General features: G+C 35.1%; 1 protein-coding gene across 1 annotated transcript; it reads right to left on the bottom strand.

The window, feature by feature from the left end:
* Positions 1–31,981: 31,981 nt before the first annotated feature.
* Positions 31,982–70,207, bottom strand: LOC109065359 (zinc finger B-box domain-containing protein 1-like). The gene is made up of 17 exons (XM_042775664.1): positions 70,083–70,207; positions 68,958–69,465; positions 63,182–63,263; positions 62,919–62,970; positions 61,119–61,231; positions 57,909–58,004; positions 51,996–52,178; positions 50,668–50,821; positions 49,194–49,305; positions 45,049–45,152; positions 42,507–42,625; positions 42,300–42,364; positions 41,155–42,062; positions 39,965–40,191; positions 37,683–37,842; positions 35,286–35,444; positions 31,982–32,459 (listed from the first exon to the last, which is right to left on the bottom strand). The coding sequence occupies exons 2-17, from the start codon at positions 69,050–69,052 to the stop codon at positions 32,224–32,226; spliced, it is 2,865 nt and encodes a 954-aa protein (XP_042631598.1). The 5' UTR covers positions 69,053–69,465; positions 70,083–70,207; the 3' UTR covers positions 31,982–32,223.
* Positions 70,208–72,089: the final 1,882 nt, after the last annotated feature.

Below are 72,089 nucleotides of genomic sequence, written 5' to 3'. Positions count from 1 at the left end.
CACTTGATCTGCTTCCGGTTGATTTTGAGCTTACACACATGAAACTCTGGGTTCTGTGTAGTGTTTATTATTTCAGATCTCACCGCTTATGCACAGGAGAAATATTGCACTCGCGTACAACATTAATAGCTGCACTCCATTTCAGGTGCTGAATATTTCATGGCCCACAATATAAGAAACTGCCCTGGTTAAAAATCACCACGCATCTGTAAAATGAGAGGTGGGAGCGTGATCTCAACTCGTATACTGTAATCTGATTCATAATTCATGGATGTAGTTCTCTCCATGCTCCGGAGATAGGAGACACCTGTAAACATATAAACATATTTTATGGTTAGAATGAAATTGATATGAAATTATTTATGTCACTATGTATCCTCTAATGCATGTTTTATGCTAACAGCAAGCCTGATTAAATCAGAACACTGACCTGGATATTTGTTTTTTTACAAATATATTATATGTGATTGCTCCTTTGAAATATTCATTTATACTTTAATAAGCTGAAAGAGTGTATTTGTATCGGTATAGAGATGTACTTCACATCAGTAAATTGTCAGTCAGCTTTCATGTCAGTAAGATTTGTCTTTTTACTAACTAAATAAATAAATACATTAATTATTTTTTAAATCACTAAATTATGTTAGATTTATGCTTTAAAAAGACAAAAAAAATTCATAAGAAAAAAAAAACATTTTAATTTAAGATGGATTCTCAGAAAACAAAAATCATGCAATTTTGCTTTTCAAGTAAATTGATCTTGTTTTAAGGATGTTAAGATGCCGGAAAACAAGAAATACTGAATATTCATTCATTCATTCATTCACTCGTTCATTTATTTATTTATTTATTTAGCTGTCCACAAAAAAATATCAAGAATATTTCACCACAAAATTCTCCTCAAAAAAAAAAAAAAAAAATAAAAAAATGAAATTGTACTTTGCATGAAAATATCCAGTGCTTTAAGTGGGCCGGTACGCACCGGTACTCAGTACCGCCACTTCCAAATATAGCTCTTGAGCGTACCGCCACCTCTCCGTGCGCCCAGAACGTGCTTTTAGCGTACCGGTACGCTCATTTGGACATCTGTTTTAATAGAGGTTAATCCTTTGCCTGCGCTGCCGCTTTTCAGAGCGCCCTTCATAATGCACGCTTCCTAATTCGTCCCACCTAGAGCAGAGACTACATTACCCATACACCCTTGAGTTTTACAAGTGAAAAGCGCATGCGTCGCTTTTGCCGCTTTCAGTGTCAACAACTCAACGTGGCCGGAGAGGGTGTGTGAAACGCGCACACTCGGCTCGGTAAAAATACAAATACAGTGAACTACACTTAATATGCTCTCCTGGCTTCAGACTCTGAGTACTAAAAGAACACGGTCAGAATCAGATGACTCGCTGGCTGACACCCTGTTCTACTGTTCTATGGTTATGTTATGTTTTATAATTTATTTTATTTACATTTTGTTAAAAAAAAATTCAATACCCTTTTGCACATTTTATTTATGTTCAGTAGCTCTTTCTAAGGGTATTTTTTTCAAAATCCTTTTGCACATTTTATTTATGTTCAGTAGCTCTTTCTAGCTCAAGAAAATCCACAAACTAATAAAAGGATTTATTATTTTTTATAAGGTGTCTGTTGACTGCTGTATATAAAACCCCTTCAACATATTTATTATTAACCCAGGGAATGAGGGGAGTCATCAAAAAAAAAAAATATATATATATATATATATAGATATATATATATATATATATATATAGGCTATAATAGAGTACCGGCACCACAAAAATGCAACTAAAATCACTGAAAATATCTAATCCTATTTTAAGGCCATTTTTTATTATTAATATTATTCTTTTTTTTTTTTTCTTAACATTAAGCAGCCTTATTTACCTTACAACCCCAGGTACAAAAATGTAATTATCATTACTGTTATGTAAAATAATTGCATATTTTAATTGTAAAGTATATTTGTGATAAATCTTTCATTAATCTAAGGTGGACATGTGCTTGTTTGTCATGAAAATATTAGCAATTTGGGGTGAAATACACCCTTGGCATTTCTTTGTGAGATTTACCCAGAGACTGTGTTAGGAAGCCAATTGTGTTGATATTGACAGGACAATCTATCCATATATGTGTTATCTGTAACAGTGCATCCTATTGATGGTAAAGCAGCCAGAACAAATTCTTTTCCCCAGAAATCGAATGAGTGTGTTGTTGTATTGGTGCGATACTCATCTGAGAGGTCAGAAAGTCCTCAAGTTCATCAGACAGAGGAAAACCATTACCTGTTAACTGATGCTCACAAAAAAACAGCAGATAATGAGATTGATTATCGTCACGAGAGAGCTCAGGTGCTGCTCACAACTGCCTGACACAAGAGTGGCAAGCAGCATTATTAAATGAACACCTGACAAGCACAAGCTATGTAAGAAATGAGATGGAGAACAATAAAATCAGCACTTTATGTAATGGCTTTTAAAGGAAATAAAGCAGGTCAGAGGGTGAGAGCCTAGACGAAGACAGCTGGAACACTGAGAAACTTTCTGCAAGATGCTTTTCATGATGAGACAGGACAGGAGTGTGAGGTGAGGTTAAACAAAATCTGCGAAGCCATATCAAACGGATCCCTGCACGTCTCTACACACCTTTTTTTCTGTCTCGCCAAATGACAGAAAAGTGCTTAAAAGACCAGAACTGAAATGTCCAACTATTACCTGCTCCGTTGGACTCAGTGTGACTTTCAACAGCTCGCTGCTCCTGTAGGGGGTCCCGTTTTTGCCTGTCAGGAACTCTGAATAATGGCTATTTTCTCTCTTTCGCATTCAGTTGGTTTTTCTGCTTACATTTCTAGGAACCCTTTTATTATTTTCATTCATTCGTTTAATAAAAGTGTGATTCAAAAAATGGCTTCTTTATGCATTAAAAGTTTGAAAAATTGTGCCTTCCATAACAGAAGTTCTCTCGAAAGTGTTGAAAAGGGCAAAAGAACTGTTATTTTACAAGACGTGAATCAAAACCTAGTCAAAACGTATTTCAGCAATAAATGAGGATTGTGCACACTGACTCTAAGGCCTGAAATACATGTACTGTAAAATGCTTCACACATGCATGATTTCTCATGAGCACTAACTACGATGCCAGACGATAAAATCCTATATCCATTAATATGCTCAAAGACAGTAGAGAAACAGCAATGTGGCTAAATAATCACTGCAATAAAGTATTGTCCTGGAAACTGTCTGAAATTGTGGGAACTGTTAAATGTAATAATTAAGCAATCCTCTGTCCTTTACCTACAAGCAGTCATACTGTACTTGGGACAGAATGAATGAGTCTATCAAACCGAGTGGCTATCATGAAGTGTAATATTGCTGAAAGGAGACAGCTAAGATTTAGTTTAATGCAAAAAGAAAAAAAATAAAATCTTTTGTTTTCTAAAAAAAAAAAAAAAAAAAGATTTATAATGGACCATTGACACTCCAGATTAAGATTGTAGATAGAGTGTTAATAGGCCATTTGAGAGACAGCTGGCGGTAATGCACTTATAAGTCAGTGATCCGCCAAAAAGCCACAAGGAGATGATGATGCAGGCTGCTGTGAAGCGCGTTCACAAGCGTTCTAACAGTTCAGACATTGCGTGAATCAGAGGTAAAAAAAAAAAAAACGCTATAAAAACTGTTCAGTTTTTTGCACAGACCAATCGTTTTGTGTCTTTACACATCAAGGTATCGTCACGAGCCGCAGGGTTTAATTTGGATTTGTCTGTGCATGTTTTTTCTCTCTCATAGATTCTGTGACCATTGCCAAGCATTGTACTGCTGAGAGACTGCAAGTTAAAAATCATAATTTGTGTTCTACTGAAGAAACAAAGTCACCTACATCTTGGATGCTCTGGGGGTAAGCAGATAAACATCAAATTTACATTTTTGGGTGAACTATCGCTTTAAGTCGCTGGGGTACATTTACATTTATGCATTTAGCAGACGCTTTTATCCAAAGCGACTTACAGTGCATTCAAGCTATACATTTATTTTTACCAGTATGTGTATATTTGTAGCAATAGCCAAAAAAAACATTGTATGGGTCAAAATCATCAATTTTTCTTTTATGACAAAAATCATTAGGATATTAACTAAAGATCATGTTCCAAAGAGATATTTTGTAAAGAATCTACCGTAAAAATATCAAAACGTAATTTTTGATTAGTAATATGCATTGATAAGAATTCATTTGGACAAATTTAAAGGCGATTTTCTCAGTATTTAGATTTTTTTTTTTTTTTTTGCAACCCTCAGATTCCAGATTTTGAAATAGTTGTATCTCTGCCAAATATTGTCCGATCCTAATAAACCATACTGGTTTTGTGGTCCAGGGTCCACATATATATAATAATGTGTGTGTGTGTGTGTGTGTGTATATATATATATATATATATATATATATATATATATATATATATATATTAAAATTAACTATATAAATCAATTCAAAACCTGAATGGATACAAATGGCTGTAAAAATGGCTGACTCTATTAGACAACATGCATCAAGGGTTAATAATTTGTTTAAAAAAAATATATTTTTTTTGAGGATCAAAAATCTATAAGATAACAAAATATTAATTGTTTTCTGAGACTATATCTTAAATTTATTAGACTTACCACAGGCAGTAAATATAAAAATCTCACTAAAGCTTGATTTATGTTTAAAACAAGACAAATCAACTTGTCAGTGGGAATAAATCTTGTTTTAAGCAAGATGGACAAAAGCAAAGATTTGAGAAAGCTCTACATGTGCAGCAAATCCATTAAAGGTCCCTAACATGAAGTTCCACTAATGCTCACAGATATGTTTGCCACTGCTAAGCTAATGATGCAATACATTGGTATACTCCATTTTTAATCAGATCAGAGCAATTTGTAATTTTGGAGTTTATCACAATGAATTCTGGGTTTACCTTATCTATGAAGGATACATGTGGGCCAGACACAAACTGTGCCAAAGCTTTGAAGGCAACATACCTACTGTATGATGCATAAAAATGCTGTTCAAGTAGGGAGCTCACTTGAGTTTGGAACAAGGCCGTAGAGACTTGTTAACATTATCACACAAACATGAAAAGCAGACCTTGGAAGGACACAGCGAGAGAGCGAAGGAACCCAGGAGTGTTTTTTGATGTGAAAGCTCTTTGGAATACTTCCAGATAACCAAAGCACTCACATACAAACCAAGAAAGAGATGTGTCTTCGTCTTAAAGAGCTCGTAATCTCTGGCTAACTGTGACATCAGTGTGTACAAGTGGCTGAGAGTCAGAGATGCACAGCTTTAAGATTACTAGTCTAAAGAAGCCGTAGGAAGTGCTGTACGCTTTAGAGAGAGCATCAGAGATAACACAGCATCTGTCAAAGCTTCAACATATCACCAGTGCGCTACAAAAGAGATTTTGGAAATATATATATATATATCTGGAGAAAAAAAAACAGAAAGCTTGAGTCTTAATAAAAAATGAAATATAAATTACATTATAATGAAATAAGCAAATTAGTTACATGCAATTTTGAGTAAAATCTATGGATAATATATGTTGTATTACGTTAGAAAATACAAAATAGAAAAAAACCCTTAAAGTGCACTGTAAATATGTAAGGAGTAGATCTTGCAGAATTATTACCATTAACTGAAGTTATTATAGGCATTGTCATTTTTGTTTAGTTGAAGTGAAATCACACATAAAGCTCATTCAAAAAAAAATTTGTGCAAGAAATATGAAGAGGAGGGGGGAAAAATGTCAAAACCTAATATGCATATTGTCAAATCAGTGGTGAATGTAAATGATTGCTCATCGCTGCATTTGTTTTTGTAATGTCAATTGACTTTTGATAGGCTATTCAGAAAAGCATCTCTCTCTCTGAGGTGTAAGATAGCAGTCTCACAGCATCCAGCATCCAATGCTGCTGCCAAGCAACACTAAAACCATGAAACTCTCCATTCACACATTCTTTCTTTCTCAAACATACAGTGAGTCAAGCTCTTACAGACTGTGCCAGCCAACATGGCATGGCCTTTTCCTGGCACCTCACCCAGACTGAATTAGGTCTCTTAATTAAAATCTCTCACCAGTGGTCCCAAGCGGTCTGAGTTCTCAGTTGGAGGGCTATGATCTAAACCAGTGGTTCTCAACTGGTGAGTTGCTGGTTTTCTAGTGTTAACAATGCACAGTGCAACTAAACATTTAATCATGTGAACTTAGGAGGACAACAAAACAAAAAGGCTTATCAACTTTTAACAAGAGGAGAAAAATATTACCATTTCTTTTGTTGATACCAAAGACTGTGAGTCCAATCAAACTCTATAGCAAATTCATCTTTCACTTGATAAAAATTAGTCAAATAAGACATGCCAACATAGATAGGTATAGGTTTTCTGACATCCTCAAAACCCATTATCAAAACTATACAAAGTAAAGGTATTTAAAGCACACTTGCAACAAGGATACTGTATATATGGTTTGTGCAGACAAAAACAGTGAATTATTGTCAACCAAGAAAATGAAACCAGATTACATGGGGGGTTGAGATGTCTGAACCAATTTATTAAAGTTTGCCAACCAGATGTCAAAACAAATAATAGGAAGTAGATCTTTCGAAATACTTATAAATAGGGATGCACCGATACCGATACTGCGCTCCTGTACTCATAAAAATGCACCGATACCAAAAGCCAATACCCACACAGCGTGTGAACAGAGCTGTATCCAGAAAAAGAAACAATGACAACATAAGAACAGAGAGTAGAACGGAGTTATAAGAGATTAAGGATATCTATAAAGTACATGTAAGTAATTAATATGATGTTAAACATTCAATATTCACGCCTGTATAGCAGATGTGTGCGACCTGATAAGCAGAGCGCGCTGAGTGGACTGAGCACGCGGCTGCACAGATGCGCAATCTTGTCGAGTGAATATCTCACAGACATCACTGAAAGTTTGTAGTTCAGTCGGATATGTCAAAAGCAAGAAAGCAAAACAGTGCACAAGTTACTTAAGTTTACAGTAAGGAGAGCGAGAAATGCTTGAAAGAGAGAGAGAGAGAGAGAGAGAGAGAGAGAGAGAGAGCACTTCTGTTGCATGATCGTGATTGCTGTTTGCTCCATTAGCGCATGCATTTGGATTAAAACTAAATTGTAAATATAAAACAAGCAACAATTATAGGGGCATTCACTATAAACAACATTTATTTTAAATGTTAATCATACACGATTAAAGCAAAAGTGAAACTAGCAGACTGTGTGAAATGTGCTAGGCTATAACTGTCTCTCTCATTCTGCACCAATGCAAACATGTGCGCGCTGCGCATGTTTAGCTTGCTTTAAAATTATGGTTTTTATTCATAAGCGAGGGTCCTCGTACATTGCGCGTGATGCAAATTACATCATCAAAATAGTACGTGCGTACTCATATAATGTATAAAGAGTGGTTCCCTGCATTATTTTAGGAAAATGTTTTGTGATTACAGTATTGAGCTGCTGTAATGGAGCAGCTCTAATGCGCCATTTAAATGAACTCATTAAGAGAATAGGGACAACCCGTTTAGACCATGCGCCCGGGCGCGCCAACCATTTTTCCGTCGTTAAAATAGCAAAAGTGGATTTGGACACGCCATGAGTGCACCTGCGCCGTACGCTTTACACTTTGCATTTAGATCGTTAAAATGGTGCACATAAAGTCACTTATCGCCAAATATTTTGCAAAATCTGCAAAAAGGAAAAATCCACTTAACAAATCAAATTTGTGCAACAACTGTTGAATAATACAATATAAACACACATTTCAATGTTTTAAGGACATTTTTGTCCAACAAACAGTTGCCACTTGATGTTCAATATGAAATGTGTGTCCTGAAGCCAAACCAATCGAGAACCGCTGTCAGAGAGCACTCCACATCTGCTTCTGAAAACAACCCTGACTCTAAACAGTCAAAAAAAGACCTTTGGTTTTGAGGATAAACCATCTGTGGTTATTTATAATTGAATGAAAGGTGAAAAGTGGTGTGGAGGTGAGAAGGATCAAAGGGATTTGTGCACTGCTGGTGCATGATTGCAGGAGTTGCACTACGGAGCGTGCGTACTTTAGTCAATAATACTTTGCGAGTGAAAACGAATCGATGAGCCACAGAGGTAATGCAATGCAAAGCCCTTTTCCTGAGAAGATGGACAGATGACTGAAAGAGTAAAGCATGCTGCTTTCATGAGGTAAGAGCTGTAGTGCAGAGGGAAATGTATGCGCATGGGGGTGTATTCAATAGAGAAGGTGGTGCAGATGGATGATATTCAAGGGTTGACTTTGAGAGCGCTGTATGGACTCAATGCCAAAGTATAAGATGACAGGAAAAGAGCTCAGGCTGTATATTTGCTGTGTGCTGTGTGTAACAGCAAGAGTGTTTTGAAATATCTTTTGAAAATTCATTTCAAATTGATGTTTGCTATCAGTTTTAAAATACTTATGTAATGTGATCCATTGCTAAAGGGAACCGGATATTTGACGAGAAAAAAAAATGTGTTCTAAATTCATTAGATTAATTTCTAATTATTAGGGTGGTTACATCCCTGCTATTGGTTAACATTATCCAATGACCCACGCAGGGTACATTTAAACAACAATGTACTGCAAATGGAAATTATTTATTTTTGTGTTTTTGAAAAGTTTTTCATAAAAAGACATTGTTGTCAAAATGATCCTTTTTCGAAATTTACGAAAACGACTAAAAATGCTATATTATTCATGGCAGGCCAGCTGGCAATGTCCTTTTGAACAGAAACACTACATATCTGCGCATAGACTGAACACATATTACGCATGACCTTTTTCTCAAATTCACGTTTTTGAAGTTTACATGGTATCATTTTCAGAAACTTGCAAACCCGTTAAAAACTCATGTAAACAAGTTGAATATAGTTCATGTAAACGCCTTTAAATTACATCAGCAGATCAAGTTAATTAGGTTGATATTATTGAACTTGAACCAATAAATGTACACAAAACTCAACATAAATAAATAAATAAAACATGCTCATGCTCAACTAGTTTTCTGCAAAAAAGAAAAAAAGAAAAGGGCCTAAAATTCACTGCAATTACTGTGAATTAATCCCAGTGCAGCATATAAAAGAAAGGGGCCAGTTTAGAAGAAGCACGTTTTGAAGATTAGACAAGCACACAGTTGAACTTGCTCTCTTTCCAGAGCAAATGTTCCAGCTGTTACTGCGGGGTTGTGCTTTGATCCGGGACATCCAGTATTAAGGAAGGATAATGTCTTTGGAGAGATACTCTCTGCTTGTTACCGCTGCTTTATTCTTTTGTTTGACCTCTTTGGACAAAAGAGTCCAGGAAAAAGGTACAGATAACAGAAGAATGAAGAAAAGAAACAGACATTCTTCTTAAAAGCTGTAGAACTCCAAATGAACTTCTTCTGAACTTCCATTTGACATTATAAAAAACACAACAACTACTGTTCGCCAACCTCCAGAGGGGTGTGTTAAAAATGAAATAAAAGGGTTGTTGCTTTTTCATCTCACAACCCTCAGTCCAGCAAGTCTTCCTGGTTGTAGCAGTTTTGCGTTGTTGAGTCTCTGGGGTCTGTCGTTTTAAAAACACGGCTGCTAATTAGTGGCTTCACAAAGTCTTTATAACTCAACGTACTGTAGAATAGGGTTGGGCGATATAGCTCAAAAGATTACCCTTCAAAAATTTGTTCAGCTTTTTGGTATTTGTCATGCCCCTGGACTCATTGTGTTGTGTTTTCCCTCCCCACATGTGCCGTGTTCCCTTTAATTAATCAGTCTATCCACCCGTGTTTCCCCAATTATCTTGAGTTGATAAGCCCTAGTCCCTTCAGTTTGTGTTTGTCAGCGATTGTATGTTTCCTGTGCTCCTGTCTGCCCAGTGTATTCCTGTGGATTATTTGAATTAAAAGAAGATTGTTCCGTGCATTCCTGGTTTCCTCGTTCCTCGCTCCTTGAATTTAGGCAAAGTGTGACAGAATCTCTGACCAAAAACAGTTTAAACTGTGTGTCTCCCCTCCGTTTTGTTTGTGTTTTTTCCATCAGTGTTTTTCTTTCCGTTGTGCCCTCATGGATCCCTTCCTTTCCCCGAATTCATCCTCCTCCTCTGGAGCAGGGGGAAAATTTGCTTGAGGGTCATACCAGACTGTTTCTGGCTGTGGCCCATCTCACCACATATCTGGATGACGTGCTCTGCGCGTTCTATGACGCCAGCCTCAACACCACGTGCAGAGCACCGTCGTCCGAAGATGGCCCTCGAGCGGAATTCTGAGTATGGTACGGCAAAAGGGCCAAAACGAGGAGTTGGATCTCCCTGACTGGGAATCTGATCTAGAGATCGAACTGCCCCCCTCCTCTCTCCATTGTCTCCGCCGGTCCTGTACAGCCCTCCTTCGTCCATGGTTCCCTCGTCCAGCCCTGAGGGGTCTTCCGATTCTCCAGTGCCTGCCCCTAGAATGCGCCCTCCAGTGCCCGCTCCTCGAAAATAAGGATTATTTGAATTAAAAGATTGTTCTGTGCATTCCTGGTTTACTTGTTCCTCGCTCCTCGAATTTAGGCAAAGTGTGACAGTATTTGGTACTGTATATTTTATTATATATATTTTTTTTATTTATGCATTTGCATTTTGCCAAGTATATTCAAAATGCTTCATGTAAGTAATTCTTAAATTAAAACTAGGATATAGTTTAAAATAAGGCATGTTGTTCTCAAGTGCAATAGTTTGGGGTCATAAGATTTTTTTTTTAATGTTGCCGAAAGCGGTCTCCTATGCTTACCAAGGCTGCATTTATTTGATCAAGAATACAGTAAAAAATAGTAATATTGTGAAATATTAATACCATTTAAATGTAGTATTTTCTGTATTAATATTTTAAATAGTAGTATAGTATTTTTAAAATGACTATAAGTTATTATTAGTTAAGTAAAATTATTATTTGAGCTGTAAAGTCATCAAATTTTTTATTTTTAAGTGGAAATAGTTTTCTAAGTGATTGGAGTTTTGTGTTACTAACGTAATTCCTGTGACTATGCTTATAAAATTGTTATTAATTGTATTTTAATGTTTATTGTCAGACCCTGTGCATTTTTTTGTCCTTTTTATTTTTTTTTATTTTTTTTATTATTATTACTATTATTTTTTGGTAATCAAGATTATTGATTTAAACATTTGTGCATTTAGCAGACACAGACAATATAAAAAGTAACTTTAGCCATTAAAGGTATATACAAAATTAAACACAATGACACAACTCCCTGTCTGTTTTTCTTTCTAGATTGAGACTCGCTTGCAGTTACAGAAGGGCAGCTTATCTTAACACGTTCCTGAGCTTGGGGAAAAGTGACTGAAATTTTGATTGAGTTTAAACGTTGTGTCTGCATCCAAAAGTTGCAGGTGACAGTGTTCCAGTCTGTCTCTCGCTTCTCTCTAATGTTTCCCTCTATCTGTTTACTCTGGGGGTAAAGCTAAAATAATAGAGAGGCTTTTGTAAATAAGCTAGCCGTGTTTTCCTTTTGATATTCATTTCAGCTCTGATGGAAACTCCCTGCTGATGTGGCCAACAGAGGATTCACATTTTCACTCTGTGTGTTTGGAGGGGATGAGAATGACTAAGAGAAACTGTGTAAACCTCAGTGTTAACCTATCAACAAAATGACTGATGAGTCAAGTTGACAATGTTGTTTTGATTAGGTTTTTGATTTAGAGTGAAAATAAATGAATGAATGACAAAACATTGACTAAATTGTGTAAAATATGTTTTCATAATAGCATGAGTCATAATAGCATGCTGAATTCCATCTAAAACTACACTGTAAAGACATTTTTCAAGAAAATACTACAGTCTTTTCTATTTAGTTAATTCAATGTGTTGCTTGGTGTTTGTTTGTAATTATTTGTGAAAGTTTCTAGCAAGTTTTGAGTGAAAAAAACAGTACATTAAAAAAATTACTAAGAAAAAAAAACAAAGAAAAAAATGGCAACACACTCAATTTAACATTAAATTTTGAAGTAGAAACACTGAAATATTATGCCTTGTAATTGTAAATCGTAGTTCAGTAACTGATATTTTATTTACAAAGAATTTTTGTAGTGTATTGTAAACAGTAAGAATGCTCATTTCAAATGTGAATTTTCATACACTGAAAACAAATGGTGTAGAAATAATTTTTGCTCAGAAATTACTATTAAATTTCACAAATAATTAAATAGAAACAGCAAGTAAATACATTGATTTATGTTTAACAAATTAAATTTGTTTTTAAAAATTTTAAGTAGAAAGACAAATAGTGTGTGTGTGTGTGTGTGTGTTTGTGTTTGTGTTTGTGTTTGTGTTTGTGTCTGTCTGTCTGTGTGTGTGTGTGTGTGTGTGTGTGCGTGCGTGCGTGCGTGCGTGCGTGCGTGTGTAAAACCTGTTTTTTATATTTTAACCTAAAATCTTGATTAAAATAAGTTCATTCACAAGTATTGGGGATGGTCAAATTTACACTGAATATTACTGAAATTTCATATCAGCCTAAAACAATGTAAGTTCTGATTGTTTGGACTTTTTCTAGCATTTCAGCATATGGTTGGTCACTTACAACAGCAGTAAATGTTTACAGCATTAACACTTTGTAACATCTGAAACAGTGTTTACAGGAACAGTTAAATGAAAAATCTGTAATCTACTCACCCTCAGAACAATTTGAAAGTGAGCAAATGATGACAGAATGTTCCATTTTTGGGTGAACTATGGGTTAATGTCTAAACAGTGCTCATCTGTGAAAATGTAGAGTCAGGCTCAGTGTAGACGACATGATTGTATTATTTCAACCCCAGCTGAGGACATGATCTCCACTTGACTCTGAGCTACAGTGTTTGCCCTTTGACTTTTCATCTTTTTCTCAAATACAGATCACACTGTGTTGCTCCTAATGAGAACTTTAGCCACCAAAGAGCATCAAAATTTTATTCCATTTATCTCTGTCTTTGTACTGCAAACTTATATAAAACTTGATGTTTGCAGTTTTATTTTAGAGGACTGAACATGTGAAGACAAACTATAGGAGTTTTAAAGTGAATAGGTTTGAAAGAAATGAGAATTTACTAAAGGAGATACAGAGATGCCTTGTGTTTTACTCTTCAAATCAGTCACACTTTGTTCTTTAAATAATTCCTTACCATCTAATTTATTTTTTTCTTTTTTCCTTCCTGTTAAAATCACTTATCCTTTGTCACTACCGTTGAGCTATTTTCAGAGTTGAGCTGAGCATCAAGTGAACTTTTAATGTCCGCTGCTCATTAAACGAGTTTCTGCATGATTGTCTTAAACATGTCGCTATTATATCTTCTCAAATTGGTTTGACTGACTCAAAATCTCTCCACCTGGAAGAAGAGTGATGAAATAAGTCTTTTGAAGACTTGTGTCTTGATGTACAGTAGTGCATTTATCTTTCATAGAATGATTCATTTATAATCAGTTGTTAATAACTCTCTCTCTGTGTGTGTGTGGGGGGGGGGGTGGCAGTTTAATGATAGCAACGACTGAGATTTCAGCCGCTAGGTGGTAACATGTGGAGCCGATACAGACCGGCCCTTCTGCAGACATCAGATCAATAAATCTCTATGTATTTCTTGATGTCGATCAATAGAGTTGCCCTCTCAGTAAAATACTGATTCTGTGTCTCACATCTACCTCAAGTCACCTAAAGGTTGGGAGAAATCCATACTTCCTTGAAATCAACAACACTGATGTCATTTTTATAATTGTTGAGAGCAGCTGATAGTCTATGCGGTGAATGCTGCACTTTTGCGTCAGCCATCAGCTCCTGTCTGAAAATGTGATACTTTATAATTGGATTCATGCCTCGTTTTAACCTTGTGCATGTGCTGTTTCCTCTTAATCAATTGTTATAACCAACGCACCTTTAGACAGTTTTTTGCACTGCAGCAAAAAAATAAATAAATAAATAAAAAATAAATATCACAGGGCAACAGGGTTAAAAGTTAACCATGGCAAAAAAAAAAAAAAATTGCAATTGAAATATCACAAATGTCCCAGTTGTGGGGGCAAATAATGCCTCTGTTAGCTAACATTTGATGCACTTCATAATATTCTATTCTATTCCTGTCTAGTTAAATGTTTAATGCATCTGTGGACACCGCAGTGACCTGTAGCTGTCAGATATGTCTCAGAGCTGAGAGTTGTTGAACGTGTGGCTAATATGAAATGCTTTTTGATGAAAAAGATCTAAAATCAGCTCTGAAAACACTGGAACAACTCAAAATAACTGCTGAACCTTACCTAGGGACAATGTTGATTTAATTCTACAGATAACAGTGAGATTGTCCAGTTTGGGCCTGTTTTGCTGCATCTGGGCCACGTACGCAATTTTCCAAGTACATATCGGGATTTATAAAAAATAAACTAAGCGTAAATATGTGTGCACCGTACGGACACTCTAGACCACGCGTACGCACTCTTTTACTGGAGTGAGCAAAATAATGAAGCAAACAGAATGATTTTAACAATGATTTCTGTTTTACATTTGACATACACATTTAGATCAAATATGACACTCACAATAATGAAGTTAAGCACTGAAATTTCATGAAATTATTATCCAGAAATGACAACATTTTTATATGAACATACCTGTGGTATGCGATTTAATGTTTTAATCACAGCAAGGATTGCTTGGCGCATGACAATTCCGTGTTCTAAATTGCAAAACTCATTTCTGAGAAAAAATTATTAATGATTACTGATGTGAACTTGATTCGTCTGATGGCTTTGGAACATAGACGGTAACGACAGACATAAGGATGCACTCGCTGATCAAACAGTCCATTGGCTGGTTTGAACAGGTTTGATGACAGTAGTCTAATGATAACCCCTTTCGTGTTCTTCCCAATATTGTGACAAACACCATATTTAAAAGATAGAATTTGAAGAAAACTGTAAGATATGCATGTTTTATTTTCAAAATGTTTTGTTATTGACACGGTGAGTCAGGCAGTTATTTACACTGCAAAAACATGAGGCCTCAAATATAGGCTATAAACATTCTAAAATATATGTTTACTTTATAGGCAAAATTGCATACTTTTGAATAGCATTGTGATGTCTCAAAAGCATTGTAGCCTTAACTGCATGAACATGGTGTTATGTGGATGGAATATGCATGGAAATGATATGCAGATTATGTTGTGTTTATTAAAACTAGGCGTTGTAAGCTCCATGTATGGCTATTTCAGGGAAGAGATGGGGTGGAGATTCATGTACGCACAATCTTCTGCTGACTGGGTATTACAAAGGGAATTTTTCACAGGTTCTGGCGTACGCATGGCTTTATAAATCCGAAAACTTTTGTGCGTAAGCACACATTTAGGATGAAATCTATATAAAGTTTTATACACGAGGCCTTTAATCCAGCTGAAATGTTATGGAAGGACATGAAGCAAGCAGTTCATATAAGGAAACCCACCAACATGACAGAGTGGAAGCGCTTCTGCAATGAGGAATAGCCTAAAACTCCAACAAGATGTTGTGCAGAACTGATCAGCAGTTACAAGAAACATTTAGCTGCAGTTATTGCTGCAAAAAAAGGGGGTCAGACCAGATACTAAAAGCAAAGATTCACATACTTTTGCCACTGATGGATATGTAACACTGAATCGTTTTTCACAATAAATAAATTACAAAATCTTTATTTTTGTCTCATTTGTTTGACTGGATTCTCTTTGTCAACTTTCAGGACTTGTATGAAAAACTGATTCTTTTTTGGGTCATATTTATGCAGAAATATAGAAAATTCTGAAGGGTTCACAAACTTTCAACCAGCACTGTACACATATATAATCTATGTAATCTAAAAGGATAACATTTATTGTCTTTCTTTGTCATGTTCATGTTTTTTGTTACTTTTTTTTTTTTTGCAAAACATTTTTAAAATATACATTTTTTTTCAATAAATTCATGTTTTTTCCACTTTTTTTAAAAGCAAAAAAATGAAAGCCCTTTAAAACAACATAAAAAAAAAAAAAAAAATACTTTTCATATGTTAAAACAACAAAGATTATTGGGGTATGTTTTACAAGATACTATTTCAGTCTTTTTACTTCAAAATGTCATGTTTTTTTGTTTGTTTGTTTTTGTTGTTTTTTTATTCAGTGTGTTACTTGGCATTTCTTTGTAAATATTTGTGAAGTTTACAAGCGGTTTCTGAGTGAAAATTGTTACATTGTTTTTAGTGTACACAAGACCACAAGTGAAAATATTTATTTTTCATAATTACATGATTTGTATTTTTTATTTAATTTTTCTCATATAAAATATGAAAACATACAAATGTATTATAACAAATTATTTAACCAACATAAAAAATTCTGTGAATTTAATTTAATTTAAAAATGGACATTAATTTCATGTTTCCTTCTAACTTCTTTCTAATTTACTTAACTGATTAGTAACCAAGATATAGTATAGAATATAAACTGTGATTTATTTTACATCCTTTTCTTTTATCTAAATCTAAAACTTTCTTTTTCTAGGTTTAAAATGTTTGTTGTTGTTGTTGTTGTCGTTGTTGTTTTCTACCTTCTACCTTAGGACCCCACTATATATGTGAAATCTGACATCCGTCAGTAGGTGGTATCGCCACATTGAGATTATGGATCTTATCTTATCGGGATGATCCTGCATGTGTCTTCATGTCTTTATATCCTTAACAAGATCTGTGACCCAACTTCTTCCACAGCAAACTGGGTGTTAAAAGAGTTGACAGCGAGCCTTAACACACAGGCCTTGTTATTTTAGACAGTGACCCTTATCTCTCCAGCACCCACGTTTCAACATGGCGCTAAACACATATTACTTTGCACCTTTGATAGCGCCTTTCGTGCATGTTATTTTACGTCAACTGAGGGCAGTACCACAAGTAATGAGATATCTCTGTTTCTCCTCTCACATATTGTACAGACCAGAATATCACAGAAACTTGGAAGTGGACTCTTTGACTTGGACTAGTTAGCTAAAAGTTTTGCGTGTGCAAGCACCACTCGCATTTTCTTTAAAAAATGTAGTTTGAAATACATGAAAGTGTCCCATATTGGATGGTCTTCTCCAATTTTTAATGCTCATGTAGCCTTTCTGAACGGTCTGGTTATGAGTCGCTTTGATTGGCAGTTTTGGAGAGCATAGGGCTCTTGACAGAACTCCCTTCCGCCTCTTCCATCCAAAATCCATCAGAAAGCAGTTCACTATAAGAGGCCTGAAGGAGAGAGGAAATCTAATTAAAAACTCCAGGGGCATCAGGAGAAGGTTCTGTGGTAACAAAAAGGCGAAGTTTAATTCAGTCCAGTTAATTGAATCTACAAGCCCTCCACCACTTTTTGCTGCTCAGGCGTTCTGCGGCGTTGACTCTAAAGGACCCTTCTTTCTGCACACGTTTCCTTTCCAGTGCTTCTCAGGGATGAAATCAATTTCGTTCAGGGGTCACTTTTGAGTGCCCTTCTGTAACATACACAGAGCTGTTTAGTAAAGGGTCACCATTGACATTTTTAGTGCATGTAATGCCAATGTTTGGTTAGGGATGACATGAGCAATGAAAATTATTTATGGGGCTACCATGTGGCCTGCTGTGATGGATTCAGACCTGACGATGCAAAAAAAAAAAAAAAAAAAAAATAGCCTCAGTTGAACAACCATACTTTGACTAAATGCCACATCTGGTTCATGTTTAAAAACAAACAGGAAATGCCACTTTCACACCAGCCATATGAACCATACTGCAATGTCACATTAAACACTTCTGAGACTATAACCAACATGAAATCACAATCAACCTTCTTTACTTCCTTAATGCAAATCTTATTTTGGATGCTTACGAGCAAAATTTATTAAGAACTAAAAAATAAATAAATAAATAAAAATATATAACATAATTATAACTAATATAAATAAATAATAAATAATGTATATTTATAAAAATTATATATATATATATATATATATATATATATATAATTTTATGTTGTATAATTGTAAATTATATTTATATTTAAGTTATATATTTAGTACAGTAATAGTTTAAGTTTTATGATTCACTAGTTTGATTAATCAAACTCACATCATTCTTCTACTAAAGTTCAAATTAGAGTTGAATCATCTATCTAAACTCTGACTAACAAGACAAAGAAGGGTCACAAAACTAATCAGATGTCTCTTGGAAACTTGTTGACAAAATAAAAAGGTTGCTGGAACTCATGAATATTTGATATATTGCCCAGCATATTCCTGTATATCAATAGCAGGTCCATATTACAAATCTCTTCACTTTGTTTCTATTAGCACGGAAGAATAAGTCTATGATCTTATTATGTCAATGTGAAGTTCTTTGCCTGCTTCCCTTTAATCTAAATTAACATACTCACTGCCCATTCGTACAGCTCACAAAGAAGCTGAAGACAAATGATGAAGTCAGACGGGAGGAGAAAGAAAGAGAGAAGGTAGCAATCAGAGAAATCGATATCTAGATATATTGTTCAGTGGCAGATAATGAGATTTTCATGACATGGTGGGGGAGTTATTGAATTTGGTGAGACAGCAACATGCCTTTGATGACTGCCGATCCATTCAGGATAACTCTTAGGATCAAACACATTGTTGGCCATTTAACCTTCTCACCTTCCCAGTCGATGTTTCAAGCATGTCGCATCAAATTAGCTCGCAGAATTCACCCATTCATGTGGCTCTGATTGATGCAGAAGTTCAGACTGGTCGAGTCAAGAAGGTGCAGGAGCAGTAGATCTTGATTATGGTGCTGGTGACTGTTTCTGCACATGAAAATCCTAAGAATGAGACAATGCACTAAAAAATAATAATAATAATAATAAAAAAAACAGTAATTCTGTGGTGTTTTGAGTTTTTATAGTAAGAAAATGCTGAAAATTCATATTTTTTTGAGAATAATCAATAATTCTTCCATTAAATTTCCTCTTTTAACACAGACTGACATCAACCACAAAACAATAAAAGGAGTACAAAGTGGGAGCACAAATTAGCTGTTAATGAGAACACAAAGCCTCTGCTGTCGTCCTCTTATCCAATCAGAGACCGAAGGGAGCGCATGCTCATTAAAGACTCTATGCCATGGTATAACTTTATTTACAGATCAGTCAGCAGATCTAATAAAATTTTAATAGGCCTACTAACGTAAATAGTAATCTGTCTAATTCCTGTGCCACTAGTGTTACTAAGCGAACTTACAAAAAAAAGTAAATAAATTAGCCTTTTAATACCTTTTAATGACACAGGAATCTAGACTGCCACTAAAGTGGCAGCAAACGCGATAAAAAAAAAAAAAAATAAAAATAAAACAGAAAATAAATTAAAATACAGTCGAGAAACCTTTGTGTGTGTTCATATGAGTCAGATCTCGTGGCAGTGTTTCGCACTCAAACAAGCACAGCTCATGAAGTGATGTCCGAATCGCGAACAAATGACTCTTAGGAACCGGTTCATTTTTAACGAGTCAAAAGGATTCCAAAACAAAATTCATTCTCACTCGTTAGTAAAAGTTTTGAATCAGACTTTCTCGGCTCACTCACTCAATCGTATATATCCATCTGAATGAAATGATTCACAAAAATGAATCACAGATTTACTGATTCATTTGAGGCCCTGTAGATATGGCCACTGAGGCATTTAATTCTGAGCATAAACATGTTTTATTTATTTACTGTACATTTACTGGTTCAAGTTTAATACTATCATCCTAATTAAGACCTATAAAATAAATGATTAAAAATAAATTATATAAATAAATAAAGAATAATGTATATTTAGAAAAATGTGTATATTTCTAGAAATGTATAATATTTTTTTTTTATTGTTTTGAAGAGTGAAGTCCAATTGGAATTAGTGAATGAAATTTTTGAAATCATAATCAACACAATATTCGACACAAAATGTATTTATTTAAGATGTATGGATATTCTTACAAAATAGAGTGATATTGATATGGCATAAATACAATCTGTTCTTAATCGTCTTTTTTTTCTTTTTTTTTTTCCTGTTTCAAGAATAAACTGTAATAAGTATACTGTAAGTTCCTAAAAGCATGAGCTAAAATGTCAAATTAGCAAATGCCGCAACTCATTATGTCTTTACAACAGGAAGGTCTATCTTGTGTTAGGTCACCACTTCCCTTTTGCTATTCGAGTCACACAGTGGGCTAAAGCACACCGACTTCAACTAAATGCAGCATTTTTAACTCACTTAATCTCAAAGGCTTGGTGACGAGTGAGGGCACACAGGTCAAAGCACACACTCGGCCACTCCATGAGCTTTAATTGACTGTCACTGGAGACATCAGCCCACTATATAGAAAACCACTGTAGTCGTCATAGCGATCGTTCAAGACAAATTAGGAAGCTGTTTGAGAAGTCTCTTTACCTATTTCCCACAGAGAGAAACATCTTGAAGCACTAGGATAAAAGACCTCAGTGACTCTCCACGGCTTCCACATCCCTCTGAGATGAATCAATACATCACTAAAATGGATTGCTGGCTTAATGTGTTTAACTGGCTCTACCCCTCCCTCCCGGATTGGCGCAGTCCAGGTTACTGCACTGGCACCAGCCAACTGAGGGAAATAGGGGAATACAAGGTTTATAAGAAACCCATCTTCCTGGCACAGGATACATCCATCAAAATAATTAAAATCAGGTCAAATTAAATGATGGGAGCCTAATGTCATCCTGTGTATCGATGTGTATCATTTATCTGTGTGCATAAAGAGAGGGTTGTTTCTTGCTTCTAACAGCAAAATTTACAGTAATGGTTGGACAGACAAAGTATATGACTCACTGGAACACTTGATTTTGATTGGTCAAACATAGCAGCTATTTTTTATATAATGACCGCTAAACTCAAAATGACTGCACAAAGATGGCTTTGAAGGACTTTAGTGGACTAATTATTATCAACACTCAAGTGGGAAAAATAAACACTTTCAGCTTTTACTCTCAACAGCAATAAAACTACTGTGACAAGACTTTAGAAAACAGACAACAGAATAGAAGAATTGTGTATTAAAGTAGAGTCATTTTAAAATCTTAATTACTCCAAAATTTTGACCAGTAGGCTACTGTATTTACAACTTTAGATGCTTACTGTACAACTCTTAACAGTTTTTTAATAAAATCCTGTTTTTATTCATAAAGTACTGAATTCATGGCATGTGTACATTTGATTATAATGTATTGAAAAATAATGTAATAATTTAGTGTATGTTTAATGACAATAAATGTATTTAAAATGGAGTGTAAAAAGTTTTACAACATGAACTGTTTAAAAATTTGGGGTTGGTAAGATTTTTATTATTATTATTATTATTTTATGATAATATTATTTATTATCAGTGTTAAAAACCATTGTGCTACTTCATATTTTTTGTGGAAATTGTTTTTGATGAATAAAAAGTGTAACCGAGCCAATAAATTTATTTAAAATGGAGTGTAAAAAGTTTTACAACATGCACTTTTCAAAAATTTGGTGTTGGTAAGATTTTTATTCTTATTTTATTTTATTTTATTTTATTTTTTCACTTTTGTCTTTTGGCTGTGAAAGAAGTTTCTTATGCTAACCAAGACTGCATTCATTTGATCAAAAATATAGTAAAAATGTAATATTGTGAAAACAGTTTTTGACACTTAGTATTTTTGTGGAATATATATATATACATTTAATTCAGTATGGATGCATTAAATTGATCAAAAGTGAGAGTAAACATTTATAATGATTCACCCCCGCCCCCCCCCAATCCCTGCCAGTACCTAGACTCAAACCCACAACCTTTAGGTCACAAGTCTGATTCTCTAACCATCAGGCCACAACTGCCTAAAAAAATTCATAAATACTGATCTTTTGAACTTTTCATTCATCAAAAAAATCATGAAAAAAAAAAATCACAATTTCCACAAAAAATATGAAGCAGCACAATGGCTTTCATCACTGATAATAATAAGAAATGTTTCTTGAGCAGCAAATCAGCATATACTGTAAGATTGATTTCTGAAAGATCATGTGACACTGAAGACTGGAGTAATGATGCTGAAAATTCAGATTTGCATCACAGGAATAAATTACATTTTATAATATATTCAAACGGAAAAAACTTATTTTACATTGTAATAATATTTCATAATATTACTGTTCTTGCTTTACTTTTAATCAAATAAATGCAGTCTTGGTGAGCACAAGGGACTCAGAGTACAGACCCCAGAGTTTTGAACAGTAGTGTTTTTTGTAAAACTCTTGCTCCAAAAGTCAAACTAACGGTCTCTAATGCAACATGTTCAGTTGTGCTCCCTCGTTTGTTTTCTGGTATTCTTGTCTTCAATAATGAGAAGCAGCTGTTATCTGACCTCTGTCTTCAGTGCCCATGACGGTGGTCCGCTTCAGCTCTCCCACCCACTGAGAAAACACCACACACCCCGTTCATTAACTCATCCTTCCCAGCACACCTGATTAGAGGACAATGAGACGTGACAAATAAACAGCCGACGTGACCTTCCGGTACAAGAAAGAACGGTCTAATGAAAGCACAGCGAGTGCCTCAATCAGCCCAGAGATTGTTTGTTCATAAATAAATATTAAAAATTAACTTATTTTAATGGATCTGAATATACATTTCCAGTCAAAACAAAAGTTTCAGCATATATCAATTAAACTGTAACTTCTTCAATGTTTATTTATCTTGCAGGTCCTTTTGAAGGATGAGGACTCATTCCTTCGACACCTTATTTTATTTCTTCTTTTTTTCTTCTTTCCCTATTTTAAAGAGGGTTTGTCCTTCAGACCACAATTCCCATCTCAGACAGACCTAGCCATTACAAGACAAGCCTAAATAATTAAGAACAGAATGAGTTTGGTTCTTCTATGCCCTGATCTTACACCGTGTGATTGGATGACTTTTGGTGGAAAATCTATTGGGAGTGAGACTACTTAATTCACATCAAATATATGTTTAATTAGCTTTATTGGATAACATTGATGATATTAAAGCATTAATTGCTTGTTTTCAAGAAAGAAAAATCATTTTGAACTGCAACTTTTCATCTTGCAATGTAACATATTTCACACTTTAGATCTCACAAAGTGACTTTGATTCTTATTTTAAACCTTATCTCACCATTTTTATTTTCTCAGACAAAAACAGGGTTTAATATCATACATTTTTATTATTGTATTTTTTTTTTATTTTTATTTTTTTTTGTCTAGTTTTATCCAAGCTTTTTAGGGCAATAATACATTTTATTTCAATCATAACATAAAAAAAAAAAAAAAAAAAAAAAAAAACATCTTATACAGTATATATATATATATATATATATATATATATATATATATGTAACATCTTATACAGTATACATATATATATATATATATATATATATATTACTCTATATATAGAATCTTGAGAAAAAATTATTTATTATTTTCCACGAAAATATTAAGCAGCAAAAGCATAGATAATGATAAGAATTTCATTAATAAATACATTGTGGTCTAAATAAATTAATTAATTTATTTTATTTAATTAGATTTTTGTTGTTGTTGTTTACCTGCTGCACATTTAATAAACCGCTCTTGCATGTGATCACTGTGTCTGGTGCTTATCAATTTCTAACTACACAGTTTTTCCATATTTGACCATCGGTTACGTCTGATTCTGGATCTGTGGATGGGATTACAGAAATAAACACTTCACTGCATGCTGTGTGTTCATTGCATTATATTTAGTCACTTTCAAGCATGCTCATATATGTGCAAACATGAGTGGATGAAGACATAAACATGTAGCTGAGTGTAAACATATACATCAACAAACCCCCCGTGACATGTAATGGCATGAGTACTTTCATGAGTAATACCTGCTGCTGTTCTCCACTGGCTGGTTTATGCACAAGATGGAAAAATCTGTGTGGGTCCAACTGGAGACCCGTCACCAGAATGATAGATCAGCTCTGGAGCGTCAAAGCACGGGGAAAATGTATTCATAAACACACATGTATTTGGACAGCAAATAAGTCATTTCCACTTACCAGTTTGCAATAAATACACATTTCAGCTAACAAATGCCTTGTTTTTATTCTAGACACGCTGCTGCTGCTGCTGTCTGTCAGAAATTACATTTTGTTTTTTGAAAACATCATATGCATTAATGTATTACAGCACCTTGCATTATATTTGACGAATAAAATCCAATACTTTTATCTAAAAATCCAAAAAAATGTTTTGTTCTAGAACGTCACATTTTCTCACAAAATATAATGCATTACATGGCATTTTGATAACAATTTCTAAGGTGCAGAAGTCTTGTATTATCCCATAATCAGTAGAAAAACAGGTTTCTGTCTTACTCTGAGTCAGGTTAGAACTATTCTAACTAAGGTTAGAATTATGGCCAATGACAGAAAAAAAAATGCAAACTTGACCCAGATGTTTTCTTCTGAATTTGAGGGTGTTTTGCTACATTCAGATTTTGTGAAAACATTTATTTTGCTTATTTTGTAAAGTTATTTGACATTAAATTGAGTATTTGAACACTTTATTTGACTACTTTGCAGATTGTAAGTTAAATTGAATACTTATTCTTGTCATTAAAACTTTTGACAGTTGACTGCTTTTGTTATTTTGATAAGTGCATTATAGCTGATACATAATTTGAAGGGGGAAAAAAAAGTTTTTATTTATATTTTTGAACTCAGCATCATCAAATTAGATGATTTAAGGCTTTTTTTCCCAAAATGCAGGGCTGTGTTATATATTGATTATTTATGGGCATTTGGTACTTAACCAATTGAGTTGGAATGGGAGACATTTATTAATGTCTTGTTATCTAAATTTTATGTAGTTACTTTTATCTTTCATGTTACACAACACATGGGTTTGACTGTATTTGAGTCCAAAATATCAGAATCCGTGTCTAATTCAAGTACAAGTCCACCTGATTGCATCTGAGTTCATTCATAATTGCAGTCCGAGTCCAAATACTCCAACTCTAGCATTTTGAATAAATATATATTGGAGGTATAAGGCAGGACAAAAAATTCAGAGTAAAAACATTCTATGTGGTGTGTGTGTCCTCTAGGCAAAACCTTGTATCAGTGTTAAAACCCCGGCAGCTATTTCCCACAATGCATTGAGAGTAAAAAGAGAGAGTGTGGTAAAAAAGACAACAGTGTGTTTTAAAAATGTAATAGCGTGTATCCATCACAACGGGCATTTTCATACGCTGCCTCTGCAAGCCCGTCTCTGATAGGAATCAATGAAGCGGGTCACGGGCCGCATCTCTTGTGTCTGCTCTGAGAAAACAGACCCAGTGAAGGGTGAGAACTATAAAAGGCATTATTTTCAGAGAGCAAGGGTCCATGGCTGCAGGAACTAGCTGTCCTGGGAGAACGATGACCGAGTTAATTCTCACTTTCTCCAGTTATGAAGGCATCAGGATGGGAGACAAAGAAACATCTAATCATTTTGAACCTCCAGATCTGTTATTGTTGTGATTGTCGTGTATTTCTGGTATTTTTATATTATTATAAGTGCTTCAGAGAACATCAGCAGGGTTCCCAATCTAAAAATTCCATTCAAAATCCCAATAGAGATAGATTTGTAATGATAATGTATGAACCTTTCAAGACAAACTCACCATGACTTCTGAAGTTGTTAAAAAATGGCAATGTTCTGAAACCATACGACTTCAGACAAAAAAAAACAAAAAATTCAGTAATTGCTGAAATTGACAGAGAAGCGAGATCCACGACAGGGTAGTTTTTGAAGGCTAACAGAGGCTAGATGGGAAGCATTATATTTTCATCTAGAAAATACATTTTCATATCATTCACAATAATAATCAAAATAATAATAATATGGTTGAGCCTGTATATTATTATCTCCTCTTTGTCTGATGCGACCATTTATTATATTTTACTTTACTTTACTTTACTTTATATCTCTTGTTACACATTCCTAGACTTAAAATGTTTTGCTCCTTTGGAAAAGTCTTATTCAAAGATAAGACATAATGCAAAAAGATATTGCAAGTTAAAGGTTTGTGTTTTTTTTTTTTTGTTGTTGTTGTTGATGTTGTTGTTTCAGTTAACATGCACTGAATGGAAACCAGTCAAGTATTCATGGGATGTGTTGTTAATACATTCATAATCCTAATAAGTAAACAGTCTTCTGCCATTCTGTTTAATTAAAAGGATATTAAAATACAAAAATTATATATATATACATTTTAAGTAATTATAATTAAAATATAAAAAACCTGTTTATTTGTATGTCAATGTGACCATTAACCAGTATCAGAGAACCATGAACATTCAAATGTGTAGTAAAATATTCATATTTTAAAATCCCAGTGGGAATTTCCATTAAACATTTTACATCTACTAGGCTAAGGTGACAAAAAATGTTTGGGAAGCCCCGGCTTGAATAATATAATAAATAGGCAAAATATTAACACATTTCAAAATATTGATTTTAAAGACATTTTATATTGAATATAGCCATTGCAAATAACGCCCTACTGAATTCAAGGCCTATCTGTGCAGTACTGACTTTGTTCTGCTCGCCTGATGTCCCTTAAAATGAGGATGTCCGGCGGGAGCACTCAAGCCAGCGCTAATGGTTTCCTGTCTGCACTCAGTGACCGGTGGCGGATTCTCTCTCTCTCTGTAGGGGAAATCCTTCTGCTTTTCATGCCTTCATTTGCATGCTGCCGCTTCATGCAGTCTTCAGTGCTTTCATCTTCCCTTCATCCAGAACCCTCATGAACCCTGTCAAGCTATAAGCAGCTAATTAGAAAAGTTAAAACGGCAATTGGATTCTTGTCATTTAGCGGATACTTTACCAGTGACCAAAGCAACACTTTCCCAGCATCCAGCTTCAGAGCGCAGCGGTGATGGAGGATAAATCCAGCATGTGAAACTCTCAAAACAGTTTCCATGAAAACAAACTGAATATTTTTGCAATTTACAACCAAAACTATAACAACATAGGAAAGCATGGGGGGAATGCAGGGTTTGGACTTTGATTGGCTGGATTTCAGGAGCATAGTGAGAGTGCTGTAATCAGGGCCTAGAAATCAGTCTCAGGTCATCATAGCATTCTTGATGAAGATCTCCTCTTCATCTGTGTGACCCTGTCAATACTCCTGCTACATCAAAGACAGTGACGAGGCTTTGAGCTGCCGGGTGCCTAGAAACAACTAAAAACCTGCACACACACATATATACACAAAGAAATGTCTAGAAAGAAATGCCATTTGTCACCTCAAAATCAAAAATTAAAAATGAGAAATATATTTTGCATTGATATATTATTATATATAAAATTATATGATATGAAATTTTATTTTCATGTCAACTAAGAACAAATTTTCATAATTTTAAGGTGAAAATAATAATATTAATTATTATTATTATTATTATTATTATTATTATGACTCTTATATGATAATGATGCTGATTAAATTAAAATAATAATAATAATAATAATAATAATAACATCAAACCTATAAAAAATATTTTCAGCAATTTAAATAAAAAATATCAGATGAGAAAAAAATTAGTTAATTAGGGCTATTAGTTTCTAATTTTAAATTGTACATTTTTGGTTAGAATTTTTTTGCTCATTAAAAAAAACAGAACTGAAATTTAAGTACTAAAATTATTAAAACAAACTAAAATTAAGCTAAATAGTAATATAAAAAAATAATAATAAAAGTGATAAAAGCATATAATAAAAACTGACAAAATAAAAATATTGTGAGGTTTCTTCTCTGAATCAAATAATTATTGAAACTGAACACATGACTCTGTACAGGCACTCAATGTCTTGCTTCCATTGAAGCACAAAATTATCTTTGGATCATCTCAAATCATGCTGGAGAACATGATTATCAGGATTTGATCATGTCATCTCATGTCATTTTTTATATCTTTAAAGAAAAACAAAACATAAAATTCATTCTAATTTTTCAGTTCAGCTTAGAAGTGTTGCTCTTTATGCAAAACTGTAATTTCTCATTTGATTTTGGAGTGAAATAACCAGGACATTTCTCTACAGTTTTCATGAGATTCACCCACACACACATGCTCTCGCTGCCTGACACGAATGAAACATAAGTGTGACAGATATGAATGTTCTTGTTTGTGAGAAATTTTACAGAAAGTGAGAGAGAACATATAAGGTAAAGATGTGTTTGTGTGAGCTCAGCTCTGGGCTAGTCTGAGAGTGTGTGTTGATACTCACGCACACACACACACACACACACACACACACACACACACACACACACACACACACACACACACACACACACACACACACACACACACACACACACACAGAGAGAGAGAGAGCATGTTCAGTAGGCCTTATAATCCCGTTTTAGCTCCATACAGCACACTAGGCTCCAAAAGCAAAGCAGCAGTCAGCCTCCAGCAGAGATTTGTCTATCTAATCATGCACAAACACATACACAAAGCACACAAATACACTCAAACACAACCGGGGCTCACAGATAACACCGTTTCTTTTTTTTGAACCACGGTGGAACTCTTGAGCCACAGCGGAAACACAAAACACTTTCCAAAAATATGCCAAAGCCTTTAGACATGCTAATATTCCATTACATGCATAATATTGTCAGGAAAGGTATAGCAACACTGCTGGAGGAGAAATGTGTACCATACACCATCATTACAGCAACAAACACACACACACACACACACATATATATATAATAACTTACATTATTGCTCAAAGCAAACTGTCACGGTAGAAGGTTTACAACTATGCTTTAACAAACGCTTGTAGCAATCTTGAATTTTAAGAACATGGCAGACGCAACAGAGGCAGAGGGAGCTTGGTGAATCTGGCGCTTGGCTTCATACATAAACAACATTTTTGAGTATCTTAGTGTAGACTACCTTCTAAGACACCTTATTTTGAAGTCTAGGGCAGCATCACATTCATTCTTTACATATATGCGGCAATCCCAAAATGCACTGCAATAAGCTTGAAGAATGTAAAATCATTAAAAATATAGATACACTACCGATGTTTGAGGTCAGCTACCTATCTATCTATCTATCTATCTATCTATCTATCTATCTATCTATCTATCTATAAATTAGTTATTATTCCAAATTCCGAAAAATCAGCATATTAGAATGATTTCTGAAGGATCATGTGACATTAAAGGCTGGAGTAATCATGCTGAAAATTCAGCTTTGCATCACAGGATTAAATTACTTACATAATATTTTATATTGAAATTAATTATATAATAAAATAGTGAATAATTAAATTTATAATAGTTGAATAAATAAGAATTATATCAAGATATATTTTAATTTATTATATATAAATAAATATTTTAAAATATATAGAAATAGCAAACAGTAATTTTAAATTGTAATATTTTACAATATTACAAATTTACTTAAATTTTGATCAAATAAATTCAGCCTTGGTGAGCATAAAAACAACAACAAAAAATCCCACCAACCAGGGCCGGCTCTAGGCATGGGCAGGGGTGGGCTGAGCCCACCCAAATGATTGTTTTGCCCACCCAATAAGAATTAGATAAAGATTACGTTAATTTTTTTGTGCATAGATTAAAACTAATCTGAAGCCAACTGTATTGTGAGAATTTTTAAGATATAGCTTGAGACTGCCCAAACAATCATAAAATAACTCCAGTAAATTGCAACATAGGCTATTTATTTTATTAGCTGAAACAACGAGCGAAAATGGGCAGAAATAATTTCACACTATCACGGGGTTTAATACACAAATATGTATCATAGCCTACCACTGAAATTACCTGAGCAGATTTAATGTTGTAAAAGAAGAAGAAAAAAAAAGTCATTCAATAACGTGCATTCATTGCATGGACGGGGCACAAGCATATAGGCTATAAGCGTCTAAAATGCATAGGCTAGCCTATACAGTTGAAAGCTTACCCCTTTTAACTTGCTGTTAATGTTGAATGTAAGAATTACTTACTATAGCAACAGTCGGCTCGACTGTATTATCCAGTGATGCAAACTATTCGACTTTGTTTCTTTCTTTTTTTTTTGGTCAAATTCCACTGTTTATAAATGAAAGTTGGACTGTCATTTACATGATTTATGCAATTCATAATTATTGTGACAACAATAGCATTTTTCTGTCTTGCGCTTTCAAGATATTAGTAATTCAACTAAAATTGAATGGGTGCATATTTTTAAATAGCTAAAAATATTATTTGCAGTTCAGATTGATTACTTTGCAAAAAAAAAAAAAAAAATCTTATTATTTATTTAGTTCCTTTACCATTACCACAGTGGAAAAATGCCCACCCTTCTATAGCTGTCAAGAACCGGCCCTGCCACCAACCTCAAATTTTGAATGGTAGTGTACATTTCATTTTACTGCACCAAACGCCAGTATCGATAAGGTAATGAATCAAATACCGAAAAACCTTCACTTCAATTAAAAATGAACAATTTTACCATTAAGCATGTTCATGTTCTTAATTTTGCTACCAACTGTTCAGCTGAACCAATATGAAATTCCAAACTTTCAAAGTAATTTCTGGTTATAAAAATCTCTCTGAAGACATGTTATGAAAAATATGCAAAGATTTCCACTAGGTTTCTTATTTGCTGTATGTCATTACTAAATTACTGAATCATTTAGGGTTAGGGTTAGAAAGTGAAAGAGAACCATAAATCACAGATATCTGGCCAGATTTAGCTGGATTTACGTGTGTGTGTGTGTGTGTGTGTGTGTGTGTGTGTGTGTGTGTGTGTGTGTGTGTGTGTGTGTGTGTGTGTGTGTGTGTCTTTGAGGGAGAGAGAGCTGCACCTCTCCGGTGGGTCTCACCAGTTGTATGTGTGGAAGTGTATAAGTGTGTCTGTTCACCTTCGGGATGTGAATGAATGCTGAAATAAGCAAATGAATCAAGGCTGAACGCGTGTGCTGGGCTAGAGAGGCTGTTTTAATGAGTGTGCAGACTGAACACTAATGAGCTGACTCTAATAAGGGGATCTAATGAGCGAGTTGCCACGGTAGCAGGTACCCAGTGTGTGGTGTGTGCTGTTTTGCGGGACACGTGCCTCTCTGAACCAGAAAGGTGAGAACCAGACAGAGAAAAATCAAGAACCTATTCATGTTGTAGGTAACACTTTATAAGGACTTTCATTAATCATTCATTATAGTTATTATCAAACTTATCATCAATTCTTAATAATGTTATAAAATAATTATTAAACACACACACACACACATACATATATATATATATATATATATATATATCAATGTTTCCACAAAAATATGGTGCAACAAGTGTTTTCAACATTGATAATAATGAGAAATTTTTCTTGAGCATAAAACCAGCATATTAAAATGATTTATGAAGGATCAGGTGACACTGAAGACTGGAGTAATGATGCTGAAAGTTTACACTTTAAAATATATAAAAATAGATAGTAGTTATTTGAAATTGTAACAATGTTTCAAAATATTACAGTTTTTACTGTATTTTATTTCAAAATAATTTTGAAATAAATGTTTAAAAAATATTCCAAGTATTTGATCAAATAAATGTATCTAATAATCAAATGAATGTATAAACATATAATATCAATTTATTTTATTATTATTAATTTGTGTTTATTATATAATGTTTAAAAATGTAACAGTACTACAATATTAAAATAGAATTTCGTTGCAGTCCGTATGATTTAGACATGAGTAGGTATAAAAAAAAAATTGGTTCTTATTCAATAAGAAACAAAAGTTTCAGAATTCACTCATTAATTTATATTTTTATTTTTGCATAATGAAACATTAATAGCCAATAATAATTAGAAAAACGTTCCAATATAATGTAAAAAAAAAAAAAGAAAAATAAATGCTAAAATTGATATATAAAATACTATGAAAGCCATTTGATACTATATAGCTGTTTAATAGACTAACAAAACTGTAGACCTAACTTTTATTTATTCTTGTCCTCTATTTATATTACACTTTTTTTATCAATTATTTCTACTTTTAAAAAATTCAATCAAAACCTTTAATATGTGTAACTGCAGTCCAGACAAATCTAATCCACTGGAATGTGTCCATCCTCACCCTCATCCCATTGTGTAGTGCTCATATTTCTGAATTCTTCCTCAAGACAGGCCAGAGCCAGGCAATCCTCCTCATCCTCATCAGAGTCCTGGAGATCGAGCTGCTGCACCATCTGGACCTCCATGATCTCCTGAGCGGCACGAGACAGAGGCCGGTTTGACGTGTCTGGACGATGAGTAGAGATGGGAGAACATCTGCTTATGGTGCCTAAAAAAGAATAATAATAGCTGGATGAGATAGTGAGAGAAACACGAAGAAAACAGCTGCTAACACACCCTCTGATCTGATGGTCAGCAAGAGTTACAAAGTCAAAGTTTAATAGGTTTGTTCAAATCTCTAACACCAAGAATGAGCAACAGTAATAGTGATGGTTTCCTACAGTTATACTACTAATGACTGTGACTAACGAGATAAAGAGATGATGGGAAAAGGAAACAGAGAGAGATGTTACAGCATCTGACAGAAAATCACACACAGAAAGACAGAGCTGGGATTGGTGGCTTAAATTAACGGGGTCAGTATTATTTACTGTCACCTGCTGTCCTAATCCGCTTCAATCAAACAGAGCTTTAAATGCTCCCTGATCCAGCAAATCACAATAATACACTCACACACATCTCTCTCTTCTATGTGACTTTTTCATTAAATTCATAAAATTTTATGCATAAATTGGGGAGTCAATCAAATCATTTACTCATTAGATTCCTTCAAAAACAGTGTTTAATTATCATAACCATTTTCTCCATGTTTGTATCAGCAGATCTATTGTTTTGTCAGCTTCTGGGATTTGTCAAGCAATAAAAATAGATAGAAATAAATTGATTATGAGTCATTTATTAAGTTGACAGTGCATACACTACTGTTCAAAAGTTTGGGTTGTGTCTGATTTTTGAGAGAAGTCTCACCAAAGCTGCATTTATTGCATTTATATATACACCATAAACACAGTAATACTGTGAAATATTATTACAATTTAAAATAACAGGTTTCTATTGTAATATATTTTAAAATATAATTTATTTCTGTGATCAAAGCTGAATTTTCAGCATCATTACTCCAGTCTTCAGTGTCACCTGATCCTTCAGAAATCATTCTAATATGCTGATTTGCTGCTCGAGAAACATTTCTGATTATTATCAATGTTGAAAATAGCTTAATATTATTGTGTGGCTTAATATTCTTGTTGAAACCATGATGTATTTTTTCAGGAGTCTATGATGAACAGTATTTACTGGAAACAGAAACATTATAAAACTCTTTTCTGTCTCTATAGATCAATATATTGCATCCTTGCACAGTTGCATTATTATTTCAAACATTTGAACAATACTGTAGAAGTTAATCAGAATGATTCCTTCACTGAAAAGATATAGTTAAAAACACAGAATATCACAAATGAAATGACCAAAATACACAGCAAAAACAGCAGGAGAGATCATGTATTAGCTGATATCGCTTCCCATAATTTGGACTCGGGAGGCCGACGGCTTTGAGTATCCTCTAAAGCAAAAGGCTCAATCTAGCGTGTCTAACCTGACACAAGTATATGAGATATACAGAGAATGAACGGGAGAGAGAGAAAGAAAGAGAATGCATGGATGGACAGCTGACGCTTTGATTTGCACCAGCCGAAATCACAGCTGTCATGCTGTTAAACAGATTATTTCTCCCTCCTCTGCAGACCTGCAAGTGATGAGCCGAGAGACAGAGAGGAAGATGTGTCGAGAGGTAGAGAAAGCGAGACTGATAAACCGAGCTAGCTAGCTGAGCCGGGAGATTGAGGAGCATGCCGTTGGATGCATTCCCTGCACTCCCGCACGCGGCAACACACAGTAATCTCTTTATGAAACCTCAGCCGCGTGTGATGGAGCAGAAAGCTCAGGAATCAGCTCGGCTTTAATTACGGGCACAAGCCAATAAATCACGCCACGGCTGAGCGTCAGCGCGACTCTTCTACAGCCATGTTATTGATGTCCCGTTGTCCAAAGGGTTGGCGGAGGCTCTCTGTAAATGATTATTTAGTCACAGCAAAGATATGACATCAGACAGGCTCAACATTTTAAACACAGATTTAGCTGCATAAGTCTGGATTAAGTCTGCACACAGAAGGGATATTAAGAAGAGAGACGAAGGTTTTATTTTACTCAGACTGTTTTCTAAGGGCCTAGATTTGGGAAATAGACCAGAGGATACAATTAATAGAATTGATAGTTTCGATTAAAGGGACAGTTCGACCAAAAAATTTAAAATCTGACATTGTTTACTCATCATCATGTCATTCCAAACCAGATTGAATTTCTTTCTACCCTGGAACACTCAAAAAGAGACATTTTATTGTCCATTCAATAAAAACAGACAGTGACCAGACGCTTTCAAACTCAAAAAGCACCATAAAAGTAGTTCATGCGACTTATATATTTTCTTGAAATAAATTCATTTTTACTCAGCAAGTATGAATTGAAATTGATCATAAGTGACAGTTAAGACATCATGGTTTTAATATAAATCAGCACTGTTTTGAACATTGATAATGATCAGAAATGTTTCCTGAGCAGCAAATTAGCATATTATAATTATTTCTGAAGGATCATGTGATACTGAAGACTAGCATGATTATGCTGAAAAGTCAGCTTTCATCACAGGAATAAATTACATTTTAGAATATATTACGACAGAAAACAACTATTTGAACTGTAATAATATTTCACAATATTACTGCATTTTGATCAAATAAATGCAGCCTTGGTTAGCATAAGAGACTTCTTTCCATCCCATATTTTTTATGTTTTTCCTGAATTTCTCTGAGCATTTTGTTTTCAAAATGTTTATTTTTGCCCTTTTTTGATAGACATAAAATGATGAACATATCAACGGGAAAGATATTTTCAATGTTTTGTTTTCTGAAAGATTGATACACCAGTATGACATACGGAACAGAAAGAAGTAATATACTTCACAGCCACTTTTTCATTCAAATTGAATCTGGTGTCTACACCCATGTCTGTTGTTGTACAAGAAATGAAAGCAAATTACCTTTGAAACACAGCCTCTGTGATGACATTCTGCTACGGCATGGTGTGAACGGACGAGGGGTGCTACTGATGGGCCGGGCGTTCATCAGCACAGCGACCAGCTCTTCCTCTGCGTGATGCTGAAGACTGCTGCTGGATCTCCAGGACTCCTGCCCTACAGCTACAGATAAAACAAACAATGAGATCTCCACACAGCAAGACAACCATCATCATCTGGTCTTGAAGATAAGCCACTATCAATAGTTTACTAGAAGGTCCACAAGTTATTGTACATCAGCTCTAAATAAACATGTAAACCTTCTAACAACATCCCAGCAGATGCAGGCTTAAATTAAACGTACTCAGCATCAGAAGACAAGAGGACCACATTCAAACAAAAGGCTTTCTTAAGGACACAATAGCAGATCATTGCTCACTCATTTTTGGTTTCATACCAGCAACCTACTGGTGACAAACCCCAAACTTAGCCTGACTTGACATGTGAGCGGTTGAAGGTTAAATGTGTGCCTTCCATCGCCATCTTAAACGCCTGCTGTAATTAAGCCTTTTTCCAGTTGACTGGCCGCTGCTCCTGACAGTGCACGTCAGGGATTGCAAATGCACAGACAGGCCGATAAAAACAGTTCGACTGTGACAGAGACAAAAAAGATGGGAAAAGGAAAAGACTGCAGGAAATTGACGGAGAGACATAGCAGCCAATAAAAGCAGAGATGACAGAAACGGAACTGAATCAGGGACTTATTTGTCCTCTGTTTTCATTAACCTTGAAGCTCAATGAACCAAACAGATGCTTAATTTTTTTACGGTATATTAGATAAAAAAGTGCCTTTGCATATTTCGATTCTGCATACTCAAACAACGGCTTTAAATAGAGCTGTTTAAAAAGAAATATTAGTGTTTACAGTCAAGCTAATGGCCTTGCCAAGGTAGCACATTAGGAGCCAAAGGATAATGCCAGGAAATGACTGAATGTATAAGAGAGAGGCATAATTTATACTCCTCTTTAAGCTAGCAGCTCTCTTCAATGGCCAATCTATCTAAGTATGCAATAATTAGGTATCTAAATAACACGAGCGGAACAAAATGCACTGTTTAGGGGAGATGTCAGTGGTTCTCATTAAAGAGTGGTCATATATTAGTGTTGGAAAAAAGCACATCTCTATTAGCATAAAGGATGTATTCATGTTGGGAAAGATGTAAATAGCACACAGTGAATGTTTTAACTAACACCTAGTATTGCATTTGCGGTAAGTAAGGTTTTGTAGGCATGACTTGTGAGGAGTGTGTACAGTACTGTTTAAAAGTTTTTTTTGTTGTTGTTGTTGTTTTTTTTTTAAAGACATTATTTTATTCAGCAGAGATGCATTACAAGAGATTTCTATTTCAAATAAATGCTGTTTTCTATTCATCAAAGAATCAGAACTACATCATGGTTTTCACAAAAATATTAAAGCCCCGTTGAGAATATGCTTAGCTTGCATATTGCTTGTTTTCAATGTGACAATGACAATAATAAGAAATGTTTCTTGAGCTGCAAATCAGCATATCAGAATGATTTCTGAAGAATCTCTTCTGATGCTGAAGACTGGAGTTATGATGCTGACAATACAGCTTTGATCACAGGAATAAATGACATTTTTAAATATATTCAAATAGGTCATAGGTTATTTTTAATTATAAAAAATATTTCACAATATTGCTGTTTTATTGTATGTTTGATAGAATAAATGCAGAGCATAAGAGACACCTTTTATTTTAAAATTGAAAAATCTTAACCAACCCCAAACTTTTGAAAGGTGGAGTGTATGTTTTTAAAATGGCATCTTATTAGGGTTCGGACTTTGTTGGTTTCGAGAGTTTCCACGGCAGACTTCTTTCTGAAATTGTTAATCTCTGGTCTCTGTCAGATCATGCAGTATAATCATGTGGATCTTAACTCAACAGAGCTCTGTAATTTCTAATAAAATACATATTAAGTGTACTTGTACTCCTGTGAAAAGGAGATAATCTGCTGCAAGGTCAGTTCTTAGTCAAGTCAAGTCAAGTCTGCTTTATTGTTAATTCTTCCACATGTACAGTACATACATACAGAGAATTGAAATTGCGTTACTCTCAGACGATCTCTTTCTTACAGAATAATGTGGTGTTTGTATAGTAACACTTGACTATTATGAACCTTGCTGAGGTCTAGACAATGTTTCATGGCTGTACGAATGTCATTAAGGCATCTTGACCCAAACATCTCAGGTGTACTACACACGGAAATGTCAAGAGCTTCTTCATAATGGCAGGCTCCAAATTGACTGACTGATTTTATAGAATTTCCATTTGTTTTAATAGCTGTTTCTTGCCCTCTAATCCTCAGCAGTCTTTATTTTATTTTTATTTTTTTATATACCTAGCAAACTCCCTGTGTGGCTCTGCTCTTCTGTAGAGGTTTGAGCTGGAGCTGGGCTGGGCTGCAGGACTCCAGGGTCCAGTCCCAAAGTCAGGATCCCCTCTAGGTCTTGGTACTGCCCCGATTGGATGTCCTGTCGCTGGGCTAAATAATGAACAGCCTGTGGGAGAGAAGAAATATAGAAAGAACATTGGTCATTAGTGGGTCAATGACATGATGCTAATGTATTCAAAATTACATAAAAATGCAATTTATACAGACAATGACTTGAATACTTAAATGCATTAAAATTCATTTAACATTTCTGTCAGGCTTAAAGTACAAAAATGTCTGGATGGTAATTGTTGTGAGATCATAATAAATAATAAATAAATAAAATTAAATTGTAATCAAAAGGCTACTATTGTTTTGTTTTGTTTTTTTTTGCTTTTTTTTTTTTTATTTGTTATCATTCACGTTTATATCAGTACCATATACACTAACAATCAAATGTTTAAGGTCAGAAAGACTTTTTTTAATGTTTTCGAAAGAATGTTCTCCAAGTATGCAGATTTAGTATTTGTTATTTTATGCAAGAATGAAGGTTTAGTGTTTCTTTTTCTTTTCTTTCTTTTTTATTTTTATTTTTTTACATTATATTGGTAAGTTACCAATTATAAAAATATCAAATTGGTAAAATACTAATTAAGGGCTATTAATCTTGCATTATGCAGTGAAAAAGTGAATTCTGAAACTGCTGTTTGTTATTAAATAATAACCAAATTAATTATTTTATATATCTACTCATATCCATGTCATATAGTGTTATAGTTGCTATATGTTATACATATAGGTCTGAAATGAAATTCTATTTTAGTAACACTTTCACCAAGTGACACACTCACCAAGGCTGTATTTATTTGAAATAAAATACAGTAAAAATCAGTATATTGTGAAACATTATTACACTTTAAAACAACTGCTTTCTATTTGAATATATCTGAAAATGTAATTTATTCCTGTGATGCAAAGCTGAATTTTTAGCATCATTACTTCAGTTTCAGTATCACACGATCCTTCAAAAATCATTCTAATACGCTGTGCTAATTGTGCACCATAAACATTTAATATTATAATCAATAATAATAAAAATAATAATAAAAACAGCTGTGCTGCTTAATATGCAGGATACATTTTTCCAAGATTCTTTAATGAATAGAAAGTTCAAAAGAACAGCATTTCTTTGAAATTTTGTAACAATGTAAAAGATTTTACTGTCACTTTTAATAAGTTTCATGCATCCTGACTAAATAAAAGTATTAATTTCTTTTAAAAGAAATTAATAAACAATAATTTTAAAAAGTGTGCTCTGCCTGTTTATGGTCATGTTTTGCTCACTTTTGGGCATTCAATCATGTTTTTATCTATTATGCAGGTTAAATTAGGCCGAATTTAATTTGTCAATTTCAGATGGAACGCATGGACGGACAGAAATCTTTCTTTAAAGAAAAAAAATTGTTTTAAACTGAAAGGAAATGAGAAACAATTATGTTTTGATTGAGTCCCAGTCAGTGTCCTTTAAATGGAAAATGAGGTAGGGGAAAAAGAATCGGCGGGTGGTAATTAAGGACACAAATTTTCTGATCGCCAGACAAAAGAGCAGAGATAAGGCCACTTTCTGATCAGACATTTCATTTCAGGTGTTTAATGTAATTCATTCTCTTTTCTCTCTCTTTCTGTTATGCCATTAAACGTTCATTTTACAGTTCTCACACTCTCTTTTTTTTATATAATATTTCCAGCAGAGAGTCTGTGAAAGCTCATGTTTTTCACTATATCATTGTGGCTGCACTTCCATCTTCCTACAATCTATAGACTAACAAAAGTTTGGGAACAGAAAGATTTTTTTTTTTTTTTTTTTAAGAAATCAATACTTTTATTCAGCAATGATGCATTTATCAAAACACTTATGTTACAAAATATTTCTAGTTCAAATAAATGCAGTTCTTTCAAACTTTTTCTTTCTATTCATCACACAGTATAATCCTGAAAAAAAAAAAAAAAAAAAAAAACTTAAATTTGAATCATGGATATTTTAACATTGATAATAATGGATAATAAAGGAATATTTTTGACAAGCAAATCAGCATTTCTAGAATAATATTCCACAATTTTTGTTCTATTTTTGATTAAATGAATGCAGACTCAGTGCAGACTCTTGTGTACTAACTGGTCTAAATAGTGGGTTATGGGTAACCTGTTACAAGTAACTGAGGTTGAGGAATCAACAGGTCTCTGATCACCTGAGAAGATCCTGTAAACACGTCCGGTTCTGGGTTGTCATGTTCTGACTTTGTGAGGTTTGTGAAAGTGAAATGAGGGTCTGCTAGAGGGGTTGTGGTGGGACACGGAGAGGGAAAGCAATTCTTTTGTGCTTCTTCATCTGTGATTCGTCTCAGTTCTTCATCAGATGAGTCTTCCTCACTGGGCACCAGGCAAGCATCTTCACCTGTCATTTCCTCTTCTGAATCTGAAGAGTGACAAATAGTGAGAGAAGAGAAACCATGAGGACAGGAGGAGAGAAAACATTGAGATGTTCCGGCAGGAGGCCGGCAGTGAGAATGCAAACACACACTCTTATCTAACGCTCGCAGCGAGCCGCCTGGACATGGTCTAGCAGAGCTTGTGTGTTTCTCTTCCCTGCTTCCCGTCTGCTGCCTCCTGCATTAATAATGCTTATCCTACACAGCTTGAAGTTTCCATCACTCTGCTAGTCAGCAAATACTGCAGAAACAACCGCTGTGTGAATGAAGGCTGATGTCTAAACTGGTGTTTTCTCATCATCTTTACGTGCTGGACCCCAAGGGATGGGGAAATCAGGTTTTTCTGTCATTTATTAAGTGTTTTTTTAATGTTTATCAAACAGCTCTTTGGAATACTTGATTTGGATTGGTCATTCATGCATATATTATTGTACAAAGATGATCAACTGTATAATTGTCCAACACATCCTTCATAGCTGCACTAGTTTTATGTCTCTCTTGTCACTCCTCAAATTCATATTTCATGCCATACACAAACATGACCCTGAACTTTTGAACGGTAGTGTATATGTTACTTATTATTTATTTAATTATTTATTTAACCATATTGGTGTTGCCACCATTTTATAAAATCAATAAGCCACTATATGTTACAGTTATGTTGCATTTGTTAAATGTTAAAGGCTTTACATTTTGCCTAATAACACCTAGTTAAATCAGTAATGCACAGCCAGCTTCAAGTGGTATATTGGTTTTAAATATATTTCAACTGCTATTAATTACAAAGGAAACAGCCTACATCACTCACAAGCATTTTCGAAGAATAATTATAAACAGTGGCCCAAGCACATCATGGAATACAAACAAAATTACAATTAGATACTGCCAACTAACATTTTCAGTGTTCAGACAACTTCAATTAAAAATTCACCAATAGAAATCCTACTAACCTGACATGCTCAGCTGTAAGGAGAGCACTGTAGTTTTGGGTGACCTTCGTGAGGCCTTTAACCATTTGGAGGCTGGAGGTGAACGGTGCCTGTAAATATGAGAGGATTCAACTCTCTCCGCAGAGGACCTGATGGAGTCATAGGTAGGCATAGCAGATGTACGTCTATCTGAGACTAATGCAGACGGTGATGATTCTCTAGATGACGGCTTTAATGAAGGAACTGCAGCGCTTGGGGAAGTGATAGCAAATTCTGGAGACAGTTGGCCTAATTTTGATTCAGAAACAGGTGTTGAATGAGTAGGTATGGATTGGATTGGGTTGACTGGAGACGAAGCTGATCTAGACCTTGGGGATGGAGAATCTGGAGGTTTTGGACTTTGTTTAGAGATGAGTAAAGCAGGAGAATGACATTGAGAAGACCTAACAGATGGCACTCTACCAGGAGAGGGGCTGACGGTGGAAATATGGTCCTCAAAGCCTGGGAGAGTTTGATTTAATTTGGTTTTTGGGAGTGAAGGAGATGATGTTGGCAGGAGCTCTGAGGGTTTATCCCGTTTTGCTGCAGAAGATCTCATCCGTGGGCTTGGTTTTGGAGAGTCACTGAGTTCTACTTTCTGGCTTCCTGTTTGTGAATTCAACAGATATGGCTCTGAGGTAGTCGACAGGTGCTGTGATCTCTGAAGCCTCGTTTGAAGTGGAGAAAAGCTTTCTGATCTTGGCAATGATGACGAAGATTGTTCGGTCTCTTGAGACGGCGGCCACATCTCAGGAGAAGAGCTGATCTTTGTGTCAGAATTACATTCACTGAAGGATCCTTTGGTCATCTCTGAGAAAGACGGTGTGGAAGGCAAGACTGAATATTCAAAATCTCCTCCAGATAAATCTTCATTTCCAACAGATGCAAACTAAGGAAGAAAAACAGACATGCATGTATAACATCTAACTTACTCCCACAGTTAAGTCTTAATTCTAGTTGTGGCTGATATAAATGTCAACATGACACTGTATTTGTGTCAGTTCTGAGTTAAGAAAAACACAGCAACTTCAATAGCATTGTTGCTTCAAGACGACACTCCTACTGTGAACTTTTCTGTCGCTTCCTTTCAAAATGTCCCATTTTTGCCTTGATCTTGTGTTTCTTACATTTTGCTCTCATTTCTCTGCTTGACTCCAAAGGATCTGTAAAATATAGCGTCTCCAACCATCTTCTGGAGAAATTAAAGTGACAAAAACAGTGTTAGTCAGAAGAAGACAGAATGATAAGTGTAAAGAAACATGACCGAGGAGTCATTCTCTGGCCACCGCCCAGCAGTCCATTAGAGAAACTGGGGTGGTGGGGTTCAGAATTACCTCATCTAACTCTATGAAGCTTAAACAGGATTCTGCAGGGCTGTCCACTTTCCCAGCATCCTCAGCGGGAGCGATTGTGAAGAGAGACGTAAAGTATTTATGCAACTCCATCCGCTCTGCTGCAAATCAGAGATGCAGTAAAACAGATTTATGTTAAGCGTTAAACACTGAAATTAAATCAGCTCAATGTTCAGTTTGTACATACTTATTCATAATACAGAGTGACAGATCTCCAGATTTATTTCAGTCCATGCCCTGTGAATTTTTTTTAAGACATTAATTTATTTTCTGAATAAATACCCCAACAGTGCACAATTCATTCATGCATATTACTTAAAATATTTTTTTCTCCATAATATTTCAAAACACAATACCATTTAAATATCCCTTTTCATTTCTCTCAATTTTTAATATAAAAAATGAACAATAAAATTGAAAATAATATAAAAATGAAAAAAAAATAAAAATAGACACTAAATTTTTTGATGATGATGTAAACAAGGCCATGGACATGAGAAAAAAAATTACAAATACAATAATTTAATGAACTTATTAAACCATATACACATATCACCATCACCATTAATTTACATATTACAAACTTAAACGTAAAAACTTTAGCTCAGTTGCTGCCTTAAATTTGAAAGTATAATCAACTTAGTAGTACACGTCATTTCAATGTAAATTACATTAAACTGACTAAAAAATTCAAGTTTAATTTCGTATAACTTAAAAAAGTTAAATCGCTTATTTTGATGAGTTAAAGAAATGCTAAAACATAAGTTGCCATAACTTAATGATAATATAATTTTTACAGTGTTGCAGTCAGAAAAATGTCACATTACAAAAGTGAATGCTTTGTGAATGTTGTTTCATGTTTTTAAATGCAGGATGAATCAAGACAAGCTGTTGACAGATTGAACAGGTAATGACCAACCAGCAGAATCCAAATCAGATGAACCATCAGAAAGATGCCTTTGCAGTTGAAAAAGTGACTAAAAAATGTTTTGGGTGTGAGCATCATGGAGATGGGCTTTAGAAAAGATGCGACAGGCTCGGGCTGGTGCTGACGAAGAGAGACGCCGCTCATTGTGGGGCTGTTTGGGAAAATCTGAAGGTGGTCAGTTCTTTGACAGCTGTGATCAACCGGCCTCCCAGCAGCACCTAGAAACTTCTCTCAATCAGCTGTCAGAGTGCTCTGTCAGACCATCGCCCTCCCTCCAGTGTAATAAGAGCTCTGTGATTACCCTTCAGGGAGGGAGTGATGGATCCGAGTTGCTGAGGAAAGCTGCCCTCTGCAGTGACTCTTACAGCTCATTTCTCCAACTTTTTGGAAAGAGTGCACTTGTACGGGTCTATGTGAATCGCAGCATGTACACCACCGGTCACCCACTATTCCTTGTCATCCATTTTCCAACCCAGGTACGATGATATGACAAGTTTCCAGTGATAAATATGTATATATATATATATATACATATATATATATATATATATATATATATATATATATTTTTTTTTTTTTTTTTTTTTTTTTTTTTTTCATTTATCGTGTCCTATTTTGCACAATAAATTCACATCAACAAACAGTTGACGGTAGCCATTGACTGGCTACAATCAACTGTTTGGTTACCAACATTTTTCAAAACATCTTCTTTTGTGCTTAAAGGGATAGTTCACCCAAAAATGAAAATTCTGTCATCATTTACTCACCCTCATGTCGTTCCAAACCTGCATGAGTTGCTTTCTTATGTTGAACATAAAAGAAGATATTTTGAAGATTGCTGGTAATCAAACAGTTGCTGGTTGCCATTGATTTCCATATAGGAAAAAAATACTATGGAAGTCAACGGGAACCAACAACTGTTTGATTACCAGCAATCTTCAACACATCTTCTTTTATGTTCAAGATAAGAAAGCAACTCATACAGGTTTGGAACGACATGAGGGTGAGTAAATGATGACAGAATTTAAATTTTTGGGTGAACTATCCCTTTAACAGAAGAAAGAAACTCATACAGGTTCAGAACAACTTAAGGCTGAGTAAATGGTGAGTAAATGATGACAGATTTTTGGGGTGGGTTATCCCTTTAAATGTTTGCAAGAAAAAAAAAATGTAATATAAAAAAAAAGGTAAATATGAGCAAAGAAGAACAAAAATCTAACCGTTCACTGAAGCAAAACAACTGAAAGTTGGGAGAATATAATTATGAAATTGTTTTTCTCCAATACACGTTGGCTACAATTATTAGCACCCCTAGAAATTCTTATAATTTGTATATTTCTATTTCTATTTACATTTTCTTGAACTTTAATTTAACAAGGGAGCTAATAATTCTCACCACAACTGTATGTGTGTGTATATATATATATATATATGTATAGTTTTAAATTGTGTTACGTGAATGTCTGTTATCAGTTTACTGTTTAATTGTGTGTGTGTGTGTGTGTGTGTGTGTGTGTGTGTGTGTGTGTGTGTGTGTGTGTGTGTGTGTGTGTGTGTGTGTGTGTGTGTGTGTGTGTGTCATGAAACAGGCCACACCTGTCAGTTTTCGGATCAATTCATCCGTCTCTGCTGGTGGAGGTGTGGGTGGTTCTGGTCGGCGTTGGACAACAGACCGGGGCTGAAATTCTTCAATTTGTCCTCTGAGAGAGAGAAAATAACGCTGCTCCCAGTAAATCAAACTCAGAAATTTGAGGATAATTAATCAGGCTCTCTTTCCTCAATGGTGCAACTATAAATAAACAACATTTCAGCACAGCACAGCACTTTAGTAATAGCTTTATCCTCCTCTGAAAAATATTTCCACAGCAGGAAAAACAACATTAACCAATAATAAAATAGTCTGACATGTTTCACTTCTTTTCAGCATTTATTTTTTATTTTTTTATCAATTCCTGATGTATAAAATCAAGGCTTGCCCTACATTATTTTAGGGATGTGTACAACTACACATTTTCAAAAACAGCTAGTTGGTGGGCCATCTGATTGAGTAGTCAGCTTGCCAGTGTTAAAGAAGGTCTGTAAAATTAGGCCACTTTTGGTACAAATACAATTGAGTGTCAATGAAGTATAGGGTAGCTGAGTGACATACCATGATTTATGAATGTGACATATATATGTAATCATTGTCTTAATATTTTTTTAAACAAAATTTACTCTAAGAAGCAAAATGAGATGTTAAGGTCTAAAAGTTTTTGAGGTTTATGCTGAAAGAAAGGTTTATCGTTGTTTGCCATAGTTTGTTTATATATGAATACTTTATAGCATGTATATATGTTCTTGCAGCATATACTAATAATTATTGTAATAATTATGATAACAATAATAAAAATAATATTAAAAAAGTCTCCTTTCGCTTAACAAGGCTACATTTATTTGATTAAAAAAACTGTAAAAATGTAATATTGTGAAAAATGATAAACTTTTAAAAGAGCATATCTCAAGCATTTCTTATTATAATCAATGTTAAAAACAGTTGTTCTACTTAATATTTTTTTGGACATCATGATACTTTTTTTCAGGATTATTTGATGAATACAGCATTTGTTTGAAACTGAAATCTTTTATAACATTATAAATGTATTTGCTGTCACTTTTGATCAATTTAATGCATCTTTGCTTAATAAAAATATTTATTTCTTTAAAAATATTACTGACCCCAACCCTATGTCACATTATGTTAAATTAATTGCTGTTTCAACAGAGCATACAAAGAGTTTATTCTCTCTCGAGTTAATACAGGGAAAGCGACATCATTTCAATCCAATAGCAAATGAAAGGGGCTGAAGGAAGTTGATGACCCAGACTTCCTGGGTCCGAGAGTAAATCTCAGCTCAGCCAGATTCCCCTGACCCACAGGTTTAGTCCTTTAAACCTTTTCCTTCCTTTTCCTGGTGATTTACCATACAAACGTTGTGCTCTCATCTCCCTTCCTGAAGCCAACTCTTGCTGCCTCAGCAGGACAACCTGCTTTCCTCATTGTGTGTGCGTGTGTGTGTTTGTGAGCGTATGAAGGGATTAGAAACCCCTATAACACACTCCATTCCTCCAGAGTGTGAGCTGCACTGGGCCACACATCTGCCCTCCTCCCACAGAACCCAAACACACAAACGCACATGCTGGAAACATGGATACAGCTTCCTGTTCCGTGATTCTTCACACAAGAAGGCAATTTAACGGATACACAATTAGACCCTTCTTGAATAGCCGACCTAAATACCATCGCTGCCACAGATACCATAACGCTCAAGAAGCGGTTCAAAGCACTTAGGAGGGTTTACAGATACTGTGTTTGTGTGTTTTGCTCGCTTTTGTCAGGCTTTCTCATTTCGTAGGCGAGCATCGCAATCTTTTGGGAGCAGAACAACCATTTCACTGGCTCTTTTTCAAAACTTAGTGTGCTGCCTACATAGGTGGCTGTCTTCAAAGGCAGCACCCTAACTGAAATGGAAGATCTAGAATGTACTACACAGTGTTATTTTAATATTATTTATACACTGTTAAAATGTTTAGTATGAAATTATAGTATTTTTTTTTCAGATTAATATTTGCATTATACTTTCACAGTAATTTCACAGTGGGACTTGAACAGCATCATACTGTGTTTCTAGAGTGCATATGTACTCTGAAGGCACCCAGCATGCAAAGCATCATGGATATATCATGCTGTAGATTTTTTTTCAATACATGTTGGTTTTATTTGTTGAGTGTTACAATTGTTGAGTTTTGTATGGTGACTACTGATGTGACATCTTTCAAAGACCTTTCTCAGCAGATCCATCCACAAATAGTTATGAATATGAAATAAGTTATAGATTAATCTTCATGCTTAAAAAATGCTTAAATTAAATCTTCATATTCATGCTAAGAATAATTAAACTATCTATATCTATAAGTCAGGCGATTTCATATTCTAGCTTATTATCATTTAAACAAATGTTTTCATTTGTTACACTTCCGATATGACTAGATCAGAAATTTATGAATATGCAAGGTCAAAGAGCCCAGAAAAATGGGCTCACCATTCTGGTGACTTCAAAACAATTACAGTATAAACATTTAAATTTCTCACATTGGCACAGTTAAAGACAACTCACAAGAATTCACAGTAAACAAAGAGCAGTAAATTACTGTGATGTTAGCATCATTCTGCTGTTCATTCACAGTCATTTTTATGAAAATAACCCAGCATGCATTGATTTCACAGCAAATTTCTGACTACAGTAATCTATTGTAAAATAATACTCTTTAATCCTGTAAATTCTTGGCAATTTTTTTTACAGTGTATACTATTACAGTCTTGAAGTCAAGTCACCTTTATTTAAAAAGCGCTTTATACAATACAGATTGTGTCAAAGCAGCTTTACAGTTTCAAAGCAGGAAAAGAGTTTGTAAATAATGCAAAAGGAGAATAACAGTCAATATTTATCTTTATTAATACTTTGAATTAGCTTTTGTATTTATATTTTCAGTTTTCATTTTAATTTAAGTAATTTTGTTATGTGCGTTTTTCATTTTTATTCATTTTTGTTTTTTTGCTTTATTTTTTTAATTCAGTTTCAGTTTTAGGAATTTTAGTACTTCAGCATCAACTTTTTTTAAATTATTATTTCAGTTAGTTTCCAAGGCAACATTTCTCATTATTTAGGGTTTGATTTTTCTTCTAATATTTACACTTACTATACTATATTTCTCTTTAATTTAAATATGTTTCAATTATGCTTCAATTACATATCTCTCATTTCATTGATTATTGGATAATTTTTTAACTGACCTTATCGCAAAGCATTCTGGGATTGCATTCTCTAAATGAGTGCATTAGAGTGTGCCCATATTTTTACTGCCACTGGCTCCAGAAGTACTTTTTCCCATTCATTTTTCCCATAGGGATTTTAAAAATGTCTTCATTAAAGATTTATAAGCCATGAACCAAAACAACCAACGCAACACAGGTGAATCATGAAATTTGACAAAAAAAAAAAAAAAAAAAAAAGGTACAAAACTCTGTACTAAACAGCTTTAGTGAGGGGGAAACTACAATCCCATGAAACATTGTGAATGGCAAAATAGAATTGAAAACAATGGTAAAATATAAAACTATCCATTTAAAGATGTTGATTATATCTAAAGAAACACTATATTTTATTCAAAAAAAATGCATATACATACAAATACTTAAAAAAATCACAACAGATGTGTCTTTAAAGATTTATTAGTTATCATTTAAAATCAATTTCCCTATGAAGAAAATCAATGGACTTTTTACTTCTGGAGCCCAACTGTTGCACTCTATGCTGCCTAGAATACCAAAATAAAGCAGCTTAGAAGGCAGCATGATGCTCCCTACTATTTGGAACAGGCTTCATGTTAGAAGTGTGCCTATGATGCCTTAAAATGGTCCCTACATAGGCAGTTCGCTAGGTTTGTGTGCTGGTGTGTTTGTTTAAGGAAGATTTTACAGAGTTAAAGCAATACCATGGGGCTTTGGTGCTGATTAGCTCAATAAATTCCAGTGACTCGGCAGTGGCACAACTTAAATGTAAGGCTGTGTAATTAGCAGCCATAAGTCATTAATTGATCTTAAATGGACCTTAATTGGGGCCTGGGAAGGTAAATGGAGCTTGTAATGCTCTTATTCAATGTGTGTCAGTTCGGTTATAAAGTGTGAGGTGACAAGCACTAACCTGCGGTGCTTTTTCAAGAGGAGTTTCTCCATGTAGCACAAAGTGTCCTCCTTGAACTCCACATAAATTAACGGCTGGGATCCTTTCTCTGTTTGTGTTTCCATCACAGACACTAGAGAGAAAACCACACCAATCAAGCCTTTAGTCCAAACTCTGTGTGTACAGAACAAGATAATAACCGTATTTACCTGAAGTATGCATGTAGCCTAGAAGACGTTCAAACACTCTTTTTAGCAAACCCTTTCCTTTTTAGCTTCATGCAAACCACTAAAGAATTTATATTAAACAAATACTCGCTGTCTGGTGCAGAATTCAAGCAGTACTATAGACATAATTCCGTCTTTGTTATGGGAGTTATTTTGCTGTATTGTGAGAATATAAAGGGCGGTTAGACTTCAGTGCATCTGAAACCCCCTTAACACAGCAGTCATTATCACAGTGAGCACAAGCCAAGCAGCACTGCAGCAGGCAAGACTCCTGCAAGCCAAGTACAGAAAGAGAAGTGAGAGAGAGAGAGAGAGAGGGACAAACACAAGGAGTCTGATGCATGATAAGGACTAACTTTACTTTGCTGCAGTGTGATTCAGTTGAGTGTAAGAACAGCCGTCCTATTCAGCTTTAAACCCCAACTACAGGATACATAAACGATGTTTGAAATAACAGGCTAGCATACTACTTTTACTATATTCGCAGCATGTAATATGTAAAATATGCATATATATATATATATATATATATATATATATATATATTATATATATATATATATATATATATATATATGTATAAAAGCTTTATTATTATGAATCTGCCACTAATTAACTGCAAGTTAACCTGATGAGATCAATGTGATGAGGTTGTGTCGTTCGTCATTACATAAAGTACACCAAATTATATACTATTCCTAAACCACAGTAGGTTTAGAATTAACAGTATCCACAAGACTAGTATTTGATTTTAAACGGAGTACAGTGATTCTCTTAAAGGAGATCCTGAAGTCAAGTTCATGGAAACCTCACGTCTGCTCTCATTTAGCAACAAATATCCCGCTGTTCTTGACTAATATCCCTAACAGATTGAATTTCTTGTGACCTGGCATCATCATTCAAGTTTCTGAGAACAGTTTCTCAAACTCATTGAGTCATATGTTGTCAAATCACGGAGGCATTTCTGCAAACCACATGCAGTGCCTGAAAACACATGCATGCGTCGTCAACGAGCACATGTTTGTCATGCATATACTGTATGTAGTTACCTGGCAACTAATCAGCAGCCCTGTCGCACTTGCGGCATGCGTTATGTCAGTCAATGCCACACATGAGTGTGCTTTATGAGAAACTGTCTGTGTGTGTTCAGACAGCCTGCAAGGGAATATATGTGGCAGCTCACACGAACCTGACAGCATGTCACTTTATTATCGTGGTTTGACTGTAGCACATCCACACACACTCAGATGCATAAATGTGTGTGTTACCTGGTCTCTGTCCTCCCTCTCTCCACTCTTTCAAAGCCTCCTGGAAGGACCTGGCTGACTCTTCTTCATCAAAGCCTCCTCTCGGCAGAGAGCTGTCCTCTTCCTCACCAGCCTCCTCATCCTCCAAGTCAACACCGTCATTCACGAACAACACCTGAGGCAAGACACAGAGAACACAATGAGAGTGACAGAGACAGTGAGAGGAGGAGATGATATTAAATTGAGCACATGGCCAAGTTTCCACACTCTACAGAAAGTTGAGAGAGGTTTCGTGTTCAAATGTTGACTTCCTTCCTGCAAACAAGAACGCAAGATGCATGCACTGAATTGATTAAATTAAAAAAAAAAAGTGCTGTTCTTTTGAACTTTCTATTCAAGTATAAGAAACAAATTTCCTTATTTCCACAAAAAATATGAAATAACACAACAACACTGATTTTTAGCATTGATAATAAATGGAAATGTTTCTTGAGCAGCTAATCAGCATATTAGAATCATTTCTGAAGGATCATGTGACACTTAAGACTGGAGTAATGATGCTGAAAATTCAGATTTGCATTACAGGAATAAACCACATTTTAAAACAAATTTAAAAAACTGTTATTTTAAATTATAATTATATTTTATAATATGGTAACACTTTGGAAGTCTTCATATATAATGCATCATAAAAGTATATTTAATGAATTAATTATGACTTGTAATGCACCTTGTAACGCATTGTATGATCTCATCTATCTATTCATTGTTACACAGAAAAAGTAATGCATTAAAACACACATCTCAAACGATCCATTTCAGATGTACCAAATCTGCCACTTTAAAGGTATCAAATGTTACCACTATTTTACTGTATTTTTGATCAAATAAATCCAGCTTTAGTCAGCAAAAGAAACTTCTTTCAAAAACACTTAACTCATACTCTTAATGTCTGTTGTTGTTTTTTTTTGTGGACATATGCAGCTAAAAAAATACTGATACTGAAGTTTTCTGCTTAGTTAACATGGAAATGTGAAATAGGCCTAGTCCTTGATGCAGCATTCACATACAAGTAACACTTTATATACAATGCATTATAAAAAATTGTAATGCCTTAATTATGTCTTTTAATGCACCTTATAATGCATGATATGATATCAGCAAATATTATAGTGCAGTTTAACTTTGGTTACAATTATTTATGAACAGAAATAATGTATTACAATGTACATTATGAATCCATATTTAATGCATTATCCATTTCTAACCGTATTTGACCTAAAGAAGCTAAATGTATGATTCAATTAATAAGCAGTTTGATGTACCACCCCAAACAATCAGTGGCTCACCTGTGTGTGGTGTATTTGTGTATCGGAAATGGGCCAAAGGCTTCTAGGAGCTGATCTTTTCTCTGTAGCTTCACTTTCATCAGCAGACTTGGGGGATGCACCTTGTTGATTCTCCTCGCCGCTTACCTGATGCTGGAGGCGGCCCAACACATCCCGAGTGCTGACAGGGGTCTGGAGCTCTGCCTGGACGATGAAACATAGATTTCAGTCAGACCTTTAATTCAAAGTGTTCAAATGCATCCTGTTAATGATTCAGTTAAAGTACTGATGCAACCGAATGAATGCACACTCTTTACAGGTAAAGTATTCATCCAAATCATTAAATGGATGTCCTGTGTTCAAAACAAGCTTTACAGACAGTGTCTGTGACACGCTGTTGCTTCCAATAAAAAATTAATCTGTCAGTTGTAGAAACAAGAAACAATAATGCACTAAGTCTATGGGGCAGCAGGGTTAAAACTAAAACTAAAACTTGAAAAAAATCTGAAACAACTGAAACTATATATATGTATATACACACACACACACACACACACACACATAGACATTTAAAGAATAATACGAATATAATAGTGTCTTATATAATGAAATGGCACTAATATAACATTGCTGGGAAAAAATGGTGTAGAAGCAATTTTCACTCAGAAATTTCTAACAAATTTCACAAACAATTGCAAAGAAATGGCTAGTTATGCACTGAATTAAACATGAAATTTTGAAGTAGAAAACCTGAAACAGTATTTTCTTGTATGAAATACTCCAATAATATTTGTTTTATGTACAACTTTGGAAACAAATTACAGTGTACTTTTCATTTTAAAAGTAGCAACCATGAAATATGTCATACAATACACTTCAAAACTTAAAACCCAGAAAACACTTACATGTAGCATGGTAGGTTTTCTTTAATTTGATCATATTCACACCCGGTAATTGCTCTTTTTATTACTGATTACTGCAAACATTATCAAATCTCTCGGTAAAAAGTGCAAATGAATAACAGCCATGAAGAAAACCTAGATTAAATCATATAATTCACCCAATAACTGGTAGCAAGACAACTAATTCCTCTTTATGACATTATGTCCTTAAGATAACATTGTTAGTGGCCATTATGGTGGTCGTGGCTGCTGAATAACGCTTTCTCTTACCTCACCAGATAAGACCTTGACTGTCTCGTGAATAGATTTTTATTATGCACTCAAACTACAGTAAACATTAGCAAATGAATTAGTTTATCTCAGCATAGTGATTTGCAGACAATAGAAAGCAATAGGAAACTATTAAAGGGAGAATAAATGTGTGCAATTTGAGATAAAAAAAGAATGAATCAAAAGCAAATGGACAAATGCCTCTTTGTCAAAGGCAGACGAAGACAAACCAAGCTTGCAAAGAAAAAACCCTGGGGACAAAAATATTAATATTTGTTCCCCTTTTCCCCCATGGAAGCAAATTAAACAGGATTAGGATGCATAAAGCTGCATCAGAGCCCAGTGTAGTTAAATACAATTCTTAGTTTCTTGCCAAGACTGCACACTCCCTTCAAGCAGCACCCAGAAATGAAAATTTTGTCATAATTTACTTATGTATTTTTCCAAACCTGTATAAGCTTCTTTTCTTCTGTTGAACACAAAAGAAGATATTTTGAAGAATGTTGGTAACCAAACAGTTGCTGGTAGCCATTGACTTCCATAGTATGGAAAAAATCACTATGGAAGTCATGAAACAAATGTTGTGTTCAACAGAAGAAAGAAACTTCCACAGGTTCTGAACAACATGAGGTTGAGCAAACAACAGAAATTTTATTTTTAGGCAAAAAAATAATACCTGTAATACCTTTAATAAATATTATAATGGTAAATTATACTACAATGACACTGATGTAGACAGTAGACAGTGAGGAAGCTCACTAGAATAGAGCCTATGGGTTCTTCTGTTTCTCCTCCATCTGGACTTGTTTGCTTGTGTTTGTGTAACTACGGCTTTCAGTATGCGGCAGTGCAGGGTGAGCATCACACAGGGCAGAAGTAAGTTTGGCGGTGCACATTTGCTGCCTAATGCTGCATGATGGGATGTAAACATGAAGACAGATGTGAAGGTTTTATGTGGGTCACTCAAGGTCATCTTCTCAGAAGAAGAGCTAATCTCCACACCATTCCAGCATACCTATAGTATGCAATAATTGGAGCACCTCAAATGCTACAATCAACAATGACACACACATGATGATGCCTAAACATATTTGTATGCCTACGTGGAGTGCTTTAGGACGTGGGGTCATGGTGAAAGGATGTTCCCTGCATGCCCTCGGGTTAACGCTTATGGAAACCATAATGAGCCGATTTTTCCCAGTTGACTCAACGCAGTCTGAATGACCCTGAGAGTCAAGTTAAAATGTAACTTAAACTATTATAAATGCACAGCTAAATATCAGAAACCCACTACAGTTAAATTGGGAATCATAAAACGTTTTCAATATTTTTGGAAGAAATCTATTTTGCTCACCAAGGCTGCATTTATTTATTTATTGTAAAATACAGTAAAAACAGGAATATTATGAAATATTAGTAAAATTTTTAATTATTTTCTGAAGGGGTCATATGACATTGCTAAAAAGAACATTATTTTGTGTATTTGGTGTAATGCAATGTGTTTATGCGGTTTAAGGTAAAAAAAAAAAAAAAAAAAAAAAAAAACCTTATTTTCCATAAAATGTACATTATTGTTTCTCCTCTATGCCCTGCCTTTCTGAAACGTGTCGATTTTTACAAAGCTCATCGTTCCAAAAAAGTGAGGTGTGCTCTGATTGGCCTGCTAACCAGTGCATTGTGATTGGCCGAATGCTTTAAGCATGTGACTGAAAAGTTATGCCCCTTAACTTACTGTGATGCCGTCTCCCAGAGGGACACAACTCAGTCCAGCTGCTCAACATCCCATCATCAGTTCTCTTTTAGCAGTTCAATCAATGTACTGTTAGGAGTAACTAAATAACTTGGGATATAGGTTTATTTTCTGTCAGAGGGAGTGTCAGGCATGTTTATAAAACGAATAACTTAAGTAATTTGTGGATAGACTTGTTCGGCATTGCTGGGAACGCCCACAAAAACATCATAACCGTTTATGCCATGGGGGAAAACAAACCATTCGAATTAACGAGCAGAGACCTTGTTAGGTGCTTGATCTTATGATGATTTAGTTTAATTTCTGATTGGTGCAGTGCCGAAAAGTTGCTGTGTGGCGTTCTGTACCACGAATAAGTTAAAAACCTGATCTGAAGATGTATATGACTGATAAACAGACGGCTACCGGAGGTAGCACTGAGCGGGTAGCACACTTATTTATTATGTCTATGGGCTACACTACTTGCCCTGCAATGATGATCTGTCATTAGTCCTGTCCCCCTGCACAGCTTAGAGTAACCCTCCTTCTCATAACAATCAAATAATTCTCACTCCCTGATATTTTGTGATGTCATAATCTATTAAAACATTTATTTCATATTATTATTCACAATCCCTTACGAAAATTAGCAATGGAATTACTATAGTAAAAGTATAGTAGGCTAGCCATGTTGTTTTTTGGGGTTTTTTTGCCGTTTTTATTACCAGTTGTAGCCTATAACCACAGTTTTACTACAAATACCATGGTTAAACTATGGTTAGTGTAGCAAAACGTTTTTACCATGGTTTAACTGTAGTAACCAATAACCATGTTTTTTTCATATTTTATGTACATATTTGCACTTCAGTGGACCTTAATGTTACCTGTTTTGTCAATGTTAAAAATCTTTTTAATATATCAATAAGCAAGTACAACAGGTTTTTACTCAAGTTTTTATCACTTTAATAAAATTAAGCGAAACAAAACGACAAATGTTTACTTTTACAATCCGTCTTGTTCTCATATAGACTTGTAGTAAGCTGTCTCTTGCTCAATTAGGTAACAAAAATGTCGGGAAACGACACCTCTGGCCATTCCATTGGGTCGTTTGTCCAGTCACAGATACCGTACGGACAGTCCGACCCAATACGTCTCAGTTTTTATACGTACAGTATGTTGCTCTGTCAAGCAGCAGAAATTATTTTATGTAGGCAATTCTAAATCAACACCATGCTTTTCCAATGAGGGGAAAGGACTGTTTTTCCCCACGCCGACTCCGCCCACACAGCTATGATGCAACACAGATCAAGTCTATTAGTATGTACAGGAAACGCGAACCATTTCAAACGATTCAGTTCGATTTGGTGAACTGGTTCGACCGGTTCACTAAAAAGATCTGGTTAAATAGAAATATTCGTTTGCGATCAGGACATCACTAGACGAGACAAAACCAATAAAACCTATAACAAACGAGGCATTTGTTGCATCCAGTGGAGACATAATTAGTTTTTTTATATTTAAATATAAAAAACGTACTTACAGGCTGTGAATCAGAAGCGCCAGAATGTCCTTGCAAAGTTGGAACTGCCCAACTTTATAGAAACAGCCTTCGTGCCACAGACGCATTGTAGGCTACTGGTTCAGGAAACAGTCCTCATCCTCCATAAAATTTGCAGCACACATCTGAATATTTGGGTTGAACTGTTCTGGAACAGTGTTGTAAATACAACTCAACCACTGATTTCTAGTTGTGTCCTCTTTTGGAAGGCCAAACAAAGTAGTCTCGCTTTCACAACGAAACAGTGCGAATAAAAGTTATGCCTTCTTTCTTTGTGTGAACATTTGGGCCGCATTATGCAAATCTTCCCACATAGTGACGTAGAGATGTGGGGGCATGTTAGAATGACCCATTTTAGGGGGGTATGGTTGACTCTTAACTTTTATAAAGAATATCTCTTTGGATTTGAGACTTTAGTCTTTGCAACTTTACAGATCTTCTTTATGCACCAAGAGCTTGTAACACTCCAAAGAGAAAGGAAAAATTGAAATCGCAACATATGACCCCTTTAAAATGTAGTTTATTCCTCTGATGCAAAGCTGAATTTTCAGCATCATTACTCTAGTCTTTAGTGTCACATGATCCTTAAGAAAACATTTCAATTTGCTGATTTGCTACTTAATTTTTTTGTGCAAACCATGATACACAACCATGCAAAAGTAACATAAGGACAGTAGGAACACTTTTATTCTGCAACGGCGCATTGAATTGATCAAAAATGATTTCATTATATTGTAATAATTATGCATAATATTACTGTTTTTACTGTTTTGATCAAATAAATGCAGCTTTAATGAGCATAACAGATAGTTCAAAAACACTAAAAAACTTTTTGACCGTTATTGTATGTGGTTTTCTTTTCTTGGAAGAAATTTATTAATTATGGTTGTACATAATTAGTTACACAGAAGTGTAATTAGTGTCAACCTTCATTAGTCAGTTAAGTAAGTGTAGATCAGAGTGATACTATAATAGTAAAATCACATCAAGCTAAAAGGCAATTTAATGAGCACAGTTCTTTCTACATAAACACAGTTAATTTAATGGGAACAAAAAGAAATGAAGAAAAAAAACATTATGCAGCTTATTGTTGTTTTGGCTAAGGCAACCTTCCTGAACAAAAAAAGTGCAGGTACTTTTCTAAGTGGTCAGACTTACAGTTTTCACCTTATAAAACCATGGGGCAGCTCAACTCTCTAAAACAAACTCAAGCTGAAGGAAGCGAGTGTTTGTGAACACACATCAGCTGTTTGTGTTTGTGTGGCTGTTCTCTACCCTGGGAACAGGTGTGTGTAATTAGAGTTGGGTTAGAGTGAGCAGATTGTCCACTAATGGTGACCAGCATTCTGCGTTTCTGAGAAACGGCATGGAGGAGGAAGACTGAATCTGGAGGTTTGTGCCTGGCGCTGCTGCAGGCGTGTGGGTGTGTGCGTGTGTGTGTGGGACGGACGGAGCTTGTCAGAACACCTCCTCACCTGTACAGGAACCATACGATGTCGCTTCAGTGCCCCCTTTTGGTGGAATCTGACGAAGCAGCCCACACAATAATTCTCTCCGCATTCCTCACACATCTGAAACAGATCAAAAACAATTAAATAAACCCAGGACTTGTACAGTAAGGTATATTCACCCCAAAAACTTTAATATCAGCAATATATATTTAAATATCTTGCACTTTTTGCTTAACCCGATACATATTAAAATGAAGAGAAGGGAGTTGCACGTATCTTAAGGGAGCTCATTATTTTGTTACCGATTGTAAATGAATGCGGAGGATGATAGGAGAGACCGTTTGATGGACAGACGGACAGATAGAAAGACAGACTGCATAGCAGCACAGGAATTTAAAGGAAGGTCTATCAAACCCACAGCTGAAGAGCCACTTGTAAATGAATCCAGCCTGCTGTCTTGATTCATTCGGTCTGAACGTCTGCATGTCTTCTTTGTATGATGATGCAGCACTTCAGCTTGAGATATGCATGATGCTTGGAAGAGTTTGAACTACTTGGATATGTTTGGAATAATATTTCTGCAGTCTACATGAAAATTTTGCACAGTAGTATGTTTGTATCGAATATCTTTTTAACCTACAGTATGACATTTGCCAAAATGTGGAGGCAAAGCACGCTGCATGAAATACTGTATCCCACAATGCAGTGTGCTCTACTTGACCTTCTGTTACCAGGATGACAGATGAACCAGAAGCTTAATTTTTTTTTTTTACTTAAGACTTATTTTCCACAAAATTAAATATTAAACAATGCAGAATGCTATAGTCAGTGTTGTTATTGTTACCTAAAATTAAAATGAAAATAAAAACTATAAAAAATGCTTATGTTAAATAAAATAAAATAAAATATAAACATTAGATGAAAATCTTTAATGCAAAAACTTGCCTTGGCAACTAACTCGAATAAAATATTTTTAAGTAGTAAAATGACTAAAACTTAAATAAAAAAATAAATGAAAGCTAAATAGAAATATATAAAAAAAAATATAAAAAACTTAGAATTAAAAACTTGGCAACTAACTGAAAATAAGTTTAAGTTAAAATACTAAAATGACTAAAACTTAAAAATAAATTAAGATAAAAAGATAAAAACAACTATGCACATAGAAATTAATACTAAAATTTAAATAAAAATATAAAAATGAAAGCTCATCCAAAATATTATTTGAATAGTATATAAATAATAGGCTACTAAAATAACACTGACTATAGTCTGAAATAGTTTTGCAACTTAAAATAGGTGGAAACATATACAAGCATACAACTCACAATATTTCTGTCAGATAAAGATAAGCAACATAAAGGTAGTATGCTCTTCTGAGTGCAGCCATAGTTTTGCACTTCAAAAGGTCTAACGGTCAAGTGACCAGTCACAATTTGGTTTGTTTTACATGCTGTTTAAGTTAAGAGCTTATCTTAAGTAGTAAACAACAACTCATTCAAAAGAGTGGAAATGTGTAGACTTTGCACCGTCTGTCCAAATATTTCCTATTTCTAAGCCGAAGTTCTGCATCTTCATACATAGCAGACATTTACAGATAATTTGACAAAGCTGAATATACAGTTCTGCTCATGGATTTATAGTTTCTAGTTTACTTTCAACTAACTACTGGAAGTGCCATACAAGCCAGTCAATCACGAGAAACTGGAGATATCTGCCATTTCTATGTATAATATGAATCTGATTTAAAAGCATGATGTCTGAGAAGTATATTCAACATATTGAAAAATTAAGCAGGCAGGCTGTATCCAGTGTACATGCATTTTGTAGTAAACAGTGTAGTACATTCTATTCTGAACAAAACAACAGCTTTCAGCTCAACTTTAGCTCCTGTGGGTTCCTCTAGGGTTGTGTGAGTGAGCACGGAGGAAACCCTTAGGAAGCCTTGGCTCTACAAATTCATAAATACATTGAGACAGACACACACACACCCCGAACATTCGCTTTAACACACTTGCTGTCTTTGACTGCGTCTGTGTGCAAATTCCACAGGTACATTTCCCCTCGAGACTGTCTGTCTCAAAGCACTCAAGTCACACACACACACTCAAGCAGTGCATGAAAGTCCCAAATCTCCCAAGGGTGACAGGGTCCCCTTTAATACGGCCACACAAACACGCACACACACACACTCACAGTGAATAAAGAAAAGGGTAAATACAGTGCTGCTCTGTGAATCTACAGCTGTGCCCATTACCGGCTCCTTTAATGGACACATAAAAAAAGGTCTCATTTCAGCATGACACCACTGAAATAAATTACAGCAGTGGCATTCTCCCCAAACCAATTTTTAAGAGGGCTTCCGGACTACAAAATCTGCACTTCATGTATTCTTTGCTGAGAATTTCTGTTGGATGAGTAGGAATATATTTGCAGCACTGTATAGCAGTTCAATCTTGTGCTGCCAAAGTAAAAAAGTGGAATCTTACTATTAGGAGCTAAGGAAGCTCTTTTATTCAAACTGATGAATGATAACAGATCCTTGTATCATGCACTTTAGTCTCGAAGAGCCAGACTTTGACTATCTGTATGAAGTCTGGTTCACACTGCAGCTTAGTCTGGTTGAGAAAGCTGCTTAACCGATATGTCTGACTAGGGACGGGTTTATTTGAAGTTCATGGTACCACTATAACAGATCAGTGTGGGAAAAAATAATACATGAAGTGGCATGGCAGTCCTCATCAAAGATTTGTGTGAATGTGAATTTCACAGAAAAAAATGCCATGTTTCTCAAGGATATCTTGTTTACGTGCTACAAAGTTGCTCCAAGAAAAATATTGCAAGTCTTTTAAAGTTGAACCACCATGAACTTTGCAAATTTCTGCAAATACTCTGATTAGCTTATCCAGAAACCCACCCAGCAAACTGTAAAATTTACATACTGTAAATGTTTTATGGTTTCCACAAAAATTAATAAGCAGCTTTGTGTTACAGGAATACATTTCATTTAAAATGTATACAAATAAAAACATCATTCTTTTAAATAGTAATAATATTTCACAATATAACTGTTTTACTGTATTTTTGATTAAATAAATGTAAACTTGAGCAAAAAAAATGCAAACTTTAGAGCGGCAGTGTATACCTGAGACATGATGCACGATGGATGAAAGGGATGGATAGTTTGGAATTAAGAATAGTTCTGTTCACATAACAGAACGGATGAAAACTCACCAGTCCGGCCAGCTGAACTTCACACTGTCCACAGACTTTTCCCCTCAGGTTGAGCTTCCTGTTAGTGCCATGTACCTTGGCAGCTCGTTCCGCTATTACCTGTTTCTGTACTGCTGCAGTTATACACACACACACACACACACACACAATTCAGAACTCTACACATGAAATCTGTTCCATAATTTAATGAGCTACCTCATCATCAACTGCCTACATAGGATGGTACCTTCTGAGAGAATCATGCCATCTGACTGATTTGGAATGTTCCACAAGAGCATCGACTCTCTTAACAGTTCATCAAGTGCATCACACAAATAGTACTCAACATGTGAGACTTGACAGTAGATTCCAACAGAGCTGGTACATAACATGTTACTAAGTTAATGATTCAATATGGAAGTATATCCAAATTACCGTCCCAAAAAGTTTAACCCAGGGAACAAAGAAAACTTTGTAATGTGTTAATTATGTGCCATATAAATGACCCTGCATGAATGCTCTAGTAAAACAAAACTTTTAGATAAAGAAGCCAATTAATTAATTAGATGGAGCCATTTTCATCAATACTTTGCAATACTGAATAAAATGCATGTATAATTGACATTTCTCTTGCAGTACTGTTTTCACCTTGCAAAAGATCATTATTGTCATCTTTATTTCTTTCTCAAATTTCAAAAAGCCAATTTAGCTGATCCTGGCAAAATATACATCCACAGATTCAATATGACTCAAGGAATCCACAGACACCAAGATTATAATTTTCTGACTAACAGTTCAAAGGTCATTAGCAAAAAAATAAAAAAAAATGTTGTATCTCATGATCCATAGGTGGCACTGTTGCCAAATTTGCCATGGGCCCTCAGATCATGGTGATGATGAAGTGTACCAAGTTTCGTTCTGAGATACAGCCTCTGAACCAATTTTGGGTCAACATCATTTACATCATCATAACTTTTTTTTTCAGCAGTAGGACAAAAAAATTGGTTCAGTAATTTCTGTGTGGCTCAGTCCAAAGATCAACTCACAAAATTTGAAGGAGGAGTAGTGAAAAAATGGAAAACTGTACTCAAAATGGCCAATACTCTAATGGGTGGACTCTTGGTGTAAGCTATTGAATGTGATCAGCATAAAGAGAAGAATCAGATGAACTCAGTTAAATTTTTCTACAGCAAAGCGTTCAAAAGTTATAACCGTTTGAAAAGTGAGTTTTTGAACTGGTGGTGTCGCTATACAGTTGGTCCTGGGGAACCCAAAGTTGGTCAGATCATTATTCATGACCATCACTACAAATGTGCCAAATTTCATCATTTTCCTATGTTCCATTCACAGGGCTGCCATAGACTCCAATTGGGGGAAAATCAAATAACAGATGGCCCCTAACTAGTCCCTTCAGGGCTTGGCCCCTTATAATTCAATAGATGTTCTCGGAAAACAAATCTTATCTTACTCAGTGTGTTGCTTCTAAGATATTTATCTTGTTATAAGGACATTTACTGGAAAATAAGTCAAAAATAACGACCAAGAAAATTCCTTTTTGCAGTGCAATGTCTGCAACAGATACAGTACATGTGATGCCTTAATAATTATGCTGCCTATTGTTTGGAACAAGTTTTGTGTCGGTTTCTAGACTTTGGAAAAGAGTTAAAGACAATTTTGACTTGAATTACCATGCGTAAATTCTTCCAAAAAAATAAGGGTTATGTAGTTAAGACTTCACTATGCTTGTGTCCAAGTGATAAATTTGAAAAAGGAGTTAAAAACAAGCCAGGCAAAACACATCTCAGATTCCAGTCCACCCACCTGGTACAGGCTCGTCCTTCAGCACTCTAATCTTCATCTTGCCTGGAGAGAGCTGCCCGAAACAACAAATTTCAAACACCACATTATCACCAAAGCCATCGTTGAACTGTTCATGCAGTTAATTCTAGAAAGTGCGTCCAAGGTTTTGGACTATCCCTCGCATGAATGAAAGTGAAGTCAGCCTGATTGAGACTGGATATTTTAAACAGATAGACAGGCTGATGTTAGAAGTTTATTTTGTGTATCCACATGAAAAGTCTTACTCTGTGAGGTGCGTTCTCCTTGTTTGTCTTGACGCTCTGAACCCCAGGCTGTGCTGAACGCCAGTGAGAAGCTCCCATCTTCCTGTGTGAAAATATCACAGAAAGTTGCTCAGATTAGCATAGAACTGCAACTAGTTGTAATAGCCAATGGTGTGTCTCATAAAGCAAGAATCATTTGGAGGACTTACTATTACTTTTCAAAACCATAAGTAATAAAATCTTGTGCGTAACTCATGGTAAACTTTTAATTAAGCACATAACAAATAGTGGAAAACAAACACAAACAGTACAAGAAAGCTTTAGCCCTACATAATTCACACAGATACATAGACGGAGGTCGACTTCATTTGTTTTCTGATTTGTTGTTTTGGTTGCCACATCAAATCAACAGTCTAAATAATTCACTGTGTGATTGTGGGGGAGGCCGTTTGTTTAGAGTGGGCTGTCATACTGGCGTCGAGCCACAAGCCTGAGTGTGTTCAAAGGATGGAAATGTTTGTTATGTGTGTCTGGCTGTACAATATAATTTTGCAAGAAGTAAAGAGGTAACCGTGCATTTGAAACGTCTCTTTCTCTCATATGGGTCGTGAAACTGTTTGGATGGCCGCCTGAAAAATTCTGAAAAAATAAATCAGGAATGAGACTGTCTTCATATCAAAATCTCAGAGATATGTGTTGTTGTTGACAGGTCATGTGACTTTACTGCTGAAATGCTTGAGCTCAGTGTGTTCACATGTTCGGAGGAAGCAGGCTAAGCACTAGCATTTGAGTTTTTACTAATTACTAATTTGTCAAAGCAATTTACTGTACACTAATTAGAGTGTCTAATTAATATCTTAAGGTTAAGAGTCTTGCACAATGGTGAAAGTTATTTAAATGCTACATTACATCAAGCCAAAACATATAAAGTGGCCCCAAAAGTATCTAGACATTTAGGCTGATGATACACAGGGCAACTTTTTTTTTTTTTGAGCAATGCCGTCTACAGGCAACCAGGTAAGACACAGGGCCCACGATCGATCTAAAGTATCCAGATAGAAGTTTGTTACCCATTCTCAGTGGGAAAGTGCCCAAGCAACATTGGCCAAAAAAAGTTGCCCGGCAAAATAGCTCAAAAAGTTGCCACACGTATCATCAGCTTTAAGCCACACGTTTTGTTCAAAAATTCGGGCTTGTAAGATTTTTTTATGTTTTTAAAATCCTTTACACTCAAAGGCTGCATTTATTTGATTAAATATACACTAAAAACACTAATACTGTGAAATATTTTTAGAGTTTAGTATAACTCTTTTCTCTTTGAATAAATATTAAAATTTAATTTATTCCTGTGATGTAAAGCAAAATTTTAAACTCCCATGACATTTCAGAAATCATTCTAAAATACTGATTTGCTGTTCAAAAAACATTTCTTATTATTATCAACACTGAAAACAGTTGCTGCTTAATATTTTTGTGGAAACCATGATACACATTTTTTCAGGATTTTTTAATTAATATAAAGTTTAAAAGAACAGCATTTGTTTGAAATTATTTTGATAGCAATAATAGTCTTTACTCTCACTTTTAATCAGTTTAATGCATCGTTGATAAATAAAATTAACCAAATAAAAAATTAATCCCAAATATATATAAATTTTCTTTAAAAAAAATCAAACCAAATATAAATATTTACATATATTTAACAGAATAAGATCTTCTGCCAGGCAAAAATAATAAATCTAATCATTTAGAAAAGTAATACCTTGATACTTAGGAGTTTGTTTAAATATCTAACCCCAAAAGCAATAAGAAAAGTCATGAATAGATCAAACTAAAAATCCACAGCTCAGCAGCTCATTTTATAAAAGAGTGAGATAGTCAGAGACTTTGGAAGGGGCCAGCAGGGAGAGAGGACACTTCCTCTGCATGCTGTCCACTCTCATTAAGGGCTGTTTATGTGCTGGCCTTTATCAGTCTGATGGAGACGGGCGTTTGGGACGGGGATTAACTGCGCTCAAGCCTGCCTGTCAGCATTATAGAGAAACGCACAGACAACGTGGCAGTTGTGCTAACAACTGGCGGATTACCATCGTATGCACACTGAGTGCCAACCAACAAGACAAACACTTATCTCCTGTCAGGGTCACAGACATCAGACTCCTCTGCTACTCGAGTTCATTGTGTGGCAGCAGTGGGACAGGTATAGGGTTATTATACTGCACATTTAACCTGGTGTTAAATCAGATTTCAGAGTGATAAAAAATGACCTCTGGAAGTGCTAGTCTTCTCAATAAATGAACTTGAAAATTGTAATAAGTTATAATTTAATAAGTTTACCATTTAAACTTCATTTAATATAGCCGAGAGTGCTCAACGCGCTGCAACTTCAGAAAACACATGCAAATAGAAAAAGCACCTGCAAATCAAGAAAACATCATCAGTTTGACATCAGGTGCTGCAAATGCTCACAATGCAAACAAATAAAGAAATGCGCTGCAAATGCTCACAACACAACCAAATAAAGAATTTTATTTGCAGTGCATTTCTTTATTTGGTTGTGTTGTGAGTATTTGCAGTGCGTGTGTTGTCAAATTGATTAAGTTGTTTTCTTACTTTGCAGGTGTTTTTTTCTATTTGCGGCACGTTGAGCTCTCTCGGCCACCTTAAGTAATAAACACAATTCTGAGAAAAAAAAACATAACTGTGAGATAAAATGTCGCAATTATGAAAACAAAAAACAGATTTCCGAGATGTAAGCTTAAAATTCAGAGAAAAAAGTTGGAATTGCGATATGTAAATGGCTCGCGTCTGGCGGAAGAACATTGTAGCCGGAGCTACTTCTCTCTGTTTACATCTATGGCGAGTCACGCAGGTACTGTGCTACTCTGCAGCGTTGCCGACCCCAACCAGACTAAAATAGTCCGAATATAAACACTTATTATAGGTTTACTGTAGTGATTCAGGATAAAACAAAAACACGGTTTGGAAAATGTATTCATGATGTACTCGCTCATTATATATATTTTTTTACATTTTCAACACAAAACAACACTGTGGCACAGCCCTGCACTGATTGGACCAGAAGAGCCGGGAGCGGTGGATTTTTGCAGACGCGAGCCTCAAAAGTTACCGACTGCAGCTTTAATATAGCCTATTTTAAAATGTCATTTATTCCTGTGATCAAAGCTGAATTTTCAGCATCATTACTCCAGTCTTCAGTGTCACATGATCCTTCAGAAATCTTTTGCTGATTTCTTCTTTTATTAATAATGAGAATGGTTGTTCTGCTTAATATTTTTTGTAGAAACTGTGATTTATTCTTTTCAGGACTCTTTGATACAGTGAATAAAGAGTTCAAAAGAACAGCATTTAATCCAAACCTTTTCTAACATTATAAAAGTGTTTACTTTCACTTTTGACCAATGTAATGCATCCTTATTGAATTAAAGTATTAATTTCTTAACAACAAACCTTACTGACCCCAAACATTTGAACTGTAGTGTATACTGATGTCTATGTCTGAAGGGACAAACAACAACAAAGTATGTAAAGAAACTACAAGTTTGTTTCAGCAGTCCACTTTGTGAGTACAGTTTATTCACCCATCGAGCATAAGGCCAGAGCCCATCGGCTCTCATCCGCTCTTATGAATTCACCTGTGGCCCTTTAGTCCTCTGCCTTCACTACAATAAACAGCAAACAGGTTGAGCGTGGAGGAAGATAACATCAACCATTCCCAGCACGGCACCAGTAACAGAAGTTCTGCTTTGATTAATGGCTGCCGATAAGAGCTAATCTGAAAGAGTTTTATTTAATAACATCCGTATGGAGGCAATCGTAATTTAGATATGGTACCGCTTACATCCCTTAATATGACAGTTCCGGTACGTGGCCCAGATCTCGCAAACATCTTGTCTATAGCTGCATTCTCGATGCATTCATTCATCTGATTATTGCGAAGTGCTGTCTTATGTTATTGATACATGTGCAATTGGTGCCGTCCATCCCCATGAAGAACTCACAGGAATAACTTCATGCTATTGTCTCCAACTGGCCTTCCACCTCACTGATATATCTGCTTTCCAGGCGCAAATATGTAAAATTTCAGATAAATTCATTCTTCACGCAGTCTCAACATAATTCATCCAGACCGATCGCATGTATATGTTTACATTTGTTCAGTAGCATATATGAGCTATGATGTTTTCACTGTATCTACCCCATTTCTGTAGTGTTTCTCTCCCCTGCTGCATTATGAGCTTATATGTACGACTAAAACGGCCGCCACTAAAAATTCATGAAGTCACATTTTAGTGTTATTAATGAAGAGCTGAAGGAAAGAGGCCGGGCCGAGAAGAGGGAGGGAAAGAGAGACATCAAATTAATAACTAGTGATGTTATTTTTTCCTATTCTTTTATTTTGAGAGAAAACTAATTTCCTGCCTTCCTCGTTTTGGCACAGGGTTTCACTTAATCTTAATTTGTTTGGGAGAAATGGGAAGACAAGCATGGCGATGCAGTGAGAGCAGAGCTGCTGGAGCCGAGATGACTCAATTTCCTTCCACTCGATGGTTATGCTGATTCCATCACCCGAGATTACCTGCAAGAGCTTCATACTCCATGTGACGATCAGATTTCAAAGCTAATGGCATCCCTGTCACTCCATTTGCAATTCTTCTCTACCTTGACTACATATACTTGCATGCCTTTTCCTCTCACGTTATCCAAAGTGTCAGAGGGTAGGCTCACACTGCTGTTGCTCACACAAAGTTTTAAATGTAGCCATATAAGATACTGGTCTTAAAGGAATAGTTCATCCAAAAATGACAGTTTGCTGAAATTGACTTGCCCTCAGGCTATCCAAGATGTAAGTTTATTCCTTCACAAGACATTAATTGATGGACTGGAGTGGTGTGGATTACTTGTGGATTATTGCAATGTTTTTATCAGCTGTTTGGACTCTCATTCTGATGGCACCCATTCACTGCAAAGGATCCATTGGTGAGCAGGTGATGGAATGCTACATTTCTCCAAATCTGTTCCCATAAACAAACTCACCTGCATCTTGTATGACCTGAAGGTGAGTAAATTTTTCATAAAATTTTCATTTTGGGGTGAACTATTCTTTTAAACTAACCCACACGTTTTCATCAGATAAATTCTAAGGAACAGAATTAATTGTAGATTAATGTATATTTACAAAGTCACATAAAAGTGTTACAAAGTATAAAAGTGACTCAGACAGGAAAGGAAAATATCAGATCCAATGTGATTTTTAAAAATAAATATGTATAACTTTAAAATGACATCACATCAAGGAGGGCCTTCAATGCAATGCTAGTAACTTTGGAGAAAAGTCTGCCAAATAAATGAATGTACATGTATGGCTTTAGAGGACTTGTGTGCTATGCACTACTTTTATGGAGATTTTTTGTTGTTGTTGTTGTTGTTGTTTTTAAGTTTGACAGCCGTAGTCACTTTAAAATGTCATTGTATAGTGAAAAAAAAATATTTGCATACAGGTTTTGGAAAGGTGAAAAAACACTGCCAGAATATTAATTTTGGGTGAATTATTTGTTGAAGTCCCTCTGTCTTTGCCTGCACACCTACCCTCACACGCTTTCACTTGCTATCTCATCCTACGTTTTTCATTTTATTCATTGTCGTTTCATTGTTTACATTTCCTCTTTTATCTCAGCGCTCTCTGTCACAGTCATTGTTTGGCCCGTTAATTTATTCATCTACTCACTCATTCATTAATTCAACAAGCTGTCCCTCCCCTCCCTGTATCACTCACTCTCTCTCCTCTTTCTCCTGGTTCATACGCTGTCTGAGCTCCTCCAGTCTGCTCTCCATCTCCTTGGCATGTTGATCCAGCTGCACTGTTTCCATACGCAGTTCCCGGAGATTTGGGGGGAGTATATATATACATGTATAAATTTACTTTTTACAGGCTACATATCAACTTGTACAAACCAATGTGACTCTGACTTTTTCCTGTCTTATTAGCGCCACTCTGCTTAAGACAATTATTCAACTGAATACACAAAATCGTGGTATTCTGCTAAAATGAACAGACTACTCTGAACATTTGGAGCGCTGCCATTTGCAACCATGACGTGTAACGTGCTAATAATGTGAAAAATCTGAAGCGTGAAAAGAAACTCAAGGGAACCGACTGTTCAAACCTGACATTTAACTTCATTGACTTGGGCTTGCTGGGAAGTACCACAAAGTTGTTTAAATTCATGGTGTTCTCTGATCAGACTGTAAGCTTCGCAGGCTGTAATTTCCACTGAAGTGTCCTGAGAAAATAGAGTTCTGAGTGAGAAACGTACAGCACACAATAGGACAAATTTCACTGAATTAACCTACAAAGAGGCCAGTGAAATGAATAACAGCAGCAAAGCTTTACAAAAAAGAAAAAAAAAAGACATGGTGCAGAGATAAAATCATGGTACTGAATGATTAGCATATTTAGTGGTATTTACATGGTATTCCAAAATATATAAATGAATACCAGGGTACCACTACAGTATGTTTCATGGCCAAAGAACCATGGTAGCAATGTAATGTGTAACGTTACATTTGACATAAAATACCATGGTATTTGTAAGCTCAAACCTAGCCTACGTCAAAGAATACGATAAACATATCATAATTCCTCACTATTAGTGTACTTCAATCATTTAAGATGAAAGAAAGGACAGATAATAGAGAGAAATTTGCCAAATATTACGTTATACGTTACTCATTAGACTTGTTTCCTGCAAATTTGGGCGTTAGAATAATTAGAGCTTTCTAAAACAAAGGCGAGGGCTGTTAAAAGGAACTAATATGTTTGTTATTTGTTTTTTCAGAGATTAAATATTCTGTATCAACAATACTTATCAAAATGTCACAGGCTTTTAAAAGTACTTACAATAACACCGTCCTCCCGAACTACCGCTTGTGGAAACTGTGTACTTCTGTCGTTATAGCAACGCGTCTCGTATTAGCGGGCATGCGCACGTGCTCGTGCATTGAACTGCTGATTGCAACAAAGAACAACAGAAACAGCGATAATAATATTTATTATTATTTATTTATTTATTATTATTTTACCCAAGTCGTTATCTTTGGTGGGATATAGCCTAATTAAGAAAAAAAAATATTAGCATTATTATTATATATATATATACACTCGTATGAAATGCTGAATTATAATTGAACAATAATCCAGTGCATAAACAAATACATAAACCCTTAAATGACAATGTTACAACAGCGAAATTACTGGAGCTCAGGGGGGTTGTTGAGGTGTTTTCGACTGAGCTTAGAATGTGTGAGGGGTTGTTAAAAAGTTTCTTGAGGGAAAATAAATAGCAGATTTCTACTGTTTTCTTTGTCTGTGTTAATGAAGTCCTGACGTACATCAGGGGTCCTGTGGCTTTCTGACACAGAGAAGAGAGACCTCTGTTGCTCCTGTAATTAGGGACAGCTTGATTTCCCCAATTAAAATCATTTCAGCACTAAAATCAAATTTCATGTGGATGTTTTGATTGCAGTCATAAGAACTCTCATTAAAGCGTCAGCACCGTATGTCTCAATTAGTCTATAAAAATTAGTCTACTGTTTTGTTTTCACAAGTTTTCAGCGTTATGCATTTATTTTCCTTCATCAAATTCAAATACACTTTTAAAATGTATTCATCTTTGAATAATCATATATTCTACTCAAACATACTTTTATTTAATCAATGTATACTTGCAAGTCACTTTTATTTTATAATCTCTGGCCATTATTTGTATATCACTGTCCAGTGGCCAAATTATCCAGATGTAATTAAATAAACTGATTGCCAGAATAAACATTCGGAGCCACATACAGATATTTTGAACCTGGTGTTTATTAAAAATCATTTTCATTCCAAAATATTTTTTGCATATTGATGCTAAACTATATGATTGAGCATCGTCCCTGCAAAATGATTTTCAACACAGCTGTGATAGTTTGAAGTTTCTCGTACCACACTGCACTCTCTTTCTGCTCACATAATAAACTAATTTAAAATCCAATCAATATTTCATGTCCATTTATTTATTTATATGCAGCCGTGTAATAATCACTCGTTATTGAAAACTAAACCCCAACATTGTGATCAGGACCCTGACGTGAAGTGTGTGTGTGCTCATGGACAGAAACTCAGCCGGCGCCTGCCTTCACAACACAGCCTGTCCTCATTTGTATTCAGCTGGAGTCGAAACTTTCAGATCTGCTATTGCAAAGGTATTCTTCCAGATCTGCTCTTGCCTCTCCATTCCTCTTTCCTTGCTGCTTCCCTGCCTCTCTCTGTACCAAGACGAAAGAGAGAGGGAAGCAGGCATTGCCCTCCCTTTTTCAAGGCTACACAGATGAAGGGTGATGTTGGATTTTGCCTTCCCCTTCTCCCTCTCACCTTCCAGCATGAGACTGACCAAAGAGTCTGTGACCTATAGATGGATCCCTTAATATGTGTGATACTTTATAAAACAGTTACAGACACAACAGTTTTTATCTATCTATCTATCTATCTATCTATCTATCTATCTATCTATCTATCTATCTGTCTGTCTGTCTGTCTGTCTGTCTGTCTTGCTACGTGTACTGCATTAAGCTAACTGAGACTTGTTATAGCACTTATCTTTTGTTGATTATGATTGCTTCCATTGTCTTCATTTGTAAGTCACTTTGGATAAAAGTGTCTGCTATATATATAAAGATATTTAATATATATATATATATATATATATATATATATATATATATATATATATATATATATATATAGATAATATTTTTTATATATTTGATTTTTTTAATTATATACATTTAGAATGCGTGTGTGTGTGTGTGTGTGTGTGTGTAGTGATTATATTTCTTAAGCAAAATGTTATTTCTGTGCAACAAA

This window comes from Cyprinus carpio, chromosome A18 (assembly GCF_018340385.1).
Source record: "Cyprinus carpio isolate SPL01 chromosome A18, ASM1834038v1, whole genome shotgun sequence".
In the NCBI taxonomy this organism is placed as follows: domain Eukaryota; kingdom Metazoa; phylum Chordata; class Actinopteri; order Cypriniformes; family Cyprinidae; genus Cyprinus; species Cyprinus carpio.
The sequence above is the reverse complement of the archived record's forward strand: the minus strand, read 5'-3'. Positions and strand labels throughout refer to the sequence as shown.

Bases quoted from the DNA above. Each gene is read 5' to 3' on its own strand.
- LOC109065359 (XM_042775664.1), bottom strand. From the start codon at position 69,052: ATGGAAACAGTGCAGCTGGATCAACATGCCAAGGAGATGGAGAGCAGA. The intron at 58,005-61,118 runs GTGAGTTTTCAT...GATCTGTTTCAG, and splicing joins AAGTTCAGCTGGCCGGACTG to ATGTGTGAGGAATGCGGAGA. The intron at 45,153-49,193 runs GTTAGTGCTTGT...TCTCTCTCTCAG, and splicing joins CTCTTGAAAAAGCACCGCAG to AGGACAAATTGAAGAATTTC.